The following is a 71,036-nucleotide window of genomic DNA, read 5'->3' on the forward strand; positions in this document are numbered from 1 at the left end:
CCAGGATCCTGTTGTCCAGTGTCAGTGGCTCCTGGTGCTGTGCAGCTGTGAGTGTGGCTGATCCAGTGTTGTGAGTGGATCATGAGAGCTTACTGAGGCCCATCAGTGGAGGAACGAATTTCCAGAGAAGAGAAAAAAAAATGTTTTTTTTTGTTTGGGTGGGTGGGGTTTGTGTGCCACCCCCCACCATGTTTCCAAAAATTCCGCTGTTGCGTGAGAGTGCGATCAGCTGTTATTGATCGGCACGCGTGCCGTTTGCATACTGTCCTTCGTCACCAGTGTTGAGTCCTGTCCCAGCCGATGCGTCGGCAGGGGACAGGAAGGTTGGGACAGGAAGGTTGGGCCTGCACGGGAAGGCCCCGCTTGTGCAGCTCCGGCAGGAGCATTAAACACACACACACACTCGGCTTGGGGATGTGCCCTGGAACTGCCTCCGCAGAGCGGGGGCGGGGCATTTATTGGACGCCTTGCGTCACCGCGTAGCGGGACGCAAGGTGGACATAACAGGGGCTACTCCCCCCTTATAGGTTATATCGCCTTGCATGGGGTCCGCCTAACTTGAAAGCACCTCGGGGGTGGGATAGGGTAATTTCCTTCCCAACAGGGGACAGATAAGGGCGTGGCGTGGGACCGGCAGATAGCGCTAGTGTGGAGAGCGCAGTGGCAAAGCTGGAGCCTTTGCAGGGATTGCATCACAGACGACCGGTACAAACACAAGTGAGTAAAAGTACTGAAACTGGGATATAGAGCCGGAAAGTATGCAGGGGCTATACATAAAGAGAGGGGGGCAGATGTCACTTGGGATGTACGCAGGGCAAACATGGGGGTGATAGTAACGTAAAAAATAGCAACGCCAGGGACCAAACAAGCTCTGTGAGTGAAAGGCGGGCAGGAAGAACGATGGACAGGCCCAGGCTGCAGAGTACATAACCTTCGGGTGGAAAGGCTGTGCGTGGAGGGTCGAGTAACTGGGCCGCCTGGGTGGAACAGTAACTCCTATTAAAATGCCCCAGGTACCTAAGTGTGAGGTTGGAAAAGAGGCGAAGATGCAGTACTGCGTGACTTTGCAGAGTTGCGACTGGTCACGGGCAGGGGTCCAGAGCACCCCTAATCCATCCCCGGGCTGCACCCAGAGCCCACTAGAAAGTGCCCCACATGTGTGCCCCTGCACACAATGCGCTCTTCATGGTTTACCGCACGCGTGGGCACGCTAACCAGGCGATGCCTGCCCAGTGCGCCGAGGAGGGCCCGGCCGAGGAGGCGGGCCTTATAAAGGGGCCCGGGCCTGCGGAGGCTCGCAGAGGCGGTTGGAGCATCGGTAGAGCAGCGATGCAGGGCCTGGCTTCGTGGATGGTGTGCTGGGCGCTCCTTGCTGTGGCAGCTGCGCAGAACCGTGAGTACTCGCGCGGGGCCGCCGGGAGGAGTGCTTCCGGCCCCGGTGCAGGTGGTAACGGGGCTCTCCGGCGATACCTTGCTTTCACCCACACGCCCCTCGAGGCCCCCTTTTCTTTAATCTGACCACCAAGTGGAGTTTACCTGCGCGATGCCTGCTAGCACCGTGGCGGTCGCGGTATATGCGGCACTTAGTTCCCCTGTATGTGCCCCGCCAAATCCCTGCCGAGCCCCCATCTTCAAGAAATGTTTAGGTCCGAGAAGCACTGCCGCTGCTTCTTCAAACGCAACGTCCTCTGCGTGTTACGTTAAGGCTAAAATAACGAACGGGTCCGTGATTTGCGGCGCACGCACTTGGGAAGTCTCTTGTGGCCATTGCGCTTGCGGACCACTAATTTCTGAATGCGCTTTGAAATCTGTATTCGGGGCACTACATGAAGTAATTGGTCCCACAGGAACATGATTGGGTTACTCTAACTTGGTAACACCAGTTTTAAGAGCTTGTCCACAGAAACCGCTTGTGACATTTTTTTTTCCTGCAAAAACCCTTCCAGCTTCTGTCTCCTTCGCTGTTAGAAGGAAATTGGTATCGTGTGCATAAGGCGGTTCATTGTTACGTGACATTTTATATAGCGCCTAACTGTTGTAAACGCTGTGGAGCCCTGAGTGGACTCCCAGGGCGGCAACCCGTGCACGTAAACATTGGCTGCCCCTGTTTCTGGGCACAGAATCCTGAATAGGGTCATTGCTTTAAATGGGCCGGCACTTAGTACCTGTAATAGAGTACCGGTACTCGCCTTTGTTGCGAGGTGAGCACGCTTTTCATTTCACTTTATCGCAAAGTAAAGGGCTAGGCTTCTGCAGCATTTGCTGGGGAAAGCGGCACCCTCGCAGCCCACCACCCGCAGTGCCCACAAAGTCTCCACCAGGACCCACTTGCATCTGCTGTGCTCTCAGCACACCAGGTGCGGAAACACTGTTTTGCTAAGTGTTTTTTTTTCAACCTTTAATACAGTACATATTTAAATTACTTAATTTACAATCTTATCTCAACAATAATAAAATGTCATTTCACGATAGAGCTAAAGCTTTTATAAATCCGATCACTGCCAATGCTGCGGAAGGTGTCACACACTAGGCATACCTTCCAAAGTTGTTAATTTGATCTGATGGTAGAATCTATCCATGTAGTTTGCGGTTATACAACACATATTTCCATTAATCAGTGTCTTAAGGTTTTGGAAGAGCCTTTTTCCTTGTTCACAGCAGAATCTACACATCGTTTTCTGTTGAGCTCTGACCATGCCTTGCTAGGATCTGTTGTGTTGGTATTAAATTCCAACGGGATCCTAGGAATGCAGCCATTGAGGGCTTCGCTTTTCAGTGTTTGTCCCTTGATGGAGCAGGGATTGGTTTGGAAAGCCTGGGGAATTCCCTTTTTAAGAATGTTTCTTATTAGCCGTGCCTAATGTAATACGTGGAACTCGCGCACAGCTCCAGTTACCTACTGCACTTCTTAAGCAGTGAAAGCCAGCAATAATAAAACTAATTTTTTAAAGCTTAGTTTACAGCGGATATCTGCTAGTTTGATATGCAGAAAGAGTTTCGTTGAATACAGCTATTTAAACGTTCTTAACACCATGCATAGCAACTGGAAGTTTGTGTGAAAGGATCTCGGGTGCACTGCTTGACCAGTGTGTGCTCCTGTGCACCTTTTAGTCTCTGGGAATTGCCTGCACAGGGCGTGCCTAAAAGGCACGGCTTCGTAGCTGCACTCTTTTTTTTTTTTTTTTGTTTTTTTATTTCCTTCCCCCTCAGTTTACAGCACTGGTACGGGTCAAGCCAGACCAGCAAGTACGGGCTTCTGATTGGCGTGGTGGTCTGCACAGTTTGGGTGGGTGGGGGGGGGGTTGCTGGGACACCTGTTCAGTGGGAAAGTTATACGGAATAGATGAAGTGGGGGGGGCATCTGTAATTTGTCAAACTAGGTGTGGCTCAGTGCGCACCTCTTTAGCCTTTCGGAGGTCTACAAACTCGCCCCTTGAGTAACCGCAGTTCTCGCCCTTTCTACACTTAATACGGGGTGTTGCCATCAGGTGTGGTTCCTGTTAGGCACCCCTGGAAAAAAAGCCTGCAACCCTGCCTGAGGTTAAATGTTCGTGGGGGACTGTGCTGGGAGAATGAGGTTCAAGGTGCGACTTGCTATGAATCGCCCATCCCAGCTCCCCTTAGCAGAAAAAGTGCTAGAGAAGCAGCACACGGCTGCCGCCAACCGGGAGTCCTTTCCCCAGGGAGCCCTGGATTCTCCCCGCCCATCTCCTAATACACGTGTGTAACTGTAAGCCCATATAAATAGCGTGTGCTGAGAAACCCAATGGACTATTTTCTGTTCTCTTTCGTTTGCTAAACCTTGTGCAGCAGGGCAGTGCACGTTTTCCAGGCTGCAGACCCCGAAATGCGACCCCTCTTTACTTCTGCCGGTGCGCATAACTCTGGGGGTGGGTGAGCGGCATCTGGCCTGCGTATGAGCATCACATGGGACATTCCTGGCTGCGTGCAGAGGTTCATGTGACCTCACACCGCCTCTCCTGTGCGGAGCCCAAACCCAGTCACATGCTGATCCCGGTGACCTGAAGCAAGTAGTCCACGCGGGGCGGGGTGGGGAGGGGGTTGGAGGGTTTGGGCGAAGATTTTTTTTTTTTTTTTTTTTAAGCTGGTGTAAGCACATTTAGCATTGCGCTGTTAATGTTAGATGAGAAATATGAGGCTTACTTGCAATTAAGTTCCTCTAACTTCTAGTCACACTTGCCTGTTTTCTTTGAATCTGTGAAGTATAGATGGCTTGCTCACTTACACTATCGGAACCCTCAACTTAGAGCGATTTTACAATAGCTTAAAATGCAAACTTTTTTTTTTTTTACTGTTTGCAGAAAGGCACACAGATGAGCATTCTGCATTACAAACGTGCCTCCATACAGGCTCGTCCAGCTCCCCCACGCCACAGCAGGCACTTGGACACAAATAATACACAGGAGACCAGAAGTAGAGAGAAATGGGCTACAATGCAAACGCACACCAGTGCCTAGGAGGGCTGCGTTCTGCTCTGCCCCTCCCAGGCCGGGCTCATCCTTAGCCATAGCTCTGAACTCGCACGCTTTTGGCGGCTGTCACCTGCCTTGTAAAAGGCCGACTCACCCGCCAAGCCTCCAGCACTCCCATTCATTTCAATGGGCGTCTCACCCGCCAAAAACAAAATCGGGTGATTTCACCCGCCTTTGCAACACAAATGGTTGAGAGCTATGCCTTAGCTACAATGGAGTCGCTAAATCTATTCTCCACCCATAAAACAGCACATATGATGACTAACATTTGCAGAGCAGAGAGCAGGAGGAAGAAAGTACAGTTCTCAGCTGTAGGCTGTTTTCTGCGAGGCAGCCTCTGGCAGCCTTGGCATTTGAAAACCGGCTATCACTGTCTACTTCTCAGGAGGGTCTTGGGCCGGAGGCATCACTCATTCCACAGCTCATTTCTCTGCCAGCTCGCCTGGCATGGTTGTTTCAGCCGTTTGGCAGTCTCCTTGCATCAGATGTACCTCAAATAAAGCAAAAGAACGTGCAGTATCAGACAAGGTAACGCATATGAGGGGGAGCAGTGGGCCAGAGGGAGAGCAATGAGCCGAAATGGAGTAGTAGGTGAGAATGTCCCGGGAGTATAGCTCGGCGGCAACGTGCTCGCCGTGGAAATAAGACACAAAGCCACACAGGCTCGCTAACCGGGTCCGCACTTAGAAACCTCTGGGTATTAAGGGCGTTATAAATACCCAACTAAGACATATTCCTGTAACAGCGCCTCGATGCCCCCAGGCTGTGTGAGCGCTTTAAAAATGCAAATAAATAAAAAATAAAGTGGAGGTCTGCCAGGAACTGTAACCGCAGGGGTGGGGTTTGGTGTAAACTCTTCTGGTCCGCCTCGAAATCCCATCTTTGGGGGTGGGGGACAAGATGGATGGGCATGATCTCACTAAGACCCACACATTGTCTTGGGGCGTCAGTGGCATATGCACACTTCCTGTCTTTCACGAACGGAAAAACAAATGTGTTTAGGGAAATGTGCCTATAGTATAGAATGCATGCACCTTTTAAAACCTGAACTGGTAACGACACCTCCAAAACATGCCCTGTGTACTGAGATATCCATTGCACCTCCACATCCAACGATAGCGTGGTTGTGTTTCAGAGGCGTGAGGCCAGGGTTCAATTCCCAACTACAGCCTTTTTAAAAAAATATATTTATTTTAAGCAGGATGGAGTTTGCCGTTTCCAAAAAGTGGGGAGATTCCAGCCACCCGCGTGGTCCTTCGACTTGAGCCCTGACTCTTCAGCGGCTTCAGCCATACCAGTGTGTATTTGCTGCTGGCGGAATGGTGCTTGGGGTGTGACCAGCAGTCATGGGAATGGGAGCTGACGACTGTAGCTGCATGTTCTTTTACTATATAATGGATTTGAGGAGATGGTTTACAAGGGCGATGGCCGCGAGGGCCAAAGCATTAATGGCATCTCTACAGTGAGTGGCCAGTAGTACCATGATTGGCAGGCCACGGAGCCCTAATTAAATTGCCATACAGAGCATCTTCTATGTTCACGAATATATTTACAATAATGCGATGCAGATTGATGCAGTCCACCAATAGTAACGTGTTCTGCTCAAATGACCTTTTTCAATTAGTGAAGACGTGTCCTTCTCTAATCGACCTCCCTCAAAATAATGGTCTGAAAATCAAACCCCAGGTCTGACAGTGACTTGGTTCCCGGTTTCAGTGACGCGTGGCCACAATGATCTCCCTTTAGGGCACTCGCATATCATGTGTTCCAAAGAGCCAGCCCTGTTCCCGGGGTTCAGAGTGGTCCTCTCCCCACTTTCCTTTCTGGGCCAGGTGCTGAGGAGTTGCTCATTAGAAGCTACACATCTGATTCATTACCGAAGACTCCGCCCCATCAGCTGCTTTTTCAGCCCCTGCAATAGCGCTCCTCCATTTCCTATATTCCCTCCTGTAGCTTATTCAGCGTGGGCATCATATGAAGGGGATCCACTCCTTGTTCACAACCGCGTCTACAATCCAGTGTGGCCAAAAATGCTTCCCATCGACCTGCGCCCTTGTGGCCATCCAGATCCAGCTGACGTGCGATGATTTCCTTTCCTCCAGCCCTTCCAGTTTCCCCCCATTCTTCTGTCGCAGGGCAAGTTGCACACCCTCTCGTATCTCCAGTCGTCGAGGGTGCCCCAGCTCAAGCGGCGCGGTCCAGCCAGACTCGGCCCTGGCCATTCATTTGATGATTGCAGTGAAAGGCCAGATGGTACAGTGTGACATCTGGAACACAGAGACCTCCTCTCACAAAAGTAGTTGCAACTTCCAAAGCTTCAGGCGCAGCGGTTTGTTCTCCCAAAGAAAACTCTGCAACCGGCTGTCTATAAAGCACATCTTAAATGAACGTGGACTCTTAATGGCCTTGCAAAGCATTAGAGAAAACCTCCAATGATTGGGTTAATTGCCCTAGACCGTGAGTTTGCGTGTTGGCTGCTGCCTGCATCTAAACGCCACTAACACGTTTGTGCAGGGAATTGGGTGAGCAGGTCAAAAGGCGGGCACAGATCACTAATCCAGTGGCAGAAAATGCACAAGTTCTCTTGTCCTTACTGTCAATGGAGCAGTGAAAATTATGCAAATCCTGGTCCGCCAGAATTCAGCTAGTCCCCAGTCGTGATTCTCAAGAACGGAGGGGTAGAGCTTTAAGTGAGCCAGGGCTTGGTTCTAGTCACCTCCAAATATTGCCTTTGAGCCAGGGCTCTGGCACTGAGCGGCAATACTGATCTTTGCCAGTGGATGTCCCCTCCAGTAAGGTTTCGAATCGGAAGGAAATTAGAAATTGGGTGCTTTTTAAACTGGGAAGGGGGAAATAAAAGAATACACTTGCCACACATTGCACTGACAGTTTAGTTCAGTGTATATGAATAATGCAAAACAGAGGGGGTCTATGAAAGTCTCTGCCAGCAGGAACACAGCCCATTGACTTGTTCTTTGGTGGATGGCCCCTGGAAGAGTCTCAACCAAGTCTTTAGCTCACTGTCCCTTTCACAGAGAAGAAATATCCCTGCATATCAATCTTTGTCCTGCCCAAGGGCAGTCCAGCACCGAAGTACTAGGCAATTCTACTCTGAACAAGAGTAACAGCGACTCCACGTGTTTCAGCCTAGTTGGGCATCATCAGTGAGGTGAAGCTCACTTTCAGAAGAAATGTCGTATTGCGCTCTTTATTTGATCAATTTCATATTTGAATGTGTTATTTTTGGTCCAAATGTTTACACACATCACCCATATGTTAAAGCATCGTTTAAACCAGAAAGTTTGTTTGCGCTTTCATTGCATATATTTAAATTTGATTGGCTGTGTTGGGTCACTCCTTTATTACACAGGCCACTGAAGGTTCATTAGCTACTTTGGATTTGAGGCTGAGCAAGACCCTTTTTTAGGCTACGCCCTCAAATATTGCACCATGAGTCTTTGGATCCCCCTGGATTTCATATACCCCCGTAGGACTGGGAGGGGGCCATGAATGGGGCATGAGTACCCCATTGTCATATCTGGCAGCAGGGGGCCTTCCAATCCTGACTCCTCCGTGCTTGGGTTCGTTTTTTAGGGACTGGGTGCCTGGTCCTGCAGTGCCAAGCAAAGGTATAACCACAGACCATGAGTCACTTGGCCCAGGCTCCTAGGAGTGCCTTTTTTAAGCAAATCGTGTAAGTGGACACAAACAGGGTCCTACAGTCTGTTCTGTTGGGGCAGAGGGGTTTCATCAATTCTGGCATTGGGGTGTACTCATCTCGTGCTAGTGCCATCAGGGATACTTGGGTGTCACATCTGTTTACCAAGGAGGGGCCTGGGGTGTGCGGAAGCCTTAGCCGAGTGAAGGCCGCTGCTCAGGACTGGGACCTTTGAGAGTGGCGCACGGAAGACGCGAGCTCCTAGGCCGAGCGGACTGCTCCCTCCCAGTACAGGCTACTTGCTTGGTGTGGTAGAGGGGGTCACACAACGGGCAGCGAGTAGGGGTACTCTGTCAGTGAGTGATTCTGTGCTTTGGGCATTGATTTCTTGTTTCGGGGAGGTGTTGCGTATAGTTCTTCCCTTGCCCCCTAATGTACCGCAATTGGCCCCTCTTGCTGTAGGGTGAATATATGGGTCAAGAAATTAGTAGACTTAGTCCTTCACACGGCGAGTGATCGAACAAACTCTCATCCGCTCTTACTAATTCTTGATTTCGCACTTCTCTTAAAATACCTTCTTCAGCCTTTAGTAGTTATTTTGTATAGTCTGTGAATTTACTTTGATTGTACTGCTAGTGTACCTTGTTCAGGGCTTTGGGGTAAATCGCTATATAAAATACGGATGGCGGCATTACGACTCTGCTTCAGGAAGGGGGTTCTACTGGCTGCAACTAACTGCTTTAGATTAGAACAATCACCCTTGGCTGTACTGGCCTGGGTGTGGCTGTACTGGCCTGGGTGTGGCTGTACTGGCCTGGGTGTGGCTGTACTGGCCTGGGTGTGGCTGTGCCGGCTCGGGCGTGGCTGCATAATTGTCGTCCAAAGCCACAGGTTGTAAAGCTCTGTTCTAATGGGTGGATTAGAGTGGGTGCAGCATCAGTAACCGGCTGTCCTCCCTGCTCCCACTGTGCAGGGCTGGATGCACGCCCAACAGCTTTTGAATAGGAAAATGTTGAGCGGAGGGTGGGGGAGTCCAGTGGCCCAACCCCTTGCACCCTGTCAACGTGTATCCTAACTGTTAGGCCATAGAAATCACCCATCAGGGTCCTAACAGGCTCCGGACCATCTCTTCTTTACTCATTACTGGCCAGCACATGGAAGCATATTCTCTAGTCCCTGTGGAAGCTCTACACTGGCATGAATTCTCCCAGCTGTGGGCCTCAGCCGGTATGTTGTATAATTGTAATGCTAAGCTTTCGTTTTTTTTTTTTTTTTTTTTTGGACATGCGACGTACTTGCAATGTATTGTAAGATTGGGGGTGGGGGAAGAAGGGCTTTGCTCACTCGGCAAAGCTCTCTAGTTCCAGGTACTGCTGTGGGGCTAGGGCCATTGCAGTTTTTGGTTGCCCTCCCCTTTAGCTTATGCCTGGGATGATATATTCCGCTTCGCAGCCTGGCCAAAAACTTCACCTGATGCATCCTTCGCCTAAAGAAGCCAGTGTGTGTTCCACAAGTCGGACATAGGGTCGGTTTCCCTTGTTGACTCTTTAGGGCGGGGGGAGTGGTTCCCAAGCCTGCTCATGGCTTGAGGGGTTCGGGATTAAGTAGCCCTAGATGATCAGAGTTGGACTTTTAGGTTGTATGCAGAGGAAGTTGCAGGGATGTGACCTGGGGTAGCAGTACCCCTCTGATCTGCCCCCCCCCCCTTGATGGATCATTATGTGTAGGTGATCGTACTTCAGGACACCCCTGCGTAATTCAGTGCCCCACTTGGGCCACCCCGTCGGGTCTGGGCACGCCACTGGACCGTTGTCCCCTCCTGATTGTGTTCCAGTGTTTTTGCACTTGGCATTGTGTTTGCGGTCCCTAAGGGGGCAAGTCTGGTTTAGCTCACACCAGCCCCACCCCATAACTTTCCTGGAGCATTTTCTCTGCAGCCTTGGATAGCCAGGATACTGCTGCTGATCCCTTTATGCCAAACCGGTCTCTACGCGCAGTTGCCAGCGGTATTCTCAAAATAGGGTATCGGGCCATTTCATTGAATGTAATGCCTTTCCATCTAAAGGGTTTAGTTAAATGTTAATGGGGTTTAAAGAAGGATAAAAAAAGGGGGGTTGGGGAGCCCATTAAATTTCAGTGCAATTTATTTTGATGCATTTTTTTCGATGGAATGGTCTGTCAATGGTACGAATTCGATGGGATGATTATAAACCCTCAATAGCAACCCCAATCCTGTGAAGCCACATTACCACAGTAGGATTGGATGGATACTTGTGTAATGTCTCCTTCACACGGATTACTATGGCTGATCCCCTTTTGTGCCACAGGAGATCCTGTCCATGCCTGATGGATTAAGAGTGGTCTCCTAGCAGGAAGTTGTGCTTCAAGCATTACGACCCTGTGGTCTATTTGTATAGTGAACAGATCAATTTTGGCTTAGACTAGACTGTTAATTGCAAATCGCATTTCTATGTGGCAGTAACATTTGGGACCATTGCAATGGATCTACATGGTAAATGATTCCCTTCTGCATCCACTTAGATTTAATTCTGGAATGTGGTTTAGTCATTGTATGTCTCTTCTTCTGTATGATTTATTTAAAACCACATACACAATTTAAACATTTGATTCACTTCAGGGTCTCGGGACCGTCTGCGGCAGAATCCAGAATTGAGCCAGGCAGAGGGTGGCCATCGCCCTACCTACCGGTCATGGAACACACAACTCTACCCAGTGTGGCAGGAGGGGGCAGCCCAGCAGAGGGACTGCTGGAAAGGTGAGTGCGGGGTAACGCCCTAGCGTGGCAGGAGGGGGTAGCCCAGCAGAGGGACTGCTGGAAAGGTGAGTGCGGGGTAACGCCCTAGCGTGGCAGGAGGGGGCAGTCCAATAGAGGGACTGCTCTATACGGTAGATTTACGCCAACTCGTAAGCAAGGACTTTGTTTTCTACTCAACCTACCATTCTATTAACAACCTTAAATAAAAACGCACGAAAAAAGAATGGATGTTAACCTCTCTTCCTCCCTCCCCTTCCTTTTGTTTCAGGTGGTCAGGTGACCTTTGACGTTAGTAATGACGCACCCACGCTGATTGATGCCAAAGCCACCTTCTCCATCAAACTGAACTTGCCTCACAATCAGACGGTGCTACCAGATGGGCAGATCGTCTGGGGCCAGAACTGCACTGTTAACGGTGAGTGGCGACCCCGCTCCCTCGCCTCCCCTTCCTAAGAAGCGATCTTCCAAGTTGAATGGTTTTAGCTGGTGCTGCCATAACCTGAGCCTGGGTCCAACCCAGATAACTGCTAATCTGTACATATTTTAAGGGCTTGTTGGAACGGAATGTTAATTCCTTCTGTGTTGTGCTATGAATTTGCCCAGCTTCTGCATGCAGACCAGTTTGGCTAGGTACATATTGCTGTGTCGGCTTGCTTAATGTTTTGGGCCCTCCGACCAATCGGATGATTTAAACTTGTTCATACTGAGCCCTCCCCTAGAGTTCTGGACCCCCCCCCACTCCCACTTAGGGGGGCACAAAGTATGTCTGGGGGGGGCAGGCTCTTTAAAAATGGAAGCAGTCTTTCTATTGCTTTAAAGACAGTCGCCTTAATCCTGTGTGTTTTGCATAATCCCAAGAACACTATTGGCTCAGGTAAATTCCAAGCCTGGCCATATTAGAGCCACAATGGAAGACTAAACGTGAGGAATGGCCATGGAAATTTACCTTAAACAGCATAACGGGAATAATAATTCAAAATTCCAGAGCCCCCAGGCTGCTCCCTAAACATTTCCCTATTGGATACCACAGGGAAAGCCCCACAGGCTGCTCCTTGAACATTTTCCCTATTAGAGACCACAGGGAAAGCCCCCAGGCTGCTCCCTAAATTTTCCCCATCGGATACCATTTTCTGCCATTGTGCTGGTTCACCTTCACAGCTGGGTGAAACCATCTACTACATCCTTCCAAATGGGATTTGGGTCAGGATCAAGCACTCCATATAATATTAGGATGTAATCCATTATAGGTAGCATGCATAGATTTCCATGCAGCTTTTGACAGTCGATCAACAAACACTACCCACTAACAGTGCTCGGAGTCGTCTAGACGATCTGGCCCAGTCGAGATAAAGGCGTTAAGCAGGGTTGCAAGTTGGCAGCCCTAATCTTTAATTTGTATCTCACAGATGTGCCCACCAAATGAAATTGCCCTCACAAAGTCAAATCTACACTAGTAACTATCATGCACATGCAGATGACTTGGTCATAGTAGACCACACATTTAGAGGAATGAAAGATGTTGGACTTGGTTATGTATGTAAAAGAAAATGGACTGGATAATAAGACCCACATGATACAGAATGATAAGTATGGGAACTATAGACTATTATTTGGCATAGGAATTGGGGACATATAATTGAGACCACGACTTGTAGAGCCAAGCTAATCGCGATGGTGATCTGTGACTGGATATGCAGTTACTCTTTGAAAGGCTTGGTGTTATACAGACTATGTTTCATCCCTGATATCATATGGGCTGGAGGCCTTAGCCTTCAGAGATCTGAGATGGTTGGCCAAAATTGAAGGTTTCTTTTGCTGTTCGATGCTCTGGTTTTCTCTGTCTTGTTCCATGCAGTATGTGCGACTGATCTTGGGTCTCCTCTCTCAATGCTACTATAAAATTTGCATAGAGCTCTCCTTTCCCTCAAGGCTTTAACTTCTCCTGATTGCCTAGTGCTGAGGGGGGGAGAGGGGGGAATCGTAACAAGAAAGTTGGAGTTAGGTAGGGCAAACCTATGAAGCTTGCGTGTGAATTAAATTTGGAACTGAATTGGTCGGCTGATACAGCTTGTTGTGGAAATTATAATATACTGAAGGGGAATGCGCAAGAAGGCCCAGGAGGTGGGATTGGGTAAACCATTACAACCACTATAGTAATCTACACAACTGGTGGGAATAGTACACACCTTCCACCCCCAAACTAAGTGTCCAGACCAGATCGGTGGTGCACACACTTGGACTACTTTTGCGCACAAACTAAGGGCACTATGCAGAACAGAAGTGGAAATTAAGCGAAGGCAAAAGAACATGTGGCATGTATAGCATTCATCGGAGTGCCCTCCCCTAGGTCCTGCTAGTTTGCTGACTTATGACCCGATTAAAACCATGGCATTCTGGCTATACTGTTTGAATGACTATTTAGGATCGATGCACACTGCACTTTTTAGGGTATGGCAAAAGGCAGTATTGATTTTGGAGAATAAGCCATGAAGAGTCAATTGAGTTAAAGATTTGTATTTTTTCTGTGTGTGTGTGTGTGTGTGTGTATATATATATATATACATACAGAATGTGGCCCCTTCTGCCTCCCCTCGCGCGCGGGCGGGCCCTGCTCGCTTGTGTAGGGGGCATTGTGTGGCCGGGCTGGGCTGGGCTGGGCTGGCGTGCTGACTGCAGAGAGACGGCCTTTGATCTGTCTGTGGGTCACTGCGCGGCCCGCGTTCTGAGGCGGGGTTTCCAGGTAATGCGGGCCTTCTTATTGCGAGCGAGTTTTAATCTCTGGAAGCAGGAGAAGCTCCCCTTTAATGATCCACGGCCGAGGGGTGATTACAGGCGTGCCCGCGGCCCCATCGCCATTATCCCCGGTGGAAGGGAGCCCCGCGTTCTGGACTGTCATTAAACTCTGACCTGCCCTGCCAGCGCCGGGCACGGTGGGACTTGGGGTGCTGGTGAGGCACATCGGGTTCGTTCTGATGTGAGGGGTACCTTTTGGCCCGCACCCCACCGCCCACATTGGAGGCTCATGTAATGAGCGTCTTGCTGCCAGTCATCGACCTGAGGTCCTAAACCGTAACCTAAATGCTGCGCTACATGCAATACTGCTGCCCCCGCCCACCCGCTAAGGACGGGGTGCATTCTCCTCGTTTTTCTGAGGAGTACAAGGCCAAAGAACCCTCCTTGAAAGCGCATTATTAAGGCGCCAGGTTCTAATGTGTGTGTGTGTAGTTGTTCAACCTTTTCAATGGCCACATTTATATTTGCTCTGTCAAGTGCTTCTCTGCATTTGAAATGGAGTTCGGCACTTCGGCACCTTGGTTGGAATGGCAGCTCAGAGAGCCAGGTTCCTGCGCTTCGTCCATGATCCTACTTCACCTGTAACGGCTGCTCCTCTGCTGGTGTGTAGCCGTCTAGCGCCCCCCTCTTTAGCCTCGTGGTGTTTTGCCCGCCACTGCCCTGCAAGGCAAGAGTGGCTCCCTGGATACCTAATCCTGCCCAGGCAAGTTTGCCTTTTACTAAAGAAGGGGAACCGACTTCAGTCTGTATGGGGGGCGGGGGGAACTGCTACCCCCCCCCCAACTCCTCCCCAATCCATCACTTTCCTGGCAGCCTTGGACCGCTCTTTGTACAAGTGACTTGGTGAAATCCCACCTCTTGGACCCAACAGACCTGCTGGCAAATCTACATGGCCTGCCTGCCTGCCATGTGACCTGGCCAATGGTGGGTCTCTTGGGAGTTCATAATTGGCAGTGCAGTTGGTACTTTTGATGAAGGTGAGTTGTGCTGTGGGGGATTAGTTGCTGCAAGCCACCCTTGGAGCCTCACTGATGCTGCCCCACCTGACCTCTGTGTAGGCAGTCTCGAGGTCAGAGATTGCACCGTGGGCTTGTGATACTAGGTTCCCTACAGGTGGGGCGTTACACTGTCTGCCCTGCCATCTCATGCACTTGCCTTTTCAGCTGGGCGCCATGCCTTGTGTGTGTATATATAGAGGGGCACCTTGGTTAGTGCTCTGAGCGACTGGGTGGGAGGGGGTTGGCGCTGGACAGCTGGTAGAGGTTTGGGGTACACTGAACCTTGTGGAGCTAATCTTGATTATAGCTAAATGTGTGGCCCAAGTGCTTACGATATGATATGGCATTTGTAACGCGCCTATACACAAGTGTTTCAAGGCGCGACGAGGCAGGGAGGGGGGGAACAGAGGGAAGACAGACAACGATCCTGCTAGGCCAGGTATCATTCAGATCACGCAAGTGCATGGGTAGGGGGAAGGGAAAACTGCAAGGGGGGGGGGGAAGTGGAGTACAGGGTAGAAAAAAAAGATAAATAATAGGGCCAGCTGGTGGCAAGTGCTGGGAAGGGGGCTGTAGGGATACATTGACAGTTCCGCAGTGCAGGGGTTGGTTGCCAGGGAGGCAGTGCAAGTGGAGAGTGGCCCAGTTGCAGGTAGAGTGCAGTTTCAGTCAAGAATTTAGCAGGTGAGAGGGGGGGAGAAGGCAGAAGCAAAGAGGAAGGTTTTGAGGTGCTTCTCCTCAAGTTTCAGGAAGGCTGTTCCAGAGGGAGGCCCCTGCCGCGGAGAGACATCTACCCCCAACTCGTTGCTTGGAGAAGCGGCTGACCCTGAGGGAGTTGGAAGCGGATAAGCGAAGAGCTCGAGAAGGAAGATATTTAGGAAGAGAGAGTTGAAAGTATTTGCGCCCCAGGCCCCAGAAGGACTTGTGGACAATGCAGAGGAACAGACTCAGTATCCCACCATGCCTTTAAATCTTCTCTGGGGGTGGGGGGAGGGGGTCTCCCTCCCTTCAGTTTGGGCTATTGGGAGTATATGGCATTAGAATACAGATGGGGAGGAATGCTATGAGGGGCACAGCTTGTTGGTTTCTGCCAACCTATAGACTGCGCATGCTGATCATATAGACCTTCTCGCCCAGTTCCTGCTTCCTCGTGGAATCCCTTTGAGCTGCTTTATCTGTGCTCTACGTGCCTGCCAACGTGTTTTCAACTGTCTTCTGAGAGTTAATGACTGGGGGTAGGTCATCTGTGCCTATGAACCAGCATTGTCATTTGCCAGGCACTGGTATTCTGTTCCGAGGTACTCGACCAAAACTGCTTCATTAATGGCATTTAGAACCATAATGACAGTGCCTGGCAAATGCCTTTTCCAGGCCTATGCTTGTTTGGGAAGGGGTGAACCAAGATTAAGGCCACCGACCTGTCGTCGGGTTATGGGGCATGCCTTGGGCGGAGACCTAATGTTGGTCAGCAAGCCTGTGGAACATGTGGCGCATGCAGCGCGAGTGGGTGTAACCTGTAATGATTGTGCCGTTGGACCTCCAGTCCAAGTGACGCATGCATAGGCGGGCAGTATAGTATCGCTGTTGCAACCCCGCCCACTCTTGCTGCTGGTTTCACTTTGCTAGTGAACTGGGTGCCCTCGTGTAAGTGGAGCCAGCCTGGCTCCATGCTATGCACAGGGGTCTGCCACCTGTAGATATTTGGCTGTCTCACTTGATCCGTCACCACTGAACTAGGAATGATGGGAGTTGTAGTCCACATCAGAGGCTGCAGACCCTGGCTTGGCACATGGATGCAAGCACCATCATTGGGCCTGGCTGGCTGCCTTCATTCATATTTGCTTAGCAATGCTACAGATCACACAGGAAAACTTAAATTACTAGCCCTTAATGCCTACAGGGTCTTGAGGAATCAGTGTCTCAAATTCTTATGGTAGTTCAGGTCTTGTATTTTACCATCCAGAGGCAGGCAGGCTGTGGGTGTACATGGCAACAAAAAGCTAGGCGTTCACGTCCAAAGCTATGTACTTTGAGGATGGTGCCCCTCCTCCCCCACCCCATAGTTTTGTTTACAAGACCCAACCACCTTTGGGGTATGGCTCTTTGACAATCAGCATGGCTGTTAACAAGTTTAACATACGCATGTCACGGTTGCACAAATAGTCCCCTGTGGATGTCCCTTGTAGAATGATCCTCACAAGGACATCCCAAATGCAGGAAATTGCAGGGTGCAAGAAGCTTCTCCCCTGCCCAGGCTGCAAGATTGCAAAGAGCAGTGGGGCACGTTCTGAAAGGCCCAGACCTGTAATGGAAGGAATGCTTAATACACCCTTCTAGTGCAGAGGCGGCCTCATTTTGGACAGACCGGGATTATCCCCATCCTCTTACAGGAACCTTGCAATTGCCCATCATTTTATCTGGTGTCTTGTAGAGCAAAGGTCGGATGTGTGCAGGTGCCGAATAGCCACAGCTACTAAAGGGGAACCTTGCATTTTCCAGCAGGTGGGGCCATCCACCACCCCAAGTCCAACTAGGTGGTTCCTCAAGATCTTCTTCTTGGCTTGCCTTCTTCCAGCTTGGTGGGTGCGGGGGTGGGGGGGACTTGGTGGAGCTGGGTGAAGTGCAACATTTGAATAATAGGTTTCTAATGGTAACCCTACATGCTTGGTTATCTAGAACCCTTTTCACTCATGGCCTACCTTGCAATACTGGGCTTTCATGCCCACTTTCCTCGAACCTCTGAAACACCAGTCTGGCTGATCTTCTCTCCTCCCTAGCAACCTCTCCTGTGACTGCCTCTTCATCTGTGCCAGCAACTGCCCCTTGTAATGAGAATGTGTTATTTATATAGTGCCTTAATCCAAAGCGCTTTACAGAGCACATTTACTTACAATATCACCCAGCCGAAATTGGTACTCATATCAACCTGCGACCTGCAGATCATGCTCTGATTGCAGCAGCAAGCGCTCAACTCACTGAGTTATCTTACCGGCATAGCCGCTGGTCACTGTATTGATAGCACCATGTGGCTCTGGATTGTTCAATACCTCTGAAAAACTGCTTTCTGATCCTTATGCTGGTCCCAAAACCTAGATTACCATGACTTTGCCACACACCAGTATCCCTTCGCACAGACTTTGCCCCTTTCTCTCACCGCCCCACCCCCCCACTGAGCTTGCCAAAATAGGCAGCAGTTTTGTCTGCGGTTCACAATCTGCATCCCTCGAACTTCACTCCCTTCTTAAGTTGCTTCAATATCCTACTCCACCCACCTCCTCTTAAATCTAATCTATTGGGCACACTCTGCCTCTTCTCTTTGAAACACTCCTAGCTGAGTCCTACTGAAGAGGTTGAGCCCCCCCCGCCCCATATGACATTGGGGAGAACGGCTCCAACTTGTATCTCCGTGTTATGAGTTGCCTTGGGTGGGTGTGTAGGTTGATCCGATCATCCACCCTGGCCTCATCTGCTCCCATCATTTTACCAGTCCTTCACTTGCCCCTCTATTCCACCCCACTAGTCCATCATGTGCCATATGCAAGGCCCACTCAATTGACATCCACTGTGCAGCACTACCCTGCACAATACTTCACTTCTTATGCCTTTTGATGCAGAGATGGATGTTTAGTCTGCTCCCTTCGCACAGTACTTGCCTCCATGACTCTCCGTGGTCTGTCTATTCCACTGATCTGGTTTTCATCTCCTCTCTAACTATCCGCTGCCTAAAGTCCATGCTTCCTCCCAATTCGCCACCAACTCAGGACTTCTTGTGTGCTTCTCTTCATCTGCCTCACATTCCACTCCCCACTGAACTTCTACCCAGTTCTTTGTTCTGACCCAACCTGTGCTCCACTTGGCCCTTCGTACCACAAATGAAAGAACTTGCACCTCTCTTGGCAACTGTTTGTCCCATCCGGTTTAGGAACAGCCAGCAATAACCTCCCTGAAGAAACCAATTGCTGACACCCACTTCTGTAGCTCGGTCTCCTTCACTAACCCTCTAAAATCCTAGAGGGTCAACTATCTTGTGGTACTCCTTGCCCCCTGGATTCTTGCTCAAATGCTCCTTGGAGTGCTCTCATTCACATTCCTATCGCCGACCTCGCCTTCTGCGCCATCTCAGCCTTTGCATTGGAGCATACCTCCCTTCCCCTTGGCTTCACGGGCAATGTACACAACTGTCCTTGCCTCTCTGGCTGTGCCTGCCCCATTCTCATGGGGCCTCTGCCTTCCAACACCCCTTCCTATGGGTAAGGATCTGTCCTGTGCCCACTTCTCTTCACCCTATAATGCCTCTGTGGCAAACTAGTTTCCTCCTTTGGTTTTAGCACCATCTACTCATCTGCACCCCTGCCATTTCTGAACACAATGGTCATCTGTCACTGGGTGGCTCTGCTGCCTCCTAGGAAACTCTACAAAGGAAGTCCTTGTATATCCCCTCCTCCAGTGCACACCCCACTATTCTGCCCTGACCCCTGGCTTGCAACCGTGGGGGGGTAGTCGTTGAGATAAACTTCAGCCACTCTTGTGTTCGGCAGACTGGACTACTGTGAGCAAACTTCTTGGTCCCAGGTGCACTATTCAATCCGCCCCCCCCGCCCTCCCATTGCTATGTTGGCTGGCTATCCATGCGAAATCTCTAAATTCCCGCAAGCCCATATTAATCCATGGACTTGCAACTATTTCATCTCACTGTGAGTCAATTCACACCCCATCGGTACCCTGTGCCACCTCTTGATTGCAGGCCTTTTCCACTCCAAGAAATCATTTCAGTGGAAATCTTAGGCCCTTCGTTCTAGCAAAGGAAAGAGCACCCAAAGCCCCTTCAAATCAAAGTCTCCTGTATTCTGTCCTTGGCCGACTCTTTGCCACTTGAGAATGTGTAAATACTGGCCTTGGGATCCATGTCCTCAGTCTCTGGCTTATGATCTTACCTCTTCAGCACCCAGCATGTCATTACATACAACAATCCTCTTAAAGGACCCACTCCTAGGATTGCATCTGTCTGTTATTGGCTACTTTATATGTCAATCCCTCTTGCTCATGAATTGATTTTGCACACTGGCCTTGCAGAGTACACCAACCTGCATGGTGGTGGTACTTGGCATAAATAACTGTCTCTAAATTCCAGACAAGGGCAACCTTTCGAGCTGTAGTCCAGGACATCTGGTGTGCCAGTCCGTCCTAGTTTATGGCTAGGGTTCTTGGAAGTTCAATGCTCCCCTACCGCCCCCCCCCCCCCCCCGATCACGTCTAGGTGATGAACACATCTCTTCAGTGCAGAGGTGATGTTTGTTCTGGTGTAGCAAAGGCTCTGCTTTTTGTTGGCTACAGTGAGATGGGTACCACAGCATCTGTTAGATTGGAGCACGTTGTGTTGAGGAACGGGTGAGGGTTAAGTTTGTCCTCACTGGCTTTGACCTTAGGTCAGGCATACCCTGTAGGCCTCCATGTGTGCCCCTCTGGACGTGGACATACATGCTACTTAACGACTTGTTTGATAAGACCACATCAAACATTGGCCCTAAGTGTTCAAGACAGAGTACTGGTCTTGGTACCACCTTGATTAGTTACGTTTTTCGTTTGTGATTACGAAGGTATTGGAGCTGAAGGTTTCAGCAGGTCCACTCCTTACATCCATCTGAAGATCGATATCATCTTTAACCACAAATGGGCACTATACCATATTGCGGGCAAGGCATAAATCAGTCTTGCAGAATTGATTAGTCAAAACTGCAAAATTTTGATTAGCTAATCATACAAGTTGAATCGCTAATTTGTATAGCCTTACTATCGGGGCCCATGCAAGGCCTGTTCTCCTCCACCCCCCCCCCCTCCCTCATCTGTACGGCAGCACAGCAGAGGGCCTAGAGACCTCACAGACTTGTTTTGCTACTGGTGCTACAATGAGGATGCCTTTTATTGGACATGTGACTGCTACCCTTGCAAATTCAACAAGGCTTCTCATTTGTGCCTCGCAAATAGTCAACACACTTATCTACTAGCAGAGCCTTTAAATGGCAAGCTCCTTATGAGTGGTGGTTCATTGAACCATTGTTTCTGACAAGTGTTCACTTTCTCTTCACATGATATGCAGTAGCAAGCATGACTCTGTCAAACAATGACTACAAGAATGTGACCTTGTCTCGCTGTCTTAAACGTACATTTCCAACTCGTAGGATGTTTTTTTGCTTCATATTACTCTGCATGCTTGTCGTTTTCCATAAAGCTACGACTATAGTGTTTGTTCTCAACATGTATTTCTATATTTTTCAGCTTGGATTTTATTTTTTTTGTAAGGTTCCATCTCTACGAAACAGATTATTTTTAAAAACCAAAGTACTATTTCTACAAACTAAAGCTGGGGAGATATTTGGTTAAGGGTCTTGTGTTAAAGTCTCAAATCCCAGCTTCACAAAGTGTGTAATCCTTGGCAAATCAACATTCGAAGTGCATACAAGCCATTCAGTTGACATACTGCTCCATATATAATGCCACTTGTTAATCTGCAAGTTATTTGTCTCTTGGCTAAATTATAAAAGCGTTTTGTAATGTATTTTACCATCACATTGAATATCTAAGGCTACATATGAGCTAATTTTCTGTGGTATCGCTTCCATTGATGTCAATACATGCAAAGTGGGGGCGGCTTCATGTAATGCACAGCCACGCAAATTATAAACCTGGCACCTTTCAATGGAAAGCCGTTTGTCATGAAAGTTGATTGCCAGCATGCATGTCAAGTTCCCATCACATGTGCATTAATTCAAAAAGACTAGGACACGCTTTGCAGGCTTGTTTCGGACTATGCACTGATTAAGATGGTGGGCAAATCTGGTATCATGTAATACCCACAGCAACACATGGCACCACAGCTTTGCATGAGCAATGCAGACTTTCACATGCACACATGCCTTGCATGTGCACACCTGGCCTTTCACATGCAGCATAGCTTTTCAGGCACACAAACGGTAGACTTTCGCATGCACACCACAAATGCACATGTGCACACTGAGCCTTTCCGATGCATGCACACATGAACGCCTGTCATGTTTATGTATGAAGGTCAGCGAAGAGGGCGGCGGGGGGGAGGGGGAGGAATTAGACAATTGATTTAGGAAACCAGGTGTGTGAGAGATTTTAAGAGATGAGGAGCGGAAGTTGGTGGATACATGAGAGGAAAGTGAGAAAGGGTGCAAAACAAATTATGAAATCGAAAAATGTGGGGAACAAAGGTGGAAGTAATGACTATCGGAGAGAAGGGGGGGGGGGTTTACTAGTACCAACCACTCCCTCCAAATATGTACATGTCAAGACTGACACGCTTGCGGTCAGCTGCAGTTTCCATCAGCCAAAGTGCTCATTGAAAGTAAACTTTGGGTTGGCGGGGGGTCGGGGGTGTCAGCCTGGATCTCTGCTTTCATTTGTATAGTCCCTGTTGAGTGTGGTTCAGAGACAGACATGCTAATCTTGTCTGAAATTCCTAATTGAAACCTGATTTATAAAATGAAAAGCAATGCGTCATTCTTGTCTAGTGCGACCAGTTATTTTATGCCTCAGCGCGACTCCCTTGCTTTTACAGGGGTGTCGCCAGTACAGTAGCCTTGGAATTGAGACGACTGCTAGGGCTTCACTGGTTGGCTGCATCCAACTATGAGGGCACGTGGCGGTGGGTGGAGCAAGATTTGTCATCCATTTGACTTCCTAGATGCTTCATTCGGATTATTGTGATTTGACACTGAAAACAAATGTGCAATGTTTCCAATGGAGCCTCTCAGAATTGTAATTGGCCCAGTGATGGTCTACTGAATGTTTTTTGCAGATTTGGGTAACATGAGCTTTAATGGTTTTTATGCAGGCTCTGGGTATACCCTTGCCTTATTGCATCCTGACTGTTCTTTCCCAATTCTCGCAGGCACTCGTGTTGTCTCGGGCGAGCCAGTCTTCCCCGATGAGACCTCTGAAGGGTCAGATTGTGTGTTTCCTGATGGCCAGCGGTTCCCCCAAGGTTCTGAGAAGAGACGGAGCAAGTTCGTCTATGTCTGGCAGACGTGGGGTAGGATGACCTTTTTGCTACTGTTTGCTGGGAGCCTTGATGACCTGACCGGAAGGGATTGGGGGGGGGTGCTGATGGGTGGGGGGAGGGGTTATTTGAATGGGTAGGAGCTGGGTTCGCTTTCTGGCTGAGTTGCATATTGCAGGAACCAGCACAATGTGGCATTCCTGAAGGGAAGTGTGAGATCACGGCGGATGTTTAGTGGGCTGTAGGTTTAGCCATTCACGCATTAGGATTTCCCTGGCGATCTGCATGTGTAACGCTGGGCTCTTTGCATGCAGGTAAATACTGGCAAGTGGTGGATGGCTCCAGCTCTCACCTGACCGTTGACACACATGGTGTCCCACTGGGCTCCTACACCATGGAGGTGGTGGTCTACCACTACAGGGGCCGCCAGAAGTTTATCCCCATGGGCCGAGTCACATCCCAGTTTACCATCACCGGTAAGTGAGGCTCCAGTAACCAGTGTCTTGTATGCATTTGTATCATGTGCTCTGAAGGCTAAAGGGCAGGTCTGCTGACATCCATATTGGCTCATGCTGCTTGACATGTACTACGTGCACTATGGTGTGTGTGTGTGTGTGTGTGGCATTCATCCCACATAGAACACCACACCAAGGATGATTGTATAGCTAATCCAGCAGCACATTCCTTGCTAGAAAGCTACTGCCTGAACATTCTTGTTGCACGTGTTGGGCAATGAGCCCATGTTTTCAAGTTGGCTCTAGATGGTTCAGGGAGGCGCTATACTCATGCTCCTGATTGGTTTTGTTTCTTTTCTTAGACCAAATACCATTCTCGGTGTCCATCTCTCAGATCATGGACCTGGATCAGGCCGACAGTCGGTTTGTTCAGAATCGAGCCATTGCCTTCAATTTAAAGCTCCATGACCCCAGTCAGTACCTGAAGGATGCAGACATCTCCTACTCGTGGGATTTTGGTGATCAGAGTGGCACTCTAATCTCCCAGAGCACTGCTGTCACCCACACCTATGTTGCTGTAGGTGCCTTCCGGCCACAGGTGATTGTCCAGGCTGCTATTCCCCTAACAGCTTGTGGGAGTACAGTGGATATGCCAACCACGGGTGCTGCAGAGGAACCAACCACAGGCGCTCCAGAGGAACCAGCCACCACTCCTTCTGCAGGTGATCCCACAACCACGGGTGCTCCAGAGGAACCAGCCACCACTCCTTCTGCAGGTGATGCCACAACCACGGGTGCTGCAGAGGAACCAGCCACCACTCCTTTTGCAGGTGCTGTCACTGCAACTGCTGGAGAAGGCACTACTGAAACGGTCACAAACCGACCAACCACTCTGGCACCAGAGCCACAAGCACCAACAACTGGTAATGGGAGTGGGGAGGGGTTAACCACAGTTGGTGTTTGGGTTGGTGGTTGGAGCAGCTAGTGTAAGGACTATTTGGGCTTCATCAGTTGCTTTAGAATCAGGATTTTTGTAGCTGCAGATAGCTTATGAATATTTAAAGATGGAATTGGAAATTTCTAATGTTTCTGGTTGGGTTTGCAATATTGCAGATTTCTGTTACCATTGCAAACTGCTGCACTAACTTATTGCTGTCGCGCTAGGCTTCACAAAGGTAAAGCATTGACTCTAGGAAGTATGTGAGCAGAGCGCTATTCGACCTTGCAGCTGTTTAGTGCAACCTGTGAGCACAGGTGTAGTACATGGGATTGGGGTAGGGCAGAGAAGGGTGTCATTTGGAACTAATTTTGGGAGTGGGGTGGTTTTGAACAGTAACATCCGTTTCTTTCTTTCAAGCTTCTGGTTCGACAGCTGCTCCCTCTGTACCAGGATCCCTTCCCACAAACTTGGTGAGCACAGCGTCGGCAACCTCAGATGTGGCCACCCCTGCTGTGGTCACCCCTGCTGCAGCTACGATCCCTGCAGAAGCTGCTCTAGCGGTGGAACCAGAAGCCTCGCAACCACCTGCCGTCATGGCAACTGCCTCCTCTGTTGCTAATGCAGAGTCTGTTCCAGCTACTCTGTCTATGGACGTGACAGATGCCGACATCGCAGCGGCTCCTGTGGAGCCAGAGAGCACACCTGTAGTTGAGGTCCCACCAGATGCCGTGACCATCTTGCAAGCCTCCCTTACTGAAGCGTCTGCCGTCAACACTGCTCTTCTGGAATCTACAGCAGAAGGGCCTGTTGCAACATCTGTTGCTGTGTCCCTTGCAGTCCTTTCCGGAACAGGTAAACCTTACACCCCAATAATGGTCTGCGAGTCCCAGCTTGAACTATGTACTTGCTACCTGCAAGTTCTTCCAACAATCCATTTTGACCTTAAAAGTTCAGATATGAGTTGTGCACATGACATGGGAGTCTTCAAAATGGTGTTCCTTGCTAATGGAGGAATTGGTGTAGTTTGGCGTTGAGGTGTTGCTTGGACACACGTGTACCCTAGCTGAAGTGTGGTTCCTAGGCTTCCAACTGCCAATACCCCATGGTTGCTTCATTATAGGGTGCCCTGAGGGTGTGATTAGTGGACATGGTCTCGGGTGACTGGGGGTGAGGGAAGTGGTGGGGGGGGGGGAGCACTGATCACCTGTTGGTGGATTCCTGCATTTGGAATATGAACTTTGCTGTTTGGCCATGCTTTCGTGTGTCTGCAGTGTTCTGGTAAATCTTACTTTTCTGTGCAGAGGCTGAACCGGAAGTATTGGATGATGGCATTGTGCTGGTCAAACGCCAAGCTCTTCAGAACCAGCCCAATGACTGCCTGCTCTACAGATATGGGTCTTTCTCAACCGATCTGGATATCGTTCGTAAGTGCATGCCACGTCACTGTGGTTAGGGTAGAGGGATTTGTTTCGGGTTTGCAGTTCATGCCAATGCTTCTTGTTGCAGGGGGTATTGAGAGCGTGGAGATTGCCCAGGTTGTGCCTGCGGTGGCCATGGAAGGCCAGGAGAATGTAGTGGATTTCACAGTGACCTGCCAAGGAAGGTGAGGGCTCTAGAAGTGGCTTGAAGTAGTGTATTGCCTTGGCACATCAGGGCTTTCCTACTCGTTTGTGGAAAATATGGCAACCCAAATATTGCTCAGTACACTATTTGCCATCTGAGGAACTGGTGCCTAGCTAATTAACAAGGTCTTACCATATGTCGTGAGATGCTTGAATGTTCCTGTAGTAATAACCCTTGTCTCTACTGGTTGCCTGGCAGTGTGCCTTAATAACTGTTCAATGTGCCTGTTGCCTTTCAATGTGTAACTCTTATCTTTACTCTTACCTGCAGTGTCCCCAGTGATGTCTGCACCACCATCTCGGATCCAGACTGCCTGGTTCCCCAGCAGACCATCTGCAGCCCAGTGCCACCATCCTCCGACTGCCAGATGGTCCTGCGCCAACTGTTCAATGGCTCTGGGGACTATTGTGTCAACGTCTCCCTCACAAATGCTGTCAGCCTCGCTGTGGCCAGTGCACAAGTGCGGATCAATGGAGGTTAGTTACTGGCTTGGGCACTTCTAGTTATGTAGCGGAATTAACAGAATCCATGATGGTGATAAAGAAGGGGAGGTGTAAGAGGTGCCCCATAGGCTGCTAACCCCCCCCCACTTGAGATGTAACTGACAAATGGGTTGCCTTCTTATCGAGTCATTTGATAGGACAGGAAAACACAAATAAGGTAAACCGTCTTAAAATGACATGTGGTGCTGCGTACGCTTGATTGAGGCCAATAGGGCTATCCAGTATTGGCTGCTGCATTGTGCTACTCACTGGTTACCTTTACAGGTTGGTAGGTTGGTTGGTGCTCCCATTTGCAAAAAAGCCACAGAAGGTTTCCTGTAGCCTCGTCCAGACTAAACTTGCAGGCCTGTAGGCCAGGCCTTGTATATAGTTCCCCCTGATATCTGTACCAACTCTTAAGAAAACTGGCCTACAGGACCCTACCATCTAGAGGCAGACTATGGTGGGAGCTGAAGAGCCCCACCCTAAGAAATTGGGTCTCTTCATTGAGTGGGGACCCCACCTATATTCTAGGGACCATGTCGGTCCTATCACTTGGGAACAATGCATGGAATGACCTGCCCTAATGTGTGTAGGCTTTAGCAATGTTGATTTTTACATGCCCGTAGAGAACCTGTGGCCATCATTCACCCCTCAAGATGGCTGGACGTGGGTGTGCATGCTATGGAACCCCACCAACGCCACAGCAAGTCAGCAAGGAACATGTCTACTGCAGAGAAGGGAGAACCAAGAAGTCCCTACTGCATGTGCTAATCGGAGGTGGGCAGAAGGGAGTAAACGGTCATAGGCGTTGAGGCTTAACAGCATAACGGGGCAAGACTTCACCCGACTAGGAGATGGCCATGGCCTGCGCTGCACCACACCACTTATCTTTAGCCACAGCTAATTGGATCCAGGGCAAGGACCACCAGGGTTGTGCATGTTGGCACTACCAATGGAGCTTTGGGAGGGAATAGCTGAAGCTGACTGGAACCGAGAACAGGGGAAGAAGGGGCATTCGCAGGAGGTGGCAGTAACTAGAGGAGCAACTGCCGGTGGCTCTGGGGCAATGTCTGAGACTAATCTGTGTGGCGAGGGGGGTTTTTGGGGCAGGAGGGGAAGAGGGGTGTCTGGATGGTGGGCATCTGGAGAAGCAACACTGGAAGCTATGGAATGGGTCCAGGAGCTAGAACCACTTGTCCCCATGAGGGGATAGGCAGCCCTTCTGGTGGGGAGGCCAGAAATGGTGAGCTGGGTGGTATAACCCACGTGAGCCAGGTAGCAGCTGGGTGATGTGATTTATTTTCCCCTGGAGAAAGAACTGTATGGGGCAGATGGTATAGGGATGCTGGGCTGTCGATTGGCTGACCACGCCTAGTTCGAGTAGGCAGCTACCTGCATTCGTTTTGTGGCGGTCCTACTGAGATACTTTCTGAGTATTGTGCGGTTGGGACCTCTCTGAAGGACCATGTGCACTGAATGGTTGGGCCACACATATTGGAGAAACCTTGTAGCCAATCTAAAGTGAGTCTGGCAATGGCAGGCCGGGCATCTTTGGCCATGGCGCTCGCTCTTGGCCATTGTGTATCTTTGGCAATTCTGCTACTATTACTGTTGCATTAGTGTGAACCTGCACAAATCGAGGTGAACCAGTATAAGGAGAGTGCAAGGAAAATCCAGGTGTGGCTTCTAACTGGACACTAGAGTGCAAGGAACAAGAACCCGCCTGGTGAACTGTCACTATCTCATAGCCTCCAGATTGTGTGACGCTGGATGCACGTGTTATTGGAGTGTGGTGAGGGGAGGCAATGGTGGTGGCAGAGTTAACTGGTGTAAATGGTTCCTTGTTGAGTAATGTGCCTAAACTCTAGGTTGTCTCTTTGCAGGAGGTGGCTCCACAGCCACCACGGGACTGGCTGTATTTGTTGGGGTCCTGGTGTTGGGCCTTGTGCTGGGAGCTGTGGCCTACACCTACAGGTGAGGGGGAAAAAATGGTTTGTGGGAAGTGGCTGGTCACAGAAGGGCTGAGATCGGATGACTTTGAAGAGACTGGGCAGCCCTAGTGGGGCAGGTGGAGGATGAACTTTGCTTGGTTGGATGTCCAGGCCATGACTTAAAACTTACCTGTTCAATTATTATCTCGGTCTGAGATCCTTTCTTCTTGCACTAACTATCTTCTGTGACCTTCTCTTTGGTTGCTTTACTTGTTTCTGTATTTGTCAGCACCCTTAAGCCTTAGGGTCAGTGTATCTGCGCTATATAAATGCTTGAATGGTGTGGCTGAATTGCTCTTTGTTACCGGGCTTAGCCGGCCGCTAGATGCACTCCATGGGACGAGCTTGCCCATGTGGTGGTTCACATCTAAATGATATGTAATGCTTTGTCCCCCAGCAGGCATGTGAAGCAGTACACCCTGCTCGCCAGTGGTCCTGCCCAAGTGACTGGCAGTCGGTGGGTCCCTGACCGTTCTTCACTGCGCATTTTCTTCAGGAACGCTCTGGGCCGCACACTGAGCGGGGAGAGCAGCCCCCTCCTGAGTGGGAACGTCGTCTGAGGGCACGGCTGTTCTGTGGAGAGCCCTGGGCCTCGGAGATGCTGCTGCAGTGGAGATCTAGCTGGATTTGAGGGGTACTCATGGCAAAGGGAGGTTCTATTCTTTGGGGTTGTTCTTGGACTGTGCCAATGCACACCACTCAACATGCAATACCCCCAGCATCTCTGGGGCACGATGCAGCACTGATGACCTGGCCATTACTTTGTGTTGGAGATTGACCTTGGATAATCTGAGAATAAAAGGCTCTACGGTATTCTGCATCCTGTCTTTTTGTCTTGTGGGGGCGGGGGGGGCAGCTAGATGCAATAATGCTAGGTCTATGGTAGTAGAATACCATAGACCTAGCATTATTATTTGCTGCACGAATGTGTTACTTTACAGTATATGGGTTAAGTGGCTGGGAGAAAGCGTGGCTTATCAGTGATGGGGTCTATAGCCCTAACATCGCAAACCAAAAAATCGAAAGTCAAAATATCGAGGAAAAAAACGTCGACAAAAGTCGAATTTTTAATGACGTTTTTTTATTCGAAGTGGGGGGGTGGGGTCCCCCAACCCTTTTTTTTAATTTTTTTCTCCCGAGATTATGACTGCGCACCGGATGGATGGGGGTGCAGGTGGCTGTAGACACTGTAGTATTGCTGGGACCCTTACTTCATGACAACTTGCCTCTGAGTTGTGAGCAGATGTATAGTTTGCTGTCCAGTGATATGAAAATTGGGCATCTTGTCATGGTTTTATAGCGAACTACGTGCAGTGTAGGTGCTGGGGGAAATCCCCCTTGTGTTGGTGGAGAATGGGGCTGGAACCGTGGCAAATGCTCGATGCCTCGGAGGTGGAACAGGGGTTTTCACATGGTTGGTGCAGTGCCACACAGCTTGGCCATCCAGGCTTTACTCAAGCAGCTTTGGTGTCTCCGATCCCTCTGACCCAAACCAGATAGAAGTATATTCTGAAGGACACTTTGCACCTGCATGTGGAAGTGATCGGTCAAAACAGATTTGTTGTACAAGGAGCCCCACAAAATGTTTAACTTCTTTATTCAGAGGCACTTTTCACTTCCAATGACTAGAGTGGGTGGGGGGGGGGGGGACTGGGACTGGGTTGCCTTCATTCTATACCACAGGCTCCTGGCATCTATCAGGTGGTGCATTGATGAAGCACAGTTGATGCATGCACTATACTGCAGGCATCCGCCTGTCCACCCAAGCGTGGCCAGGTAACCTGAGTCTCTGCTGCCGCCGCCGCCACCGCCTGCTGAGCGCAATGGGGCTTTAGAGAAGCCACAGGTGCAGCAATGGAGTCCTGATGCAGCCAAGCAGACTGCGCGGAGCCTCGCCGCGGCGGTCTTGGTGAGACGGTAATGCAGCTTCTGTGCAGTTGGCCCAGTTTCTGTGTGGATGCTGAAATCCTATGTGCTAAAGTGGCGTGTGGCTGTATTAGCTTTGGTGTTCTGGAACGAGGGTTCCATAGCATGTCTTCGGCAACCCCCATGTTCCTGGAAACTGGAAAGCAGTGGCACTGCTGTAGCTCGCAGTGTGATCAGAAGAGGGGCCTCTTGGGGGGAGGGGGGGAGGGGGGAACACCTGGAGGGCAGCTTGTAGGCAGGCATGGTCTAGTGGGATTGAAATACTTGGCTATTTACAGGGTGGGGGTTGGGGGTTGCCTTAACAGAAGTTACTGTTTGGCACCTTTCCACGTTGAGCCACAATTCTGCTTAATGCCGATACTGGGTCCTTCTCAACGACTCGCTTCTCTGGAAAGTGCCATGTAGTCTGTGTTTTAATGGCGAATATGCATCTTGTACGAAAATGGAAATTTTAACATGTAACAAAGCGCAAACTGAACACCTCCTTTGCCCGGTGTCCCCAGTCCATGAGTTTGCCATGCAGTGCCACACCTATGGCAGACTACACAACTTTGGTCTCGGCCCATGCTGCCACCAATGAGTTGTGCCTAAAAGGCAGCCATGGCACTGGCTGCCTGTCTCTGCAGTTTGTGTGGTTGGTGCCTGGTTGGATTTCCAGGAGCAGTGGGCGTGGCTGTCTGACCATCCTTGAACCACTCTTCTAGGAATGGTGCTGTGATGTCCAGGGACCCCTTGTAGCTGCAGCTGCGTAATCTGACCATGATGAAGTCGCTGTGTATGGCTGATGCCCCAACCGAGTGCCTTTTTGTTGGCATTGACTAGAAGCTTGGCAAGTGTCGTGCGATGCATGGCTCATAGGCTTAGTACAGTACCACCCTCATTCCATTGGAGGCAGATTGTGATGAGGAAGCTGTTAACCTCGGATACTAGTTGTGCACCAAGAGATGGGCATTTGTTGAATTTACTTGTGTCTATAGGGTGTGGTGGAATGGGTGTGGCCTAGGCAAAGGGCCGCTCGTTGCCAAACACACTATCGTGGGCAGGCACGGTTGCTGCTATCCACTGCAATGACTCGGAGGAGAACATGGCTGTAGCAGGATGAGGTTGGGCTTGTCCCATTGGACCTGGAATGGGTGACAGGGGGAGGGGGTCAAATGGGGGGAGGGGGTTAAATGTAGTTGGCTGCATTGTGGTACACTGGCTTTAGAGGTTTGTACATTGCATTGGGGGGGAGGGTGAGGGGCGGTCACTGATCAAAAAATGGGAGCCCTGTTTGGCATGGCATCTTGACTTGGCCTCAAAATACTTGTGGAAGTGCCTCCCAGTGCCAGGCCACAATGCATGGACCACATGTGCAGGCTTGAAAGCTTCCTGTCAAACCGTAAGGTGCCATACCAGATTGCCCCAAAAGACTTGGGTTACATTTATGCCAAGGAGTCTTTGTAGAACCAGCCTTGCCCAGTTTCTAGCCAAAGCCCGAGGTGCAGTCCAGACAATGGCAGTGTATGCAGACTAGTGTTGGCTCTCCTCCTTGAGGTCTTTCTTGTGTGGGGCTAATGTGTGTAGGACGCTGATCCTCCCGAGTCCATGTCCCAAAGGAGATCCACCGTCCAGTCTGAAGAGGTTTGGGTGCTGCTTGCTGCACTGCCTGATATGTGGCCAGATCCGAGTCCAGGTCTCCTAGGGTCGTTCCTTGAGCATCTCACTTCAGAGAGAAGAAGCTGGATGACCGTGGCGGTGGGCCCATCAGCATGAGTGCTTGGTTCTTGTGGGAGATCTTGATCTGAAATGGAAGATAAAAAGGTTAATATGGATTCTGGTACTTGGCATGCCCCCACACTTCACAACTAGCTGCCATGTCCACTCTTCACTGGGTACCTACAGCCCCTCCATGTCCTTGCATGCTTTTCTGGCATGTAAGGGTTAAGTAACTCTCAGACCGTGTTGTGTTCCAGTATCAGCATATCAATATTTTGGCTGTTGAGCATAGCTTTGGAGGGGAAGGGGGTAAGGGTGTTCCCATTTCCCCCCCCCCTTTTCAGTGTACGGGTCGGGAGTCTCTCACAGGCATGTGGTCGTGTAATGTGACCTCACAAGTGTTCCTGAAGACTGTGCACTGTGTAATGGGTCAACTTGCTATCATGGCCGCAGTTCATTAGTAAACGGCTCAGTTTATGCACTTTTTTTTTGTAAAGCCAAAAAGTTGAGCGAACCGAATTCACAATGCAGAACCCCCGCCCCCCACACCCCCCAGCTAATGCCACCCAATGCACTTTACATACGAAGTTGCCTCCTATATGTGATTAGCATAGCCAGCGTGGCTGCCTGTTCATGCATTGGGCCACCTGCACGCCCACATTTCTAATTGAAAAGCAAACCTACTGCAGGGACTAAATGTACATGATTTGCCTCAGTTGTGCTCAACCGAGCTGCAGACCACCCAATTGGGGAGGCTGAAATTTCATGAGCCAAGTTCTGTGGCAAGCAGCCCCTTGAAATCCTACTTTGCATTTTGGTACCCTGATTTTAATTTATAATGGCAAAATAAGGCGACAAAATCATCCAGGCAGGATGAATTGCTCTGCCTGTCCTGGGTAGAGGATTGGAGCTGATATTTCAACCACCATAGGCCAGTGGCGAAGTGGCTGTTTTTGATTAACCAGTAGCACTTTAACATTAGCACCACCGTAGCGGTCCCCTGGCGCTCTGGCGGCTCTGAAATAGGGAGAGTGGGGGTGAGTTGGTGGGAATGAGCTGGAAAAGTGCAAGATAGCAGTGATGTGCTGTTGGTAGCCTCAGCCCGGTGGGTCCGTTGGCTGGGCTTGGGGTGTTGTTTGGTTGGTAGTCGTTGTGTGCTGTTGTACAAGTCTGTGTGGTTTGTTTTGTTGTTGCAGTGAAGTTTCTGCGGTTTGCTGCGTTTAAGGCTTGTGGTTGTGTTTGGTTTGAGAGGTGTATGCAGAGGAGTGAAATTGTTAGTGGGTTGGTTATTGATTCATGATTGTACGCTTGTTCTAGGCTTGGCAGGAGAGTCGTATCAATCATTGAATAACATCTATATCTAGATGCGACGCAGGCTACGTTGAAGATTCCAACTTAGTGCAGCATATGCTGACAGTTACCATTCTGTCTAGATGTGGCGCATGCTAAGTTTAGGAGTTCCCTCTGTGCACATGCTAATATTGTGGGAAAAGCGGAACCCCAAATGCAGTCTACTGATGACTAAAGATAGGTCTGGTAGAGGTCGGTGGACACCTTCCCTATACACTACTCCGTGGACTCCAGTGCCCTGTGTAGAACTTGCAGGCTCTGTTAAGACGAGTACACCAGCTGTTCGTAAAACAGTAAGTTTTATTGATACAAACCCGGCACCCCGCTGCATCCACCTTCTGCTCTCTCGTTCAACCGCCTCTCACACCCTCGTAACTCACAAACCTCCCCGCAATCAAACGTTCCATGCACGCAGATGCAGCAAGAGCACCTACATCATAATACCTGAACACACATCCACAAGATCTTGCCTGTAATAATTATGAAGTATACAACACCATGCACCCCATAATTAAAAGAAATATAAGATTAAATCAAATTTATGCATTACTGCAAATAAAACTAATCCTAACATTTTACTAATGTGTATCGCTAAATATTAACTCGCAGAATTCACATTATCTCAATTCATTATGTAATCTTTACACCACATTGGAGGCTTCTTAAAACTCATCCTCCATGGCACATCTCCACCTCTTTCACCCTAGGAGAAACCTGCATCTCTCCATGGATAATCTCACCATTTCCATTCTCAATTTTCGAATATTCTCTTAACCCTTGCATATCTCCTCCTCTACTTTCAGCGCTTCTCATTTGGACACCTTCCCTCCTCAATTCAATCTGATTACCAATGCTATCATCAAACAACCAGATATCCCTTTTCCCTCTTCCTTTCATTCACTGTATCGGGTGCTCTACCACCCTTCCATTTCCACTTATTGATACGATCTACATTCCACACTGCACCATCTTGAATCCTGACCGCATGTCCAAATACCTCAGTAACCCTTACTGGGTCAGAATACTTGGAAGTTACCCTTCTTTACCATGCGCCCCCTTCTTAATCCTCACTAGTTCTCTCCTAACTGAATCTGTTGCTCCAAACTTTAGCTCCGAGTTCCTTCCACTGACATGTTACGTTTTGCCTGTTCTATAGTTTCTACTACAACACCTTTCAACCATCCCATTACTCTGGGGGGCGGGGGGTGATAAAATGAAAATAATCCCCATCTGCTTTACAAAATTCATCATTTCCTTACTCTTAAATTGTACTCAATTGTCACTCACTATAGTTTTTGGAAATCCTTACCTCCTGAAAATTTGCAACAAAAATCTGATTACTTCAGCAGTGTCTACTTTATCCAACAATTTAACTTCCATCCACTTAGAACAATAGTCAACAAGCACAATTCTTTTCACTTGTATAAAATCTCTCTATGGTCCCACAATTTCGATTCCTAGCTTCTCCCAAGGACATTCCACCTACTTTATTTCAATCGGCTCATTCTTAAAACTTGTACAACTCTTTTCAGAGTTTTGGCATGGCCAACAATCTCTGCTAAATCTATCCCTGGCCACCAAGATTTGGTTTTAACATTAATTTTGGTACCTGATATACCGGGATGTCCTTGATGGGCCTTTTCAATTAACTCCTGTTGCAACACTTGAGGAGGAATTGACTAGTCTCCCCTTAGTAGTAATTCATCTTCTATGGAACATTCATCTCTGATTTCCCTAAATTACACGCACTCCAAATCGAACTTCCTTTTCGCCGGCCATCCACACCTGGTGTACTGCATAACCTTTGAAAAAACGTGATCCTTTGTAAGCTCTTCCACTGTTCCTTAGAAGTCACTTCAAACACAGTTGCTACCACCTTCATCTCTTCGTTGGTTTCGCTATCAGAAGCTGCTAAAGGTAACCTTGACAAAAATATCGGCTACTAAAATCCTGTTTTCCAGACCATATCCCACTGTAAAATTGTAGTCTTGCAACTTGAGACTTAACCTGGCTAATCTCGGAAACTGACAAAACCGCTACTAGTGGCTTATGGTCAGTATGTACTGAGAATGTTTCCCCAGAAGTATTTTCAAAAATGTTCAATTGCCCACACACAAGCCAACATCTCCCTTTCTGAGTCTATTCTCTGTATCCGTAACTGCTCTAGATGCATGACTTATGATCTTTTCTTGCCCTAACACTGAACCTAACCCGATTCCACTGTGGGTTTAGTTTGTCTGCCAAACACAAAACCTCCTAGTTCTGCTGTTTCACAAATACTTTTCTTGATAAATTCTGCCGCACTCTTACATTCACTATCCCATGTAAATTTTACATCCTTTCTCATCAGTCTCCTTAATGGTTTGGTAATGCTAGCAAAGTTTTTTACAAATCTGTTATAATACTCGGACAATCCCAAAGATGACCTTAACTCATCTTTGTTAGTAGGATCAGGGGAATCCCTGATTGCCTTCATCGCTTCTACCTTGGGTTTATACCCCTTACCATTCACTACATGTCCTAAGTAACTTCCTCAACCTTGAACTTACATTTGCTCTTTTCAACAGTCAAATCTTTCATGCTTAATCTACATAGTACTGCCTTCAATCTGAAATCATGCTCTTCTGCCCCTTTGCCAAAAACAATGATGATATCTTAGTCCTCTTAAAGTATGTGCCATGGTTCTCTGGAAAACAGCTGCTGCAGACGCTAGCCCAAAAGGCATTCGTTTATATCGATATAATCCAAAAGGCGTGATGAAAGCTGTATTATCTCTGCAGTCTTCAGTTAAGGCTATTTGATGGTAAGCATTTGATAGATCCAACGTAGTGAAGGTATCGGCACCCTCTATATAGTCAGCATTTCGGAAATTATGGTTAATGGATATGTCCACTATTATATTTTTGTTCACATCCCTTAAATCCACACATCCTTGACGTCCTGTTCTTATTTATAGCTACCACAATGGGATTTATCCATTTTGAGGATTCCATTTTTTTCTGTCTTCACCTTCAAGTCTTTGGAGTTCCTCTTCAACTTTGTCAATCAAAGCAATCGGTATTGGTCTGGCTCTCTTGTGGGCCACTGGTATTGTTACTATTTAAGTCTTATCCTGTGTGCAAAATGTTTCAAAAATCCTAATTTTGTCCTGACAACATCGTCTGGAATTATTTCCTTGCTAATACTCTGTTAACTATTGCTTTTCATGCGCAGCATGGGTTCTTCACATGGATCTAATCTGATTCTTGGTGCTGCCTGATCTCTCCATCCAATTTACATTCACTCCCTTCTCTGCCCCATACAACTTTATCTGGGCTCGTTGCTCCTTGAATTGTATAATGCTGGTAAACCACCCTTTGATTTGCATCTTTGACCTTACAAATCCTCCTGGTTTCTTTGTCAGGTTTTTTAAGATTGCATTTCAAACCTTCAGCCATTAATTATTTTCCATGTTCCTTTAGTGATGATTGTGTAAGGTGAACAACTGTCCACCATGACCATCAATTTCCAATTGTCTAACTTCACAGCGTGGACACTTTAGTTCACCCTCAGGTGGTTCACAAATTACTATTACTTTTGTCCTCTGATTCTTCTTCTTGTACAACTGATAGTGTTCTTTGGCTCCACAATTTCCACATTTTTGGTCCAATTGCTGGGCAATTCCTGGAATTTGTGTAATGTCGTAGCCTGCCACAATTGAAACACCTGTCTCCATCCTTAGCTTGTGAAGGATGAATTTTTGAGTCCCCTCTTGTCCACGATTTCTTGACACTTTCTCTTACATCTTTGTAGTCCGAACCTGAGCTGCTTGTTCTGTTTCTACTTGTTGCTTCATCTGTTCTTTCCTTGATGCTTATGGCATTTACTAGACCTTGTTCCTCTACCTGTTGTGTCTGCTATTGTTCTGCAGGGAAATTTGAGATGCTTCTAGTTTTTTAGCTTTCACTTCCCTTGAACATAATTGGCTATGCTCCACTCTTTTTTGCAATAGCTAGCATCTCGGGCAATGATGGGTTCCCCACCATCCACAGCTTACCATCCACAGTCTTGAATTAGTGGATCTCTGGCATGGATTATGATTTGATCCCTTATCAGTTCAAGACTAATGTCATTTCCAAAACAACATGTTGAAGATGTTTTCAAAGCCGATACATACTCCTCAATGCTTACTTGCTCTTTTTGTGCTCTGGTTTAGAAATGATACCTATTGATGGCCATGTTTATTTCAGGTGTATAATATTTGTGCAATTGTCTTAGTGCCTTTTTCGTGTTCATCACCGTCTCCTGCTTCATCAATGGGCAATTCTGGAAGTTCCCTGCATTTCCTTTTTCCCTTCTAAACCCAAAGCGTGTAAAAGCAAGTTTTTCTTTTGGGGTGTTAATCCTTCTTGATCTACAGTCTTGGTGTAATTGATCCAAAATTCTCTCCACTCTGCCCATGTGAACTACTGGTTGGCCCGGACCAGTTAGAGCTTGCGGGCGGTTGAATGCTTATGCCTTGCATTATTCACTTCACACTTCTTTGTTGCCCAGGAAAGTTCCTATTGCTCTTTTAAAGGTGGCTGGTTTCCGACAGTGAAATGAGAAAGACAAATAAATATATTTTTTCTCTTGTGATGAGGATGAGGGGGAATCGGTCAATGTGTATTTCGCTCACTGCCTGACTTCCTTATTGATTTAGTTAATGACACGTGATTGTTTGGGTATGCCTCCGACAGGATTGAGATTTCCTCAACTATGCTGATCCCAGCGTGACACGTCTCTTGTTTCCGGCCCCTCCCTTCTCACCGTGATACTCCTTACGCTCGATCCAGTTTCCGATGTAGTGGCTCTCCAGAGCAATCACTATGTGCCTACTCCTGCACAGAGAAACAACCAACGTTTCTCCGGAGCTCCTGCTCTCGTTCTACGTGGGTTCTGTGGGCGCGCCGGGTATCCTTGTTGCCAAATGTTAGGACGAGTACACCAGCTGTTTGGAACATAGTTTTATTGATACAAACCCGGCGCCCCACTGCATCCACCTTCTGCTCTCGTTCAACTGCCTCTCTCACACCCTCGTAACTCACGAACCTCCCTGCAATCAAACCACAGCATTCCATGCACGCGGATGAAGTGAGAGCACCTGCATCATAATACCTGCACACTAACGCATATAACCACAAGATCTTGCCTGTAATATCAAGTATACAACACTGTCCCAGTCTCCACTAGTCCTGGCATCCACACCCATCATTACTTGGGTTGTTGCCTTATTTTTCTTATGGAGTAGAAATAACCTGGAACCGAACTTGCCAGAAATGGGGAACACAACGTGTCTGCATCCACTAGATTATCAAAATGGGGTGGGCCTATTGGAAGGCCAACATTGTTATTCTGCTATACCAGCCTTGCTAGTAATAAAACTGTGATCAGATCACCCTTTCCCAGAAGGCTGTTTTGGGGACCCGTGGACTCTGCATGGGCTACCGAGTCCCTTGGACTCTGCATGGGCTACTGTTAATGTTAGTGGACATTTGTACCGCACACTAGCACCACCGTAGTGGTCCCTTGGCGCTCTGGTGGCTCTGAAAGAGGAGGGGAGGATGTGTTAGTGGGAGGAAGCGGGAAAAGTGCAAGAGAGCAGTGATGTGCTGTTGGCGGCCTCAGCCCGGTGGGTCCGTTGGCTGGGCCTGGGGTGTTTGCAGCCGGTAGTCGTCGTGTACTGTTGTGCAAGGCTATGTGTTTTTGTTTTGTTGTTGCCATGTAGTGAAGTTTGTGCGGTTTGTTGTGCTGTAGGATTTGGTTGTGTTTGGTTTGGAGTTTGAGAGGTGTATGCAGAAAAGGGAAATTGTTAGTCGGGTTGGTTAGTTTGCGTCTATCCTGAATTGGAGTGCTCGGCTTGCGTAGTCTCCCCTGTTGCGGCTCTTTCCTGATCTGGGTCTGACTGGCATGCAGGTTCCATACTCCTCTAGCCCCCGCCTCTAATATGCTCTCTGATAGTTCCCCTTATCCTCCATTTAGACTCTAGTGGGCTTGCCAATGACAACCTCTCAGGTAGTGGGGGAGATTGCCAGTGTCTCGGTAATTACACTGAGACGAAACTCTTGGTATTTTCAGGGAAGCTGCAATGGAGAGACCAAGATGATGGCAGCGTTTGCCTGCGTGGGAGTCGCTATTCTACCCACCCCAACGTGTGGGAAATTAGTATTTAATGAGATGACCCCTCATGCATAACCACTGTAATCCACAGCCCCAAAAAGTACCTGAGGTGGGTAGCCTGGTTTACTATTATGGCGTAACAGAATGTTGGTACATGTTGCTGGACCATGTAGCATTAGACCTTGCCAACTGGACATTGATAGTAAAGAAGTTGTTAGTTGACCAAGTGGGCATGTGTTTGCCAACATGGTCTCTGCTGACCTCCAAGAGCATTTTACATGCATCATTGTGCGACAACAATCCAGAGATATTGCTGCCTAATTTCTCCATCGGCTGTAATCTGCCTTTCTCTGCCCACAAGCATGGTAAAACGCCACTTACAGAAGGTAAGCAGCTGGTATTGTGTTCGTTTTTTTTTTTATAAACCATCGCAAGTGCCTATAGCAGCTCAACACACACCATGTTGGACTAATGACAGCAGACCCGTGGCTTATAGCTCACCTCTGCAGCTGGCCTGCGACCCACTGAGCCATTGTCATCATGTAGTTTAGGAACACCACACTAGCTGGCAAAACGGGCACACATGGGACTAGTGTTGCGCCGTTATTATACGACAAGCTGAACTCTGCAACGACTCGAGATTTGATATGAACAATACGATGCTACCTTAGAATGCCATGCAGGGGGAAAACACGGGTGGGGTTGTTGCCTGCTGGTCACTTGGACAGGCTGCGGGCGTGTGGAGAAATGGCTATCTGCACTTTTCTATAGCCCCGCTAACCCCTAGGCCTCAGGGCACTCAAAAAGAAAAATCTAGACAGTAAAAGAGTGGAGAAACCTGACCAGAAAGAGGGCAGCCAAGAAACTGAGTAAATTGTATTGTTTTTCTAGTCATTTAACCAAGTTCTTCATCCAAGAGGAACGCCTTCAAATGTTTCTTAAAAAGAGCAGTTGAGTCACTATCAGCAAAATGTTTGGGAAGTACATTCCACAGGGCAGGAGCCCAGGAATTGAAGCTGGCTCCCCCAATTTTCTATAAGATGGTACGTGGCTGACTTGAGTTGTTGGAATGCAGATGAAGTCTGATAGGATTCTTTGTTGTTCTAGTTTTTAGATGGGAAGGCACCTCATCGTGGAGGCACTTCTTACTGTAACTAGGGCCTTATCTTGCAGCCTGTGTTGAATTGGCAGCCAATATAAACTGCTGCAGGCTTCGGTGACCTGTGCTTTGCTCTTCAGGCCACAGAAGGAGCGCACAGCGCTGTTCTGAATAACCTGAAGTTTTTTTGTTAATCTGTAGCATGTCTAATGCTATGCCACAACATAATTTAACATAATTTAAACATAACCAGTGTGTTTTTAGAGTGCATGGTTACCCTGGGGTTCTTTTGGTGCTGAGGGATTTTTTTTTATTTATTATCATTTTTTTTTAAAATATAACCCAACGGTACTCCTTTTCTTGGCCTCTGAAAGGCTAAGGGGATCTTCATGACCATGAGGTCAAACCCAGGCCCCTGTAGAGGATGCATTCCCTAGCCACTGGGCCACAGACCTGGCAACCTTAATGTTGAGCTCTGCGGGTGGAATTTACCTCCCGGTCACAGGTTCTGCACACTTGCTTTGTATGGGGGCAGTGGGTCTTCTCGTCTGAATGCCGACATGGTTGCCCACTACTCTGAACTGCACTGTCATGCTCGGATACTTTAATTTCACACTGGATTTGTGCTTAGTTCTCTGGGGGTGAGGTGTGGTCTAGAAGAAGCTGCACAATGCTGCATTCTTTTCATCCCTGGTAGAAATGAATGATATCTATCCTGTAGTGTGCATTTTATTTTGCCACAGAAGCCAAACATCACCTGTGCCAGTTAGTTTTGGACAGAAGCTCCAAAATACGCCTCAAAACTGCTAAGGAAGCCAATGGTAACACGAGGTGGGGGGTGGGAGGGAAGGGAATGGGTGTGCAAAGGAAAGGGAATGGGTGTGATAACCAAACCTCTGAGGTGTAAGTGCATGGAAGGAATGGGCGATGGCTTCCCAGGGCCTTGGTAGAGCGATGTGGTCACCAATGGTTGCTTTTATGGAGACCACATTTTGTGTCCCAGTTGCATAATCCAATGGTTTGCCATGCAAGCTGGGCCTGACATCCCTCTCAAATCTTTGGCCTAATGGCCTCCATTATATAATGGCTTTATGAAGATCATCCTGTAAATTGGCAGAGCACCTTGTATTGGACTTGCAGGTATATCTTCCTCTGGTGGCACCCTTGTGGGTTGACTTCTCCCAGGTGGGCAGGGAGGGTTGGTCTGAGGGTCATTGGGATCTCTGGGGGCAGTACGTTCCTTTTTTAACTGGGGATTCCATCTCTAATATCCCTTCTTTCTGCTTATGTCTTCAGTATACTGATGCACCTTCTGAAACCAGCTGAGTGTCTAGGGAGCTGTTCTGCATCACTGGCTGACCAACAATACAATTTCCCTGGTGCTCGTTCAGGGACTAGTTTACCATCTGTGTGCATGCCATACTGCTGTCCTAATCGCCTCTTGCTCTAGTGCCCTGTACTTGCACCCCCTTTCCAATCTCTCTACCGGTGGGATGTTGGCATGCACCTTCTTTGCGCGCGCGCGCGCGTGTGTGTGTGTTTTGCGTCCTGTAAGGGGAAAGCAGCTGAGATGCGGCAAGCATTGAGGCTTCATGAAATGGTCCATGTCCCTGTGGGCCCAGGGACTGCATGGTGTGATAATCCCCAAAGGCCATCAGACTGTTACAACGCCCCACTCTGGCAGGGAGGTCCATTGCAATACACGATCTATTCTCTGGCAAAGAGCTGTTTCGGTACAGGCACATGTGGCTGTTGGAGACAATCTCCACTCTCGGTTACGGGGGCGGGGGTGGTTGGGTTACTGAGTGGGTGTGTCCATGATGATAAGAAAAACTGCCTTGCAAACGTTGCCCAATTTAGAATTTGTTTGCTGTGACCTGACACCACTGACTGTTCCATTAACCTTGGGAACATACCTTCTCCAGCATTGGATCTTTCATGGATTCACATGCTTAGAATATCCCACGTCGTCAGGGAAATGTCCGACCCCGAGTCACCTCGTATAGAATCGGACTCCGATAGCTCACCCTCCTCCTGCGCTCGAGGACGATCCTTCACCACCTGGGAGGCCGACGGGCTTTTGGTCGTCGAGCGAGCTGCTTGAGCTTGTTCGTCGATGGAAGGTGCAGAAAATATCAACAATGAAGTGCCAGGCTGAGGGATCTGCGTATCCAGACGCTGCAGGAGCTTCTGAAGTGTATTAAGCACATCCAGAGACAAAACCGTCTGGGGGGTCAGCAACGTCGAGGATAGAGGGACCACACCCCCACTCGCACTCGTCGTCGACGTATTGGAAGGCCGTAAGCCCAAGTCCGACGGCTGCATAACCATGCCACATTCTCCTTCCACCGACTACGCTGACAAGGCCTTGTCTGGCTGCAGTAGGACCTCAGGGGGGGCCGGGTCACAAACCTCTGGCTGCCAGGCCATAGATTGAGTCACCGTCGACTAAGGAATCCCCACCGCTGCTGCCTGAATAGTAATAGGCATCGTCAGCGACACTGGGGTCGACGAGCAAGTAGCCGGCACCGAGCCTTTAGACTTCGTAGCTGATTTCTTTGCCGACTTCCCTGCTGAAGAGTCTCGACTCACGGAAGACCTAGGACGGTCCCCTGAGGAGGATTTTGATGCCGCTTGCCTCTCCGTCTTAGAGGATGAGGAGGAGGAGGACTTTTTGTGTGATGAGGAAGACCCAGCATGCTTCCCCGTATGCTTGTCCGCAGGGCGTTTTTCGACAGGCCGCACCTTTTTCGAGGGAGGTTCCGACTTGCTCCTGGAGGCCGTGGAGCCAACTTCTGATGCAGGATAGGCACCCGCTCCGTCGTTAAGCCAGTCGACTAACCTCCTTTTCCGGTCTTTAAGGGTTTTTTGGGAGAAACCCTGGCATATCTCGCATGTATCCGCCGTGTGGTGCGGGTGGAGACAGTAGATACAATCCATGTGGGCATCACCTTCATAGACTTTTTTGAGTCCACATGTCGCACAAGGACGAAATAAAGCTTTTCCGGACATATTTTTTCCAGAATGTAACGTCGCCGAAGCGAAAATACAACCTAATTTCGACTAGCAGTAACCACGAGGATCCCACTACTTTGAAAGACGGTTGAAATCTGAGGGAGCGCGGGGGCGGGTCCTGTATTTATATCATGGCGTCCTGACGGCGCGGGCACGCATGATACAAAACGAGGTGGATAGGACGCATAAGCGTCGAAAAAGTTTTCCTACGGGAAAGGGTCTATATAATGTACCGGGGATTCCCAGCCTGACGACGGGGAATATTCTAAGCATGTGAATCCATGAAAGATACCAATGCTGGAGAAATGGAGTTACAGGTAAGAAACTATTCCCTTCTGGGGGTTGGGCTTAGTTTTGGCAGCTCTTTGGTGTCTGTGTTAATATTATGACCTGGTCTTTCAGGGTAGCGGGAACGATTGTTTTTGATCTATGGAGGCGCAACGTCTACCTATGACATGCCACAGACCACATAGCGTCCTCTTTGCTTAATTTAGTTTGCCTTAAATCTTTCCAGTAGTTTGTCTCCCGCAGTTGCATGATCCTCCATCTGCAATCCAATACAGGGATCACTGTTGGGTGATGAGGCTGATCCGCACCTTGTCCCAGCATTCTACTGAGCTTTCTTTGGCCACTGTTCTTGTGGGGTGCCAAAGAAGACAGCCAGACAGATTGCAGGCTCCAACCTTCTAGCACAGTTCTCCCCTAGTCCTGTGATTGTTGAGCAATCCTTGGCAGTGGACATGTACTCAACATGCACAGTAGTGTTTTGCGAGCCTCCTCACTGGTGCTGGAAAGAAGTCCCCCTGATTGCATTGGTGCGTGATTGGATCAGGAATGAGGCTGGGTGCTGAGCTGGGATTGGGAGGTTCTTGTGGATGCCACCACCATGCCACATGTGAAAGACTGGTCTTGTCATTGTAGATGCAGCTCAATTCTAAGGGAATTTGAGCAGCAGCAGCATTGCAGAGCTAGCTGTGCCTATATGCTTGGCTAATCCTACATGAGCAGAATAGGAGCCAGAGTATCTACGACACTATCCCACAAACCAGTAATAAAGGGGGGGAAAGGGGTTGGTGGGAAATGAGAAACCCAATATGGTGGCCATGGTCTGTAATCTACGGTCCAGAAGACCCCAGTGACTCACCCAGGCTGAGAAAACGGACTCCCTATACAAAACAGCACACTTGTGTTCCCTTAACCAAAAAAGACTGGAAGGCAGACCCAGGGTTTGTCAAGCAGACAGAGGACCATTCCGGGGGAAAGGACTATGGCATATCCAGAGGTGGAGCCTGGAAACCAATTTCATCCCACCCACCACACCTGAGCCCCATTACACCAGAGGCAAGCTGGAAGGAGGGGGCCAAAGCCCTCTCAAAAAACCCATGGGCTCAGTTGGCAGTAGGTGGGGCTAGAGGTGATGAGAAGCCAGCAGTGCTGGAAATGATTGGTTGGAGGTTGGAGAGTAGGAGCAGAGTGTGGAGAGGTTTTGGATGTTTTTACAAGGAGTGATGCTTAGTGAGCAGATTTGAAGAAGGAATTGCTGCTTTGCAGGACTAAAGGGATGGGTAGTGGCTAAAGTAGTGACTTGGGCCAACATTACTACCAAACTAAAGGTGATGCCAATTATAACGGTGAAACTGGCACAGCCTAACTGGTATACCTCCTTAACCTTTTGTAACATGGCCTGAGAGTGGGCTGTACCTTCTGGAGTGAGGCGATAGCCATAGCAACCCAAATAATATGTACGATTGTTCAAAATAAAAATGTCCAATCCTGATTCTATAAGAAATATGGACTTTTCTTTTTATACTAAATCAAACACTAGAGGAACATACACCTTGTCAACTCTGACTACTGTGGGCGGATGACAAGGAATGTCCAGGCATAGGATTGGCACACAGGTAAAGAAGAGGGTCTTGCAAGTCATGGTCCCAAAAGTCAATCATGAGGACAGGGCCTCTTTAAAGTACCTTCATTCATTGAGAGTGCTACAGCATCAAGTTGGGATTCTTGGTGCTTTAGCTGTTCTTTAGCCCAGTTTGGGACAATTTGATTCCACTGGTGGTGGGTGTCTAGTTGATTGTGCAGGAGCCTGAGTCCAGTTGGCGTTTGAGACAGCATGACAGTCTTCCAGCAGCGTGACTATCAAGACCATGGCTTCTGCTGGGTTGACTCTGCCTTTGCATCTGAGTGCCCGGGCTTCCAGCAAGTTGAGTTGACCTTCTAATTGGGTGCTCCCTTGAAGATGGAGTCTGTGGGTGGGTTGCTCGAGCTGACCCATGGCAATGGGTTGAGCTGCAGCAAGTGGTTTGATTAAGATTGCCAAAAGCAGCACTGTGGTGGCACTTCCCTTAAGCACTCCCTTGTGCACCCTCTGGTTAAGAAACCGCCGGCCGACCCCTCCATTCTGGCAAACTACTGCCCCATCTCAATCACCCCTTTCCTGGGCAAACTCCTTCAGAAGCTGGCTAGCTCTTGGCTCACCCCCCAGCACTGAATCTGTTGGTTGCCTCCACGGCCATTAGTCTGGCTTCAGAGCACCCAGAGGCATGGAAACTGCTCTTCTAAACACCTGCTCTCAAATCTTGATACAAACACTCCCTCTGTCCTCAATCCTCTTGGCCTCTCCTCTGACACGGTAAACCACAACATCCTGGTCGCACGTCTCCGTGACACCCTGGCAATCGCAGGTCAGGCTCTGGCGTGCTTAACCTCCTTCCTTTCCAACCACCCATCCCAGGTGGAACTTGGGTCCTTTCTCTCAACCTGCGGCGTCCCTCAGGGTTGGAACCGATCCCCCTGGTTCTTCAATGTCTACAGGGCTGCCGTGGCACGTGTGATTGCCAGTTTCACCTGTAACTTCCAGTGTTAAGCTGATGATCCACAACTCTCCTTCAGGCTACCCTTGGCCACCTCCTCTACCTTTCTCACATCTAACTGTCCGCAATTCAGTTATGGTGTGCTGCAAAAGACCTCTGCCTCACCGCCAATAAGACTGAGATTGTTCGCATTGGGACTCCTGCTGGCCTCCCTTGGCCCTGTGCCCGCACCCACCTGCGAGGCAAAAAACGAGGCAAAAAACCTTGGTCATCTTTAACTCCACTCACATTTTGGACATCTCTAAAAAAATAAAAAATAAGTCCAACTACCAGTTGCACGTCCTCAGAGGTACTCTTCGATTGCTCACCTTGCCCCAGCGGCTCACTGTCTCTAGAGCCCTGGTTCTCTCAAGGTTGGACTACTGCAACAGCCTCTTTCTCAACCTTCCTGCCTCTGCTTTGTGCCCTCTGCAACTCATCAGGAACAGAACCGTGAGACTAATCCTTGGCCTCAAGCCCAGGGACTGCATCTCTCTGGTGCTGAAATCCCTTCACTGGCTCCCTGTGGCTGCAAGGATCAAGTTCAAGACCCTCTCCATTGTCCACAAGGCTTTCTTGGGCCTGGGACCCATCTATCGGCATAGTTGCCTTCTAAATGATGACCCTTGCGAGCCCTCTGCTCCTCTAACCTTCTGCAAGTGACCTGCTTCTCTAAGCAGAGATTTGGAGGGAGATCTTTATCCTCTACAGGGGCCTCTCTGTGGAATAGCCTCCCTGCTGCCCTGTCTTGAGCCTGATCTCATTAAGACATTCCTTTCTCCTCTCCCTCTACCTGCTCACCTCTTTGCTCTATCCCTCCTTTTCCACACAGCATGCAGACTGGCCGCATTTCAGTCTCACAGGTCCCTGGCACCCTCACCAGTCCTCTTGCCTCATTGCTACTGCACTTGGTCAAAGATCCATGAGAATGGCATCTCGTAGCACTTCATCAGTTTCTGACTAACTTGTTGCACTCGGATCACCCCCCCCCACCCCCCGTACTTGTCCTCTCACCCTGCCCTGTACTGTCTGTGCACTTGCACAATCTGAATGTACCATGCCTTGAAGATTGTCTATCCTTTCTTCCCTGTCTCCCCTCCTTGCATGGCGGTGCCTCTACGCTCTTGGAAAAACTGCAGAATTGTCGTCAGACCTATTTGCTGTTATCTACACTGTTAATTGTACTATATGCACTTGCTCTGCCTGGGCAGACTTGTATCAAGGGCTCTGAATGACTGTTGGTTTTTCCCCTGGATCCCTCCCTCCTTGAGCGCTTTGAAACACTTGGCTTGTGCATAGGTGCGTTACAATACAGTGTGGCCGATTTGGCTTGAAGATGTCTCGTGGTGGTGAAACAATATTTCAGGAGTCCCATTCCAGTACATGCTGAGCCCTTCCTGCATTACCATGCAATGGAGCCTGGCTGGCACCACCAGAGAGCCTTCACCTCAAGTGACGGGTTACCAGTGCAGCCATTATAGAGTCCTTAGTCCAGCTGGAGCCTCCCAGGTATGGTTGGGGGACCGTGCTTGCCTCTGTCTTCAACTCTATAGCAGAGGACTTTGGACTGGTCTGCACCCATCATGGAGGCCAAAGTGCATCTTCTGTATCTTGGTCGAAAGATGACTCCAATAATAAAGGGGTGGCTCTTGGAAGGCAGTCAAAAGTCCAAAGCAAGCCTGATGTAAAGGGTCCCATCCAGGTTGCAACAAGTGCACTTTTTTGGATGACCAAAGTAGGTTGCTTACGGGGAAAAGTACTGAGCCCTAACTGAAATCATGATGGTGGGACACTGCTCCAAGCTCACATCTCCTCTGCGGCCACTTGCCACCCCGTCCCATGCCTTCTGATTTCAATGGGACAGCAGCACCCCAGTGCGTGTGCACAGCTCTCTGCTTAAGTATCGCTTTTGCTTCAGCAGTCACAGATCTTAGTTTAGAACTGGTCCTGAGGGGGGGGGGGGGGGAGAGGAGGAGGAGGAGGAGGAGGAGGGAGAGGGAGAGGGAGAGGGAGAGGGAGAGAGAGAGAGAGAGAGAGAGAGAGAGAAGAAAAAAAAAAAAAACACGAACACTGCCTCTCAGTTTCTAGTGGCCTTGTGAAGGTGGTTTGTCCCTTACTGGTCTCCCTTTAAGGGCACCTTCCACTTGGTAAGTATGCCTCATTGCCAGTTCATGCCATCTGCTCATATCCAGTGTATGCTGCAGTGAAATGTCTGGCTCGTGAAGAATCGGTCATGGGGGGCACGGAAGCAGCCCTGAATCCGGTGTGCCCTTGTGTTGTACACTTCATCCCTGGGGGCATAGGCTGGCGCCTCTACTATGCATGCAGTGATTCTTGAGAACCCAGTCTTTCTTGGTCTAGTTGGAAACACTCCTAGTCTGTATTAATAACGTGTTGGAAGCAGTTGGGTGACTTATGCCATAAAATGTCTCTAATCCAGAGGTTTTGCGATTGCATGGACCAGATCTCTACCAAAGTCAAGAAGCATGGATTTTTGGGGCCACATGCTTAGGTTTTCATAGCTATTAAGTACGCATTCAGGGGTTCTACCCGAAGGTCCCATCTGGGCTGCAATGATGATGGCACACCTTGAATATCAAATGGAAGCATGATGGAATGCCACATGGTGCCAGGATTGTTTGCTATGGCGCACTACTCTTTGCTGATGAAAAACATTGCCTGCTCCCTCATCCGACACAACTGCAGCCCGCACAGCACGTGTAGAAGATTTCTGCTTAAACCACCCCAAGCTTCTATACAGGTGCAAGCAAGGCTGCGTGCCGATCTAGGGGATGGTAACCGGTGTAGCATGAGCACCCCGAGAGGCACCCCTGGGCCACGGCCTAGCATTCCTGGCTGGAATAACTTCATTGTAGTGTGTGGGCACTGTGAGTCCGGACCCACAGCACGTGCACATCAAAGGAGGCGTGCAGGACCGGAGCCAATCCTTGCCATTTAAGGGCTCTGTGCTACAGCTTCCCCACAGACCTGGTTATAATAATTACAGACGTCCTTAGTTTTTTTGGAATTAAGTTAATGCCTCAAACCCGTGTCATCTTTTGTTTAGTTTGTGTTGATCCTTATAGCATGGTGTGCTTTAATGAAACCTAGCGGGCCGTGTTGATGCATGGAGTCTGGGGGAGTTAGACTTTGGTGTCAATCGGTTGGGGCCTGTAGAGTGGGGGGGCACAACACAGGAGGTAACTGTGAAAAAGGCGTATTTGTTGTGTGGGTAAGAGGGTGGTGGAGGCTGAGGAGGGGAAGGCACTGAACTGGGGCGATCCCAATTTCACATTAATTGGCTTTGTGACCTGGATTTCAATGTCGAGCATCGGGTTTCAACCAGTAAAGTATTTACACTGTAAGTTCAAAGTGTCAACCAGTAAGTGGAGAAGATGGGTGGAGAGCAAAAAGTGACTAGCAATGGACTGGCAGCCTTCTAGTGTGGGCACATCTCTTGGGCTAGAAAAAAATAACTTCTATACCTGCCGAGGCTCTAGCGTAGTTTCCCGCTGGTGCTAGGAATACTTGTTCTACTTTCGGTGGGGTTGGGCCTGCTGGCACTAGTAATGGAAAATACTTGGTTTCTAGCAATGGGCCCCTGCAGGGATTGTGGGCTGTCCCCCACCACAGGACCCTTCTCATGTTTGCAGAACCTCCAAAGGCACACAAATTGAATGATTTTAGATCCCCTCAAACTGGTAAGGGAACAACGAACGACTGAGCTCCATCCTTTAGGTGATGGGCACTTAAATGGAGGCCAGGAGGAGCAGCAATCGTAAGATCTAGCTATTGTTTCGTTTACCAGTATATAATGTGCTGGTTCCCAACTAGTCATGCAATCCTTAATGAGGTACACCCGATTGCTGCTTGGTGGGACAGTTACCATCTCGGAAGAGAGACCTTGGCCGTGAGGCCAGCGGTGTGGGCTTACTATCTCACTCGCCGCCCCCTATTAAAGATTAAGCCACACCCCTGGCTGCTCTGCCTCCTTACCAAATAAGCGGGAACCTGATTTCAGTCCAACCTGTGGGTGGATGAGACTGCCTGCGTCTGAACATGTTTCAAGCGAAGGTTGCATAGGATTTTGAGGCTAAATGGAGGCTCAATCCTACATCTGCTTTGTGCGAACATTCTCTCCTGGATGCATCAGCTGGCCAGTGTAGTTGGCCTACAGAGATCCTGAATGGGAAGATAGTATTTGGATTGCCACCAGCGTTTGTGGCTTCAGCACAAAGCACCCAGGAAGCCTCCGATTTGAAAAGCAGGAGACCCCCTGAGTAGAAGGCATCTGTGTCTGATCACCAGGAAAAATCTTGGCATACATTCCAAATAAAAGATTCCATTTTGAGAAGGATTTGATCTTTGAACAAAATGGCAGAGAGAACACCCTCCAGAGTGATGGTGTGCTGCCAATGAGGGAGCACCAGAATAAGCCAAGTCACTTCGAATCTAGGGATGCCACAACCGAGGTTCTGGAAATGCACTAGAAAAATATAAGCAATGACTTGGCTCAGGTAAGGAATGCAGCATGGGCTTCGGGGGGAGTATTTTAGGACGTAATGGGGATCTATGTGATCACTAGGACCCCCAGAATTCTGAATGCTGAAAATGCAGACTTTTTAAAAAATTTTAAACCCCCTTTGCACCACATACATATGAGGGGGAGACCCCCCTTTAGCCCCCGATACCACTATGATTTCCCATATCCCCCCACATATATATATAGTTAGGATGCACCAGGGGTCAGGTTCCAATAGAAAAACAGGTGAGACGGACACGTTTCGGATTGGCTGTTTGCTTTTTGTCCTTTTGCTTGGAGCTACCCAATGTTAAGAATAGGGCTCAATGGTAAAGGGTCCAACCTTTTTGGTATGTGAATTTCAGAACCACTTGCTTAGTTTTCCATAGGCAGTCAGTACTGTGCATCATTACCTCCCACCCGACAATGCTCGACTTTGTGCTTAGTGAAGGTCAGCGGTGGCGTTCCTGTGATGTGATGGCGGCTCAAGCAGTGATGGGCCTCCAAGAAAGGACTGCTATGGCCCCATGCAAGAATGCCGCTGAGCTAAAGGGCAGCTTTTTGCTTCACTAAAGGTTACTATCTGTTTCAGAAAAGGAGACCCTCTCACCCAAACTCTGCTGGTCATTGACTTCCTGGAGTCCCAGGGCTGCTTATGGCCCTGTGCTGTTCATGTTCTAGTAGCAACACCGGGCCTCCGGCTCTCCTGGCTGCATCTGGTGCTTGCCACTTCAGCCTTTTCATGTCTCGCCCACAAGGGTGGGCAGCTGTGAGGTTTTCATTAGATCGGGGACCTCAGAAGAGCCTGCCGCTCTGCTGCGCATGCTGAGTCGATGAAATGCATTGTGGTTTCTCGGTTCTTTCAGGTTAGTTAAATTCCAATGTTTCCAGTTAACAGCAGAGCTTCTGGCCAGGCTTCCAGGAGCGCAGGGACCAGCAGAGCTTACTTGTAATTCCGCTTCAGCCCGGTCTCTTATTTGCCTCAGGATTTCTCCCCAGGTTTGCCAATGTAATGGATGCAGACACTCGGGCTAAATGGTACGTTTTGGGGATGCGGGTGTGGAACAATTCTTAGTTCTCAATCATGGGGCCATATAATTTCACTTCTTTTTGCAACAATGAAACAAACCACACCTAGCCTTGCACAACAGCACATGACTGCTACCAACCGAAATTTCACGACGATGCTTGGCGAACAGTGTAAACCAAACTGAAGCTGCCAACGGCACATCGCAGCTCTCTTGCGCTTTTATCCCGCTCAGTCCTAGTAACGCAGCCGCCCACCTTACCCTCTTGCTTTACAGATCCACCAAAGGGCCACGCAGATAAAACACCCAATCACAAGGCAGAGGTAGTAAAGGTCAGACGCATTGTATTTTCATGGGATTTCTCTCCTGGTGCTGATTCATGCTTGAACAAATTGGTCATATCTAGCAACTGCCCATGTTAATCGCGGAAGACCGTGCTTAATTTGTAAATAAATAGCCACTGCGGCCCAAATATTTTCTAGAATGCCTGTGCCATATCAGGATGACTGCTTGCCTCCTGCCGTTGCTGCATGTGCCAACACAGTTGCGGTTGCAGCTGCAGCTTTCTCCAGCTCATTGGCAGTGATGTGTGCAATACCCATGGCAGATGTTATTTTAATTGGCATTTGTAAAGCGCAGAAGACAGAATAATGGTTGTCTTGATACGAGACACCACATGTATAACTAATTCTTTAAACTTCATCCTGATCATCAATTTCCTCTAATTAGAAAAGCGGCAAGAGGAACACTTTGGCCATCTATCCACAGAAGATGGCGCAAAAGTGCTTTCTTCCTGCAATAAAATGGGCCATGCAGACAGTCATTACTGAACAGATAAGCTTGGCTGTCAAAAAGTGCAGCAAGATCTTCTATAGGTGTCTAGACTGACATTTTTGGTAGGTTGTTGCTGTATACTAGTGGCAGAGGTGTTGAGGTACGTCTGGTTTCAGTGTGGACGACTATCTGTGCTTCTAGCAGTGGAGTAACTTTGCTGAAAATGTTGTGGGAGACATGGGTGGGGTGGAGGAAGGGCGGATGGTGGCTCTTAGGGATCGTTTCAGCCAAATTGTTAGAAACAATTTGGTTGAATGGTAGATTTGACTGAATTCGGGCACCACCATTAGTTTGCAGCCAAAGATACCGAACATGAAGAGCTGGGATTGCGGGGGTGTCTCCTGCTCCCCATGTTTGGTATTTTTGGCTTCAGCGGTTGCCAGAGTGTCCCCTGCTTTCTCAGCATTGGTGGCAGGGGACCCAACAAAGAAAAAGGGACCCTGCAGCGTCAGATCGGACCCACATTAGATAGATGGATCTGACGCTGCACGGTACAAGAGAGGCAGCGGATGGAGAGAAGGTAAGTAGGGGGAGTTTACGGGTGTACTGGTGGTTTGGAGGGACATGGGTTTGGTTTTTTTGTACCGAGGTAAATACTTATTCACAGCGAAAATTACTATGGTCAATTTCGGCATGATTTTGTACCTTGGTCAAACAACCTAAATCCCTGAGGGATAACACTAGACACTACACCACAAGAGTCCATTACTGAAGCTCTGTTATAACTTTCATAAGACTGGTGGTCTATCTTTAAAATTCAATTGGGCCCCCCACACATCTTCAGCCGGCCTGCCATGCACCCAGTGACGCAACATAACATTCACAAACTTAATTCCAATAGAACATACAAACAATGCATTATTTGTCATTCATTCAGACACAAAGGTCAACACACATATGCTTGCATACACTCTCACAAAAATGCACCCAGCACCTCCATTGACATACACTGTGTGCACACAACATTTATATGTACATATACAATAACACATGGAAACAGTGGCGCAGCGTCCATTGAGCAGACCAGATTTTATCACCCCCTAATCCTTGAAATTGTGGGCTAAAATGACTTGACCTAGCTGAACTATAAAGCCATGGCCGAAAAGGAACAAATTCACTGGAATGTCAGCAATTCCCTTGATTTTTTTCCCCTTTTGTTCAAAGGCAGAAGCCATTGCTTAATGCAGTGCAGTGGGTGACCAAATATAGTTGGCATCAATTTTTAAATGCCATAGATCTCAACATGGGTGCTGCACAGCACCTCATGTGTTTGTGCTGATAGATTTGTTTTCTACAATATTCTGACTGATTAAAATTAAGGCAAGTGTTCCTGTGTTCAAATGGCTCCAAGCAATGGAGTACTGAGCGGGAGAGGCAAGGGGGGGTGGGGGGGATACGCTGCCTCTATGACTCTTTATAGAACCAGACCCGGACATTTGTCATTGGGACACCTCTCCCGTTCGGCACATCAAAGAGGGCACCCAATGGCAAAGGTGCCCCGCTGGACAATGTGTGCTGAGCAATTCCTGCTCAGCATGCTCATTGTCCTGGCAGCAGAGCACCTTACCTGTTCCGAATGGTAGAGGTGTCCCGCTGCCAGGACAATGTCCCAAGGAGCTCCGGGCAGCAGAGGGTCCTCATGTTGTTCTGTATCAACAGAGCATTACAATGTGAGCCCTTAGGCACTGATGTGAGGGATGGGGACTATTAGCAGGGACTTTTGTCCCTTTAGAAATCTGAATGGGATGGAGTGATCAAAAGTGAGATGGGCGCATAATGTTCCATGCTTTATGAAATAATGGGCCTCGTTACGAGTTTGGAGGTAGCAGGGCATGGCTGTCCCCAAACTCGGGTCTGGGTTCCCTGAATGGGGAAATACCGGGCCATTCTGACCTTGGAGGGCCCGGTATTTCCCCATTCAGGGAACCCGGACCATTCCCATTCCGAGCCCCCATAGGGCTCAATGGGAATGGAGAGGATGCAAACATCGTTGTTTGCATCCTGGACTCCTCGCGGGACCTGCTAGGCATCCTTACCGGGTCCCGTGATGAGACCTCGTAATAGGCCGGTACGGGGTTAATGGCTACGGCACCTTTACCAGTGCTGTTAACCCCTTACTGCCCACCTCGTAATGAGGCCCAATGACTATGGCTTTAAAACCCAAGGGGGATTTGTTAGGCTCACATTAATCTACATGATGCTATTATGACTTTGCATGCAGAATGGGGAGGATAAAACTAAAGCCATACTCGTATTGTTCAACATATTTCATGACTATGTATATAAGGCGAGTATATTATGTAATGTGGTTTGCTTCCAAGGCATTGCTATAAATAATTATTTAAGCACATGAAATGTAAAGGAAAACCTTAATAAATATCTATATCAACTAAACCTGGAAAGATGTGCCCGATCGCTTAAATTGTCCACATACCAGTTTCACCATTTAACCAAGTGTGTGATCCTGAGCAAATCATGTAATCACATTGTGCCTTATATGCAGCTCTGAAAGTGACTGATTCACTTCAATGCTTATGCTAATGAATCATGGTATTACAATGGAAAAGCATAATGACTATAGAGAAGTTTGCATGTATCTTGCCTCAGAGGGCTTGGACAGAGCTCCAATAGGGGAGTTGCCTGCATCTGGAACGAGCCTGCAGTTTTTTTTGTTGTGTGTTAAAATGGCATCTTCCAATAATGTTACCAAAAAAGTAGATTGGGGTAGGGATGGCCAGTTTGGGGGCGCCAATGAGAGCATGTGGAATACCACACACTGCATTTTGTTGCCTCCCCCCCCCCCACTCTTACAATGCTGGATACTGCCCTGCTTAGTTTGGTAAGTTTGGTAAGTGAAGCAGTTTTTGGTGGCCTCTAACCTGAACCATGACACCCATTTACTAATTTGCACTAAACCGCCCTGAAAAGGTGTGTGCAAAACTGGAAATAATTTTTGCCAGTTTGGTGAAGATTGTTTTTGGCAGCAGGGGGAAAAGTTATACAGGGCTCCTAAAAATGTGTTTTTAACACAAAATCCTATAGGTTCCTTCTGTGAACCTAGACCAAAAACTGCTTAAGAAAAGTTCACCATGTTTGGAAGGCGTATAGCACTCGGCTTTGTTACACAGAATTTGCAGAGTACGACAGTTGTGGGTCCCAGGTTTTCTCAGCTTGACTCTTTCCACTTTACTTGGGGAGGTCGCACCTTCCTCCAACTTCATTTTGAAATTAGGATGGTGGTGCTTTAGTAGCATCTGAAAAGTTGCAAGACTAATTTTAGAGGCATTGCAGAGCTGTGGCTTGCCACAGAGAATGCACCATTTTTTTATTGTTAGTGTGTCTTTATACCTGTGTCCTTAATGTGTACTGTGAGCTCTGCTCACATAGTCCAAATGTGGCATGTTCCCTCACTAGGGTCAGTCCGCAGCCCAGCCCCCCAACAAACATATACAAACATAATTAAAAAATGTTTTTTTTAAAAATACCTGTGATGTGCTTTCAAATGCCACCCAGGCCATGTCTCATATTACACAGACCTAACCTCTTCGCACTCACGCACCTCCAGACAGAAACCAGCAAGCTGAATTAGCATCCTAGTTCCTGTCGGTGTGTCGCACGAACACAAAGCTGGAAAGAAATGTTCTGCACCGCGGCCCCTGGAAGTGCTGCTGCTAGCGTGGCAGCACAGGCGCCAAGCCCTGCAACACCCAGTTCAGACCAGCCAGGCTGAGGAACTGAGCCATGCAGGGCATCCTGCCCTGAATGTGTTGCAGCGCGGCGGCCAGGCATCTCAGAACTATGTAATGAGACAGTGCAAGCCTTGCTGGGCACCCCAGCCAGACTTGCGCTGACAATTTCATTGATGATTGCGGCCACCCTGCCTCCCTCCAAAAGATGGGGGCGGGGAGGAAACACTCTGTCCCCCCCTATAATTACGCCCATGTATACAACCTTTTATCAGTGTCCTGTGGATCATGGTTCAGCCCGTCGCAGGTTATTGTGAGGCGTCCTCCCGACCCTTTGTGATGTCCATGTGTTTATGCACATGCCAAATGGAGAGCTGTGCCTACTCTATCTGTAATGGGTTGCACGCCATCATGACTACTAAAACCAGCATAACTTATGATTAGGCTTTTTAGAACGCATTAATTATATTTAAAACATGATGATGCACACAACCCCTGTAAACCCTTTTGGGTGCTGAATTTGAGGCCGCAAATGTGACCCGTGTGCGGTTGCGGTCGGCAAAACTCTGTCAGTTTAGCCTCTCAGAACCCTACCCTATCGGGCTACAGCACACGCAATCTCTATTCTGCAGGCTCAGCAAGACCCCCATAAATCCATTCAAAAAGCAACTAAAAAAAGAATCTCACACCAGCACCTTTTGCGATTGTTTAGCTCTCCGAAAGTTCCGATTGTAGGAACAGTTTTTTTATTGCTTTTGAGTGCAACTAGGGTTCCCCCTCCATCATTCACTGAGGGATAGAATCCACGGATGAAGATACAAGTTCATCTTTGGAATGCAACGATAGGCTGCTATTTTAGTCAGCCTTGTCCCGTGTTCTGTTCCACTGCTGTTTGTTTGTTTATTTATTTGGTAATGGGCACCAAGCCCTCAGGTAGACGGGCGCAACAGAAACAAGAAATCTTAAAGCTTAGCAGGTAGCAATCCATAGAGCAGGTAATTGCACAAAAGGGGGAATACAATATAATAGGTACATCAAATGCATAGCAGAGGTCTTGGTAAGTCAACGGGGCATTAGCATGAGAAACAGTACGTACGTACGTACGTACGTACGTACGTACGTACGTATTCACATATATAAGTGCTACCTACGTATCTGTCAGTGTGTGCCCAAAGTACATATAGGTAGGACAGATCGGACAACCATACGTACACGGATAACCCGATAACTGCAGTTGGCAAAGGCAGGGGGTCAAATAGTGGCCAGCGTGGGTAGAAGTGTAAGTCGTCGGTTAGGTGTCATTGGTATGGAGCCACTTGAGTATCTTATGTCTGAATGTTGGGTAGGGTTGTTCTAGTCTCAGGTCAATTGGTAGATTGTTCCAGCATTGTGCAGCTTTAACTGGGAAGCTTGTTCCTCCCGCTGTCGATCGTTTGAATCTAGGGATCTCTAACATAGATGAGTTGGCAGATCTTGTAGGGCGGGTGGCTATTCTCCTGGTAATTTTATCCATTAGGTATGGGGGTGCTAGATTATTCAGGCATTTAGAGGTGAGGGATGCTGTTTTGAGGAGAATTCTATCTGATATTTTCAGCCAGTTAAACTCTTTCCTGAATTGGGTGATATGCTCTCTGTAAGGAATGTTCAATGCTGCTCTCAGGGCGTTATTCTGCAGTCTTTGAATTTTGTCTGTAATATATTTGTTAGCTCCTGAATACAGGGCATTAGAGTAATCTAGCCTTGACATAATAAGAGCATTAGCTAGTGTGGTACAGTTAGCTCTCGAGAGGTAAGGCCTAGAGACTCTGATAAGTTTGCAAGTATAAGTTGTGGAAGAGGCAAGGGAGTTGACTTGCTTTTTGAGAGTGAGGGAGGAGTTCAAGTAGAATCCTAAGGTTTTGACTACAGACATCACCTTCATGGGGTTGTTATCAATGTTAAAGGTTGTGTATTTTGGACTAAGTTTCTGGATATTAGCTTCAGACCCTAAGATTAGTAACTCTGTCAGGCAGAGGCCATGGGATGCCATCCATGCCTGAATGAGGGTGTATATCTTGTTCAATAAGGTTAAGTCTGCCTCAAAGTTGCCCGAAAGGGGTATGAGGATCTGGGTGTCGTCTGCATAGTTGGTGTAGGTGACACCCAGTCTGTCCAACTTGTCAAACGACGGCTTATTGAAGATATTATACATAGTGGGGGAGACACATGAACCTTGTGGGACCCCGCAGGTTATTTTGATAGGGTCGGCAAAGGCTGCGGTAGAGAAGACTCTCATGGTCCGGTTGGATAAGGATTGGATCCAAGCTATAGCATCTTTGGAGAAGTTGACGGCAGATTGGAGGTGGTTGCATAGCACTGCATGATCCACCAAGTCAAATGCTGCTGATAGGTCCAAAAGGAGTAGCAAAGCAATTTTGCCGTGATCCTTTAATTCTTCAATTTGTGTCTTAAGATCTAGCAGTGCTGTTTCAGTGCCATGGAGAGGGCGGAAGCCTGATTGTCGTGAGCCAAGTAAATGGTTGGCTTCCAGGTAGTCCTGGATTTGTATATAAGCAGCTCTGTCTAAGATTTTAAGAAGAAATGGCACAGTAATGATGGGTCTATAATTGGTGGGGATGTTAGGATCCAACGTTTGATTTTTAAGTAGCGGGAGGACCCATGATTCTTTAAGGTTAACCGGTACTTTATTAGCTTTGAATGAGGAGTTTTATCAGCTTGGTGATGAAAGGGGCTATGTCTCTAGCTGCATCCTTTATTATCTGAGCCGGGCACATGTCTCCTTTACAGTTGGACGGTTTGAGGGCGAGTATTATTTTTTCTGTTTCAATTGTGGAAATGGTTTTGAGTCTAAAGGGAGTGGTTGTCCTAGTCACCAAAGGTTGACTAGTTTGTTGGTCGGTAGGGGGTAGTGAGGCCTTTTTTTTGGCAATTTTGCATTGGAGGGTTGAGATTTTATTTGAGAGAGCACTTTATATAAGGTACACCATGCTTTGTCCTTAGGGGCATTATCTACCGGTTGGATTGGGGATTCTAGTTCCCGGAGGATGGCAAATAATTCTTTAGTGTTAGATTTAGCTTTCTCAATCCTGTCGTTGAAAGTGTTCTTTTTAGCTTTGGTTATTTCTTTTTTGTACATTTTTGAAAAATCTGTTAGATATTTTTATTATTTTCGGTGGGGGAGTGGTGCCAAATAGAATGGAGTTTTCTTTTTTGTGATCTTAAGGATTTGAGTTGGGGAGTAAACCAGGCATTCAGGTGTGCTACTTGCCTAGCTTTGCGCAATTTGAGAGGAGCGTTCGTGTCCAGTGCCTTAGTTATGGCTTTGTTAAAGGTATTTACCAGTGTGTCAGGGTTGTTACATTCCATACCAGAGATGGCAGGGAGGAGAAGAGGGATACGTTTTTCAGCAGTGATATCCTTCTTACTTCTAGTGGGAAGGGACGGTGCCATGTTATTAGCCTTTGGGCTAAGGAGGTCTAATGCGGCAGAGAAATGTATTAAGTGATGATCTGTCCAAGATTGTGGGACAATATCAGTAATGTTGATGTTGCAGTTTAGTTCGGATACCCAGTCAAGGGTCCTTCCTTTGATATGCGTTGGGGCGAGAACTTTTTGTGTAAGACCGTGGTCATTTACTACTGCTGGAATAGATTCTGCATGTTTATTAACAGTATCGTTAAAGCCTAGATTGAAGTCTACCAGCAATAGTGTTTGAGAGTGATCTTTGGTATTGTCAGCTAGAAGACTAGTTATGTCGTCTTCGAAGGTGCCTAGTGGCCCAGGGGGGTCTGTATATCAGATGGATAGTTAGGGTGCGGTTGTAAGAGAGGGGCAATTTAGCAGTAAGTACTTCACAAGATGAGAGGTGCGCTGAGGTGGCAAGTCTAATAGGATGGGTTGTTTTAAAGATAATGGCTAGGCCACCACCTCTGGCATTCGGCCGGTCCACTCTGATGATTTGGTAGTTGTCAGGTACTGCTAACATGAGAGTTGGTCCTGCAGCCTCATGTAGCCAAGTTTCAGTTATGGCCAGTAAATCAAGATTGGCGTCGTTTAAAATATCTGCAATTTCAGTAGCATGAGCTACCATAGATCTAGAGTTAATGAGGGACCCTTTTAACACTAAGGTACTGTCAGGGTTGGCAGTTATCGGAGTTTTAAGAGCGAGGGTGTTTGGGGAGGTGTGATTTTTGAGGGAAATTTGGGAGGTGGAATTAGTCGTCTGAATTAGAATGGGAGACAGGTTCTTAGACTGGGTAGTGGTTCGATTATTAGCATTATTTTTTTTTTTATTCTTACTTGTGTATAATCAAAGGAAAAATGATTTTTACAAGAAGTTGATAGTTACGGTAGATGAAAATCAAAAGAAGAAGAAAGGGTTCACCAAGTTAAAGCCCAGCGACTCAGCTTCACAGAAATTTTTCAATGGTTACACAGAAACATCAATTAAACAGCCATGTTCGGCCGGTCACTGGCTAAGCCGCCGATTTTTATAAAGGCTGCTTCTAATATTTTGGCCGTGACTACCGCCCATCGAGACTTCTCGCCAGATATTAAACGGCACCACCACGTGTGCTCCTCGATCAAGACCGAGTCATGCCAAAGCGGAGTCAAAAATGGGGCGCGAATGTCGTTCAAAGCCGGGCAATTTAGGACCAGATGGCGGATGTTCTCCACAGAGCCAGGGTCTTCACACAATCTGCATGTGATTGAACTGGCCTGCAATCTTCTTCCTAAGATTTCACGGGTATGGAGCAGATTTAAGCGAGCCCTTAAAAATGTTGAGCGTAGTTTTTTATCTGGAAATTGGAGACAGTACGTCATGGGAAGTTTCAGTTTATTATAGGTTGGAGGTAGATGGTTTAAGCACTTGGTGGAGGCTGCTTTGTCCACGGTGGTGATCCAGTCCTGCAGTTTTAGTTTTTCACTTACTCTTTGTGGATTCGTTATCAGGTCATTGAGTGAGCATTGCAGGCCTTCCAGTTTGGTTTTTTGAAGATAGACCCACTTTTGGACCGACTTGGTAGTGGTTGATTCGAGTTCCTGCCCAATTATTTTGAAGATTGGCAGACTGTCTTTAATTAATGTTTTCCTGAAAAGGGCCAGTGCAGCCCCGCTAACGGTGGCGCTTAGAGACAAAAGGCCCAGCTCTCGTCTGATTGCTTCTATGGGAATAGCATTCGGCAGACCTAAAAGGGACTTCCATATGTAGGCCTCTAGTTTCCGCCATAGTTGGGAAGGTACGGTGAACATGGCATCCATGCCGTAGGTCAAAGAGGGTACCACTTTACCCTTATAGAAATTGATGGCCGGCATTAGTGAGAATTTGCCAAACTTCCTGTCGAGTGCTCGTAATTGGGCAGTCAATTGTTTTGTTTTGGTCCAGAGGTGTTGCTGCATTTTGATTTCATGTAACGACCCGTCTAGGAGCACACCTAGATATTTAAATTGATGGACCACTTCAATTCTGGTTTCGCAGACTGACCAAGACCCGGTGGGTTTCGGCGGATGGCGTGCAGAGGACAAGATCATAATTTTAGTTTTAGTCTGATTTATTTGGAGACTATTGGTGGTCATATAGGTTGCCAAGTTGTCCAACTGCCTTTGGAGGCCAATCGGCGTTTGATCAAACAAAATCATATCATCGGCGTATAGGAGGCGGGACAGAGGAAGATTGCCAAACTTCGGGGGGAAGCATCGCACCAGCGCTTCTGAATCTTTGAAGTCCCCCAAAAAAGCCACGAAAAGTGCCGGAGCCAGAGGGCAGCCTTGTTTAACACCTCTATGCGCCTGTATATTTCTGGACAGGGCCCCCTGTTTGTTTAGACGGACGTTAAGAGAGGTATTGGTGTGCAGGGCTATTATAGGGTGTAGTATCGCCGGAGGACACTTCCAGTTTTCCAGCTTTCTCCATAGTCTAGGTCGGTCCACTTTGTCGAACGCCTGAGAAAGGTCAATAAAAGCCGCATACACCGCAGGGGCTCCCTGCTTTATTTTGGCTTTTAGAATTGAAAGTATGAAGATGTTCAATGTGGTGCTGCCGTTTTTCTTGAAGCCTAGTTGGTAGGGATCGCTGCAGGGAGCTGTTTTCTCCCAGCGGTGGAAGTGATCCAAAAGAAGGGTGGCAAATAGTTTTCCCATTATGTCCAATAGGGCAATCGGGCGGTAGTTTTCCGGTACTTCTCTGCTTCCATGTTTGAAGATAGGTATGATGGTTGCTTTACACCATGATGATGGGATCTGTCTGGTAGATCTACAGTGGTCAAACAGAATGCTCATAAAGGTGGCCCATTCTACGTGATGCTTCTTTAGATCTATGTTCGACAGGCCATCCGGGCCTGGGGCTCTGGATGATTTTAACTTTTGAATGGCTGTACTTATGCCTGATATTAGAGAAAGGTCGATCCAGGGGGCTCCGGTGGTGTCAAAGGACGGGATCATATCCTGGGTTGGGCTGGCGAATAGCTCAGTGAAGAACGTGACCCAAACTTGTTCCGGAACAGAGTTGCTCATATTGAAAGTTGTGGCTCCTTGCGTAGCATTTACCAAGTCCCAGAAATCTGCCGTTTTTTTTGCATTTAGGACTTTCATCATTGATTCTGCGTCCTGTTGGTATAAAACAGCACGACGTGCCCTGATCCATGATTTGTAGGCTTTTTTTCCAGTGCTCCAGCGATCCCATGCCTCTACGGTATTAATGGTCTTTGCACGTCTTCTCAGATTTCTCAAGCTGTTTTTCTTCCTTGCAGTTTCCATGTCATACTGGTGGTTGCGAGGTTTAGGGGTAGCTAGGCCCACTGCCGGATGATGTCTATACTTTAGGAGCAGGGGAAGATAGTCCGGCCTGGACGATGGTATGGAAAGTTGATCAATCCCAAATTCAGCCACGTACTGATCGGTGATAGCTCTAATATTGGCCAGGGTCAGTCGCAAGCGTGATTGTTGGGGATTTGTTTCAATCAATGGTAAATAATAAGTTGAAAGCCTTGCTGAAGAGCTCCAAGAAGTGGTGAGCAAGTTGTGGTCGCTGGCGGCCGTTTTAACCACGTTGAAGTCTTGAATTGCAGCACACAGAGCTTGAGACGCGAAAATATAGTCCAATGTTGCTGTTGACCGGCCCCTCTCCCAGGTCGGGAGAGGCGTCTGTCCTTCACGGATCCAGGCAACGTTGTGTAGGTTCCGGGATGCCATGAGGGTCATCCATGCTTGTCCTCTGTGCTCTGCTTGCGTTGCCTCGGTTGATTTTTTAGGGACTGTCTTCTGCTGGCTGCACTTCGCGTTGAGGTCACCACATACCAATATGAAGGGAGTGTTCCATTCAATAAGGATCTCATCAATGACCTCTGCCATAGTTTGGCAGAAGAGTTGCGTTGTGGTTCTTTGTGGGTTCCAGTATGTGGTGATCAAAGCGAGTGGTGGAGATGAAGGTTGCTTTGACCGTCGATTTAGAGGTACCGAAGCAGGGTTCCATTCAATTAGGACTGCCAGGACCCCATATGAACTGGCTATGGTCCTGAGCATTTTCAGATTTTGATCTGACCGTACACCAATGAGCAAACCTGCTGAAGGACGGCCTAGCAGCCCTTTTGTCGCCGGCGAGATCACAATGTCGTACCCGTCCATGGAGGGTGTATCCTGGAGCCAAGTTTCTTGCAAACAGAAGATGTCAAAGTGGCCCAGGTCAAAGGTATTGGGGTCAGTCAGATGCGCGTGACCTCTGGTATTCCAGGAGGCCAGTGACAAAAGTTTATCACTTAGTTGGGCGTCGGCTTCTTTGGGTAATTGCTATCTAAGACGGTGGGATGATAGGGCCCCTTTTATCCAGTCCCAAGGGCCAGTTTGCGTAGCAGATTTTTTCAGAACTGGCGACGGTAGTAGTTTGGGTTGCCCACCCGATCTGTGAGGTGCATGATCTCTTCGTGGAGATTGATCTCTCCAGCTTAGCTTTCTTTGCGCCATGCGAGGTCGCTGGTATGGGGAATGCCGTAGACATTGTCTGGCTTGGTCTTGAGTGTCAATAGACCGCTTGGAGAATTGAGATGGCCGTGGAGATGGATCCAGAGAGTCCCCGGCGGGTCTTATGGGGCGTTCAGGTGAGTCTTGCCTCGATTTCCGGGTTCTTGATGGATAGAGAAAGTGTGCCTTCAATGTGTCTCTTCGATCGTTATGCCGTTGAGACGGACTATGGACACCAGGTCTTCCTTTTGTAGAATGTTGGTCTTGTGTATTATTCTTAAGGGCCGGGGTCTTTAGCTCTGACAGTAAGAGGCCATGTGCTTTGAGTTCGTCGCAAGCTCGGGGGCCTATATCTTGAGTTGCAGACGAATAGATGTGCAGGTAGGCTTTAGCTTTATTGTCTCTGTGATAGGGCTCCACCCTTTTGAAATCATCCGAATTTAGTTTGCAAAGCGAGGGTGTAGTCGATGTAATTTTTAGCACAGTTTTTCTATTCAGGATGATGTACTTATGTTTGCTGGAAAGTTGCTCTATTTTAAAGAGGCGGGTAGAATTACCCCTTGTGCGGAGGGTGTGTTTATCTGTTGCGCTTCTGGATGTCTGCATCTCCTGCGATGACGACCTGGCCGAGTGAATTCTCGTCCTGGGTCTATTTTGAGAATCTGTTGAATATCTTGAAGGAGCTTCATTATGTCGGATCTTCGTTGATTTGTTCAGCTCAGGGGCCTCCCTCCAGCTGGAGTGAGGAGGCGCTCTGGGATTCAAGTTAGTCTCGCAAGGAATAGGGACATTCACAAGAGCGGGATACCCCTTGCCAGGCAGCGTTGGCGATTGTATACCCGAGGTCGAACAGACTGCTGTCGGTCTCGGGGACTGGGTGAGGTCCATCACAGAGCCTGAGCGTGTGGCATTTTCAGCCGAACTTCCGGGATCTCTAGGATTGAAAGGCGAGTCCTCTCGTGGGGGTCTATGATCATTTAGATTGTCGGCTAAAGGGAGTGGTTGATCGATCCCGGTTAATTTCAGGATTTTCTTTCCTTTAGACAGGGGTTGGGTCGAGTCCGGGCCAGTTCCCAAGGCTAGATTTAAAGTAGATGTAGACAGGTTGGATGTTTGGGACACTTTTGCTTTGTGTAGGAACACTGGAGCAATTTCATTTGGATATTTTGACTGAGTCGTCTGTGTAGATTTGTGCTTTATCAGTGGTGGTAAAGGGCCTTGTATTGGTGACGAGGCCACAGACCGCTCCACAGCTGAGGGTACCGCCTCTTTTGTTGTGGGCGGAGATTCGTACTTTAAGTCGATAGCTGTTATATAGCCTTCTAAGAAGGTTAACTTCGACTGAATACTTGCTAAAATGGCCGTGTTGTCTTTGGAAACGTCACTTAGCGTTTCATACAGCTTGCAGAACGGGGCCAAAGAGATGGTGATTGCCGACATTATTGTTGTGAGATCTTTTCTGGTGTTAAGTGGGTCTTTCTGAGGTAATGAAGAGAAATCCGTTCTTCCGCTTGCTGTCAGGTCCCTTGGGCCTGGAGCCGCCGCGTTCGCTAGTGAGTGTCTGCGCCTAGTATTGCACTCTCCAGAGTCAGACGTGCTAAAGGACCTCAGATTTAGGTCCCTTGTATGAGGTAGCTGAGTCCGGGCATCTTGGTGCCTGGCAGCAGGCAACGTAGTCGTCAGATGGTTCTCTGACCAGGGTTGAGGCGACATTTCTCTTTGTGGCCCGCCTTTGGGGTGTGGCAAGCCAAAGATTTCTGAAAGGGGCTGGTATGAGGCCCTTTTGTTACTTAATGGGCTGAACGTTGTAGTGACCGCCGACATTGGAAGCGGTGGTGATGGGACCTGCGCCTGACCGAGGTCTGATGGACTTGGAGCTGGGACCTGCCGACTTGGCGTGGCTAGCGATGGTACAATCAGTTGAACAGCTTCGGATGCGGTTGAGGTCGAAATGTCCAGATGGGCGAGTCCTAATTCAGATCGCGGGGAGGAGTTTACTAGTGGACCGAGGGGCGGTATAGTTGAAGCCGGGATTTGCCCGGGAATCGAGCTCTGAGAATTGACGAGAGTGGAGATTTTCCTAGATTTAGATGCCTGAGGCGTCTCATCCAGGACTTCAAGAATTTCCGCATCCGAAAGTTCTGAGTCATTAGACAGTTTCCTTTTGCCTTGCGTCTGAAAGAAATTCAGCAGAGCATTTGACAAAAGTGGAATCGGTAAAGTGACTTGTGTGTGGGTCTTCTTCTTCTGGCCTTGTTGCAAAACAGCCTTTTTCGGCTGTCTAGAGACGGCTATAGATTTAACAGTAAACAATGAGTCTATGGACTTGGATGCCGAGTTATCTTTTTTTTTTGAAAATCGGTCTTTTTTTCTTTTGGTGAGTTGTCAATTTACGGCTGCTCTTGTCTGAGGTTACAGAACAGGGGTCAGAGTCTGCCTCACTAAGCTCCTCCAGAGGGAGATTCGAGGAAATTGGAAGATTATGCAGGTCTGGGGGTAGGATGACGGACGGCCTTGAGTCCCCGGTGTCAGGGATGTTGCCGGGAGGGGCTGGCGGCACACCCATCCCTGGTGGTGTGAGAGCGTCCGGAGCGGGGTACTGGCCTGTCTTGGCAGAGGCCATTGGGTTCTCTGGACGCCCTTCACCGCCGCGGTAGAAAGAGCCCCAGCTACCCGGCACGGCAGGGTGGATCAGGGCCGTAGTGGTCTGGGCTTCCGGGGTAACATGTGAAATGAGGAGCGGGGCCTGGGCGGAAAGGTTGGTGATCAAGTGGAATGGCCGCTGAGCATCTTGTGGCTGTTGAGACAGGTCGGAGACACTTAAATTTTCTTGAAAGTTGGTTGCCGGAGGAGCAGGCGGATTTGGAGAAAGTTGAGTGTCGCGTAACGCTTCACTTGCAGCTGGGCCCACCCCCAGACCCCCTGACAGGGGCCCTCTGGTCCCCGCACAGGGGTGGTCACTCGCCGAGGCGGTACGAGGGTGGGCCATGAAGGGTTCAGTGTCCAAAGACTGCCGCTGGCCCAGTCGGCCTCCAAGTGCTCCGTCTTTAGGGGCCTGTAGAGACAGAGAAATCCGTGGAGCCATGGGCGGGCAGAAAGTAGATAGTTCGGCTACATTGCTTAAGCCCACCAGATGGAGGGGTGGGTTCAGACCGTGATCGTTATCTCTATCAGTCAGAGAGGGTTCTTTGGTAGACCCAGGGTGAGCGTGATCCAGGTTTGTGTCAGGTTGACCCAGGTTTTCTCGAGAAAGCGGGTTGCTAGCCGCTAACACTCTCGCCGGGTGCAGAAACGGGACGGAGCCTGCGGCGCTGCTGGGCACCGACAGAGGCGTCGTCATTGGAGTTTTCTTTGTGCGGCTCCTTAGGAGACGCTGGTCCAGATCTTCATCCATCGCAGGTAGGGCAGGGGAGAGAGGGGGGCGGAAGGGAAAAGGGGGGAGAGAAACGGCAGTGGGGAAGGGCAGAAGAGGAAAGGGAAGAGGCGGGGAGGAAAAGGCTTGTAGGAAATGGGAAAGGGATAAGGACAGAGAGAAAGCAAGGGACGGGACAAGGGGCAAGAAACGAAGGGACGCGGGAGAAAAGGAAATGAGGGGGGGGAAGGAAGGGGGAGGAAACAAGTCAGTAGCTTTCCGCCAATATTGAGCCGCCGGTAGTGGCAAATCCGGGGAGCAGCAGGGAGCACAGAGCGTTGAGGAAAAAAAAAACAAAAAAAAAACTGCCTGTGGTTCGTGAGGTCAACACCAGCGCCAGCAGACACAGGAAAACAGGAAGGATCCTACCTCTAGGTCCTTGTAGCTCTTCAGTCCCTCAGACCGCGAGTCCTTGGTGGAGCCGCCAGCCCCCAGCCCTCTGGTCCCGGAGCGGACTGGGGCAGACTGGAACTCAGCTCGGAACTCCGCGCGGCCACGGGCTTTTTGAAGGTCGGTTGGGCTTTTTTTTTTCTCTTCTTAAAGGTGAAACACAATGAAACGCAGTGAAAATGGAGCACTGCTACAGAAACACGTCCTCTCACAACAGAGTTCTGGGGCAGACTGGAACTCAGCTCGGAACTCCGCGCGCGCTCCGCGCGGCCACGGGCTTTTTGAAGGTCGGTTGGGCTTTTTTTTTTCTCTCTTCTTAAAGGTGAAACACAATGAAACGCAGTGAAAATGGAGCACTGCTACAGAAACACGTCCTCTCACAACAGAGTTCTGGGGCAGACTGGAACTCAGCTCGGAACTTGGGGAAGTTTTTAACGGGTTCATGGATAGGAGACAATCTGGACCTAAGTCTCAGGTTCCTATCCTTAGGAGGGTTTGTTATAATGGCATAGGTGAGTAGTGCGGTCTGGACTGATTTAGTCGGAGTGGAGGTCATTGTCATACTATGCTGAAGGCATACTAGTATCGAAGTGTCGATTCAGTATGGGGGAGTGGGAGAATGACTTCAATACTGTAACTAGCAATCTAGCAAATACCTAGTTGTAGATTAGATGCCATGTGCTAATAACTAGTTATAGTCATGGTATGGGATGCAACCAACGTTTTCAAGGAAAAGGTTTAGGAGGTACAAGCATCTAAGTTCGAGATGGTTACAGTCTGTCAGAGATGCCTATGACTAAGATATTCTCAGTGCTAATACTAGGCTGCAGTTTATAGAGTAGGATGCATTGAAGATTTTAACATGCAAAGCCTGAAATGTACTAGCAGCTAGCCCAATGTTTTTAAAAACGGTGACCACATAGTGAAAGATGATTAATAAAACTAATGACATTTGTCCTTTTGCTTATTGGATGGCAGATGCGGGGAGAAACGTCCGAGATAAATCGGCCCGCGCCAAAATGTCCTGCTGCTGGGGGATTCTGTGCTTAAATTTAAAGGGTTCCTTCTATCAGGCAGACCGCAGAGGAAGCTTGCATTACTTCCCTAACCAGTGGGAGGGAATCAAATGAAGGGTGTTCGTGCCATCTAGCGGTATAAACTGGAATCGTTATTTTTTTTTTTTAAATAATAAAACCCGCGGAAGCAAGCCTCTTTCTGGAACCAGATCTTGTTCATGTTGCTGGAATGGAAACCCAGAATGCTTCTCGATTCAATTCGTTTTCATGTGCAATCAGTGCGCATCTTTTTTTTCCCAGCAGAGTAATGGGTGGCTCGCATCATGTACGTCAATAACAGATGAAGAGCCTTAAAATGACAGGCGATCCTAACTTATTCTGCAGCACACGTGTCCCTCCCCCCAGCATCCGCCCTCCCCGGCTTGACTCCAGAAAACTCCGCCCCCATCTCAACAAAGGTCCGCCCACATATTTCAAAAACTAAAAAACAAGACTACACTGTAGGGTTGCTATACTGATATAGGGGGGATTTACATTGAATAGGGAGTCTCCGGCCATTCCTCCATGTGATTGGCTGCTATAAGAACTGTCACATAGCGGACTGGGTGGAATTTCTGGATTGTCAGAAAACCCAGAGACTCCATACTCTTCCCTGGTGACTCTGAGAAGAGCATACAAACCCAGAGTCTCCTGGCTAAACCCAGAGGATAGCAAGGTCTGCCAGGGACACTGGATGCATGCAGTAGTGGGGTATTTGACACAGAACTGTACAAATAAATGGGGTGTGTCTAGTTAAGTGGCCACCATTTTAGCTATCTTAGCAGCAGTCCAATGCAGATGCGCTCTTCTAAACGGGGGATCCCCCCCCTCGTACTCCATTACTTTTAATTTCTAGGAAGAACAGGCTGGTTGCAGCCAATTTGAACCAAAGCCAAGTTATAATGTATTTCTTTACCCACAAGTCTAATTATTTCTATGTGTGCGCATGCTCTGTGTGAGTTGACAAGGCGATGGAAAGCAAGCCTGGCAGCCTGGGCCTCTCTGACTACCCCAACATGCTGCAAAGCTTATCTTGCATTTGACTGCTCCTGTCTGAAACAAAACACACATCCCCTAAGCGGTGGCTGAGTTTGGTTGCTCCCTTTGTTGAAGGTTGGCGTGACTGGCACTTTCACCTGCGCAAACAAAGATCTGATGCTGTATTAGTCCACTTTAAAAAAAATGCACACACCATACAGGTTTCTGTACCTTTTTACTAGACTAAATGAACATGTGATGCCGAGTCGGTAACATGCATTGCCTTCTGGACTCCCAGAGGGGAATTGATCTGTTAAGAGTTCTCTGTGGACGTCATTGTGGGGGCTGCCGCTCCACATAGGCCTGCCCTCTCTGCACCAGGGAACCTCTCGTGAGTAATCGCTGCATTTGGACTATAATGCACGCAAGGAAGTGCTTCCATGCCCCCCAGTTGGCGGCTGCCTAAAATGAACGAACTGCGGACGTTCTCTGAACTTCTAATGTAGAGGTCCAGTTCCTGATTCCTAGACTGAAAGTGACGCTGCGGAGCTGAATGGGGGAGTGTGCTCTCAGCAGCGTCATAGCTGAGGGACCGGTCCACTGCCGCAGGGTGTATCATGTATGTAAAGGTTTCTGTGTGCTGCTGCCATTTAGGATCAAACCTGAATAGCAAAGAGGTTCTCCCTAGTACACATTAACACTCAATGTGCTCTGAGTGTAAGGGGGAGGGGAGGGGGCCTAAGTGGGACAGCGCGGACCATGGCAGAGCCCAGGCAGTCTCGAAGAACTGCTTCGCAGGTGGGGCTCTGCTGGGGTTCCCTCTGTCACCCATAAACACAGCCTCCGCACCTCCTTA

At 48.6% G+C, this 71,036-nt stretch overlaps 2 protein-coding genes across 7 annotated transcripts in view; one reads left to right on the top strand and one right to left on the bottom strand.

The window, feature by feature from the left end:
• The first annotated feature begins 1,206 nt into the window (after positions 1-1,206).
• On the top strand, positions 1,207-29,048 carry PMEL (premelanosome protein). 3 transcript variants are annotated; one of them, XM_069653793.1, is made up of 12 exons: positions 1,207-1,393; positions 10,790-10,927; positions 11,196-11,342; positions 22,634-22,774; positions 23,056-23,217; positions 23,559-24,119; positions 24,554-24,988; positions 25,438-25,560; positions 25,643-25,739; positions 26,030-26,235; positions 28,128-28,218; positions 28,633-29,048. In XM_069653793.1, the coding sequence occupies exons 1-12, from the start codon at positions 1,222-1,224 to the stop codon at positions 28,793-28,795; spliced, it is 2,436 nt and encodes an 811-aa protein (XP_069509894.1). In that variant the 5' UTR covers positions 1,207-1,221; the 3' UTR covers positions 28,796-29,048. The 3 variants fall into 3 exon arrangements, with proteins under 3 accessions (XP_069509894.1, XP_069509895.1, XP_069509896.1); XM_069653794.1 differs by having other exon boundaries at positions 28,636-29,048; XM_069653795.1 differs by lacking the exon at positions 1,207-1,393 and adding an exon at positions 9,252-9,378.
• A 767-nt stretch (positions 29,049-29,815) lies between these two features.
• DGKA (diacylglycerol kinase alpha) overlaps positions 29,816-71,036 on the bottom strand; it is a 542,794-nt gene continuing 501,573 nt past the window's right edge. For 3 of the 4 annotated variants that reach the window (XM_069653799.1, XM_069653797.1, XM_069653800.1), the window contains one exon: positions 29,816-31,944. In XM_069653799.1, the coding sequence (XP_069509900.1) occupies positions 31,864-31,944 (81 nt within the window). In that variant the 3' untranslated portion in view covers positions 29,816-31,863. The remainder of the gene's footprint in view (positions 31,945-71,036) is intronic. The other variant, XM_069653798.1, reaches the window with a different exon arrangement.

Source organism: Ambystoma mexicanum, chromosome 3q (genome assembly GCF_040938575.1).
Source record: "Ambystoma mexicanum isolate Mex_15411 chromosome 3q, UKY_AmexF1_1, whole genome shotgun sequence".
Lineage (NCBI taxonomy): Eukaryota > Metazoa > Chordata > Amphibia > Caudata > Ambystomatidae > Ambystoma > Ambystoma mexicanum.

Excerpts from the sequence above, each read along its gene's own strand:
- PMEL (XM_069653793.1), top strand. The coding sequence starts at position 1,222 with ATGCCTGCCCAGTGCGCCGAGGAGGGCCCGGCCGAGGAGGCGGGCCTT. Across the intron at positions 24,989-25,437 it reads TGCAGTCCTTTCCGGAACAG|AGGCTGAACCGGAAGTATTG; the intron begins GTAAACCTTACA and ends TTTTCTGTGCAG. Across the intron at positions 26,236-28,127 it reads ACAAGTGCGGATCAATGGAG|GAGGTGGCTCCACAGCCACC; the intron begins GTTAGTTACTGG and ends GTCTCTTTGCAG.